This window comes from Quercus lobata, chromosome 9, assembly GCF_001633185.2.
Source record: "Quercus lobata isolate SW786 chromosome 9, ValleyOak3.0 Primary Assembly, whole genome shotgun sequence".
NCBI lineage: Eukaryota > Viridiplantae > Streptophyta > Magnoliopsida > Fagales > Fagaceae > Quercus > Quercus lobata.
The window spans coordinates 52,878,537-52,934,683 of record NC_044912.1 but is presented as its reverse complement, the minus strand read 5'-3'; the positions used below and the strand labels follow the sequence as shown (position 1 = coordinate 52,934,683).

The following is a 56,147-nucleotide window of genomic DNA, read 5'->3' as shown; positions in this document are numbered from 1 at the left end:
TGTTATCCTTGTTTTTTTTTTTTTTTTTTTTTTTTTTTGTGAATTAGCTAATATAGCCTCATGTTTCTTTGTGCATAAGGAATTTATGAATTATAAGAATTATTGTGTTAGTGTCATGAGGGCTATTTGGTTGAATTTCATGATGGTGTTGTTGTTGGTGTTAGTATTGGTGTTGGTGGGTTCGTGTTCTGCCCCAGCCCTCATGTGAACATCAAGGCTGATAGCTTCATAGCTAGGCTCCATGATGGTTGGAGGCTTGAGAAGTTGAATTCCATGAGAGAGAAGCAAAAGATGGGCTAGCAGGGCCCATTAAGTGGTACAGTAAATAACTAAATGAAGTGGCTGCAACTCTATCGTAAACAAGTTCTCCATTCTAACAGTGGTATACCTAATTCCATCCTTCATGACTTCTGCTTAAAAGTTTGCTAGTTTCTAGGTTTGTGATTGGTTTGTTTGCAAAAACAAGATATTGGGTTTGATTAGCAACAAATTCAGTATGATGTTGTAGTTCAGTTGGAAGACTTGTGTCTTTGTGTTAGACTTTGTAGAACTAGGTTGGAATAATGTCAAAATTCAACACTGCTTTTATCTTGAGTATGGAATTTATGTCAGGGTAGATGTCCTTGTAGTGGAATAGCTAATGTCTTAAGTGTTTCAAGTGTTTTTGTATTGTTTTGTTTCATATCATCAAAAATTCCTAAATTATCCACAATTCCACACTCATACACACACACACACACACAAAATAAATAGCATGGCCAATTTTTTTTTTTTTTGGGTGTGTGTGGATGCAAGAATGCAACAATCTTTTAGTTTCTCAGCCTTGAGGAGTAAGAAGAAGGACCCAGACCAGACACTTAACACTATAATTTTTTTAATATGTTTGATGGTTGCATTTGTCATTGTCTTCACACATTAGCACCTTCATCCCATTTTCTTCTTTTCGTTTGAGGGTGGGTATTGGCGAAGGGTCGGTGGTGGACGTCAAATAAGTAAGTAAAGCTTAAAAATAAAAATAAATAAATAAAAATAGAAGAGAAGAAGTGGAAGAAGAAAAGGCTTTTTTGGCCAAATAGCATAATTTTAGGAAATACTTAGAAAAAAAAGCACCAAGTCAAACTTATTTAATTATTTAGCATTTTTTCTTTTCTGGAACTTGAGTTTGGTAAACTTGGTTTCACGTGGAACTTGAGTTTGAAAAACTCGGGTTTCACTTTACTAAACTCAAATTCCAAAAAAGTGCTACATAACTAAGTAAGTTTGGTTAGGTTTTATTTAGTAAATTTTTCCTAAAATTATGCTATTTAGAAAATTTTTAAAAGAAAAGACTTCTAATTCCAGGTTTAGTATATTATTTTGTAAAAACAATTGAGTCCCAAACTAATTTGGCGTAAATTAAGACAATCAATTAACAATTTTAATCAATTATTCAATATAATCACTAGAATTATCAAGACAAAATATCAATCGCACACAAACACAAGAATTTGCATGAAAAAACCACTTCTCCTTAAAGGTAAAAAAATCACAAGAAATACACCAAATAAGATTCACAATGGTGAAATCAATTGGAAAAATTTAGCATTGCCTCCAAAAAATTTTTGTTGTGACATTGTCTCAACTTTTATAAACCATTTTTCTAGCTCACAATTGGATGTTGAGACAATGTCACAACAAAAATGGAACTATAAACTATTAAATTCAAAACAATCACTCAATTGGAGTAAGAATATAGCTTTTGTGGGCCACATCAAACCTTTTTGTGTGTCTGAGTACTAATTAATGTTGCATCTTGAGTCCCCACATTTCACATTCCTCAATGTATTTAATAGGTTCTTAATTTGCTCGGGAGACTCCAATTGATCAGTAAGATAACATAATATATTAAGACATCATTTAACCTAAAAGTTTAAGCCAATGAATTTAGGCCCAATTATATTATATTAATCACTCACTCTTGTCATTATTATTCAATGTGAAACTTCACTACTTAACTAACTACGGTGCTCAGATGTGGATATTTCAAAACTTGTTTGGACCATTAACATGAGAAAGGAGAAATGAGAAAAACAATTTGACAATGGAGAGAGAGAGAGAGAGAGAGAGAGAGAGAGAGAGAGAGAGAGAGAAGCAGGTAAAAGAAATGGAAGAGTAATTAAGAAAAAACTAATATTGACGTAGATTAATTAAATATTTTTTCCAAATGTCTCCACAATGGCTCAGTTTAGTGTGTTATAACAACATTTTGAACTTAATTGGCACTTAATGGATGCATAGAGCATGGACAGAAATGTTTGAATAGAAACACTAGATTATGTATTCCTATATATTCCTACTAGTGTCATGGACATTGGATACCGCTATGATACAATATCAACAAGTAACAAGGCAAATATTTTAAATATAGCACCTGGACATGGAAGGGCCTAGGATACAACAACATATTGTCCTAAAATTAAGGGTACAATTATTGGAAATATATAGGAAAACTACTTCAATGAATAAAATTAAATTCTCCTTAATATAATTTAATATATTGTCTTTTCTGCACAGCTACAATTTGAATGACCAAAATTCACATGTAAATCTATTTTATTTTTATTTTATATCATCCTGAAATAGTTTGTATTTTGAATGGGCACAATAAGATGGAGGGATCAAAATTTACAAGTAATTTATTCATATTAATCGAAGAATACATTCAATTGTATACTCAATTTTATAACATGTTTAAGTAGTTGATTATAAATGGTAGGGTGGAGACTTTCTATTCACAACTTTTTATATGAACTTATCATTTTTTTTCTTCTACAACTCACATAAATTATTTTAAAAAATCTTGAAATTAAGTGTGCAATTTTTTATTTTTCAAGTAAACAAACGCATATATTAAAGAAGCTAAGTCCGTACAAACCGACTTGAAAGAGCATTAGAGTTTCCAAACTCTATAAAAGATGAAAGATGAGGATGTGGTTCCTCAAATAAAATTGAGTGTTTTCCATTTCCTTTTTTTTTTTTTTTTGATAACTTCTATGTATTTTCCCATGCATATGGAGGTCTGCACAGATGAAGTCCGCGTGGGGAAAAAGCAGCTAAAGTTGGGTTTGATAGTCAAAGAAAACACAAGAAGAAGAAAGTGACAGAAAAAGGAAAAAAGAGTGAAGCATAATCTTACAGATTATCGATAATAAAAATAATTTTAAATATTCATTTATTATCATGATGAATTAGTATCAATCACATTCATTATTATCACATCTATTAATAAATTTTTAAAAAATAAAATTTGTATTACTTTTAATACTTTTTATAAAAAAAGTAAAGATATTATTGTTCAATTAAGTATCCTGTGTTACAAACTGAAATTATTTTTCAATTTTAATAAATTATGATATTGAGTGAGTGCATTTTGTTTTGGATAAAATTTTCCGTTTTCCTTTTGTTTATTTTATTTTGGATAGGTTCTAGGTATTTTCCTGTGAAAAAATCAGAAATTGGTTTGATAATAAATTAAAGGAGAAAGACTTTATGCCCACTTGCCCACCGACTCTAAAAAAAAAAAAAATAGTTGATGGGTCAAAGAAAATGAACATTTGACCCATCTTCCACGTGAGGATGAGGTTCATACAATTTTTTTTTTTTAGAAAATAAAAATTAGATTCTATATGCATATGGCCCTCCACATTCACATGTTTTTCATTTCCTTTTTTTTTTTTTTTCCTTGATGTTTTTGATGGAAATTCTGGCATTTTACCCTTAATTTAAAAAAAAAATTGGTAATATACCCCTATTTGCAAACTATATAGGAGTGTGCCCCTGTTTCGATACTCGATTATCCTAAAATCGTGTTCAATTAAATACTTGATTTGTAGAAAATCGAGTTATGCGCAATCAAACTTAAAAAAAAATATATAAAAAATTAAAAAAAAAATTTCCAGGAACTCGAGTTTCAGGAAATCGAGTTCCATGTAAAATTTTTTTTTATAACTGTAATTGCCCCATATTCAGGGAGCCCTATAGTGGCGTTTTTAATCTCTATAGTGACGTTTTAAATCCCTATAGCGGCGTTTTCTTGCAAATTTTTTTATAAGTGTGATTGGCCCATATTTAGGGTGCTCTATAGTGGCGTTTTTAATCCCTATAGTGACGTTTTAAGACCTATAGCGGCGTTTTCCTGTAAAATTTTTTTATAAGTGTAATCGCCCTGTTCTGGGTGCCCTATAGTGGCGTTTTTAGGCCCTATAGTGACGTTTTGATGCCCTATAGTGGCGTTTTCCAGCAAAATTTTTTTATAATTCCCCATACCAAGTTCAAGGGGCCCTATAGTAACATTTTAGAACTCTATAGCGGCGTTTTCCTGCAAAATTTTTTTTATAAGTCCCCACACCAGGTTAAGGGGCCCTATAGTGGCGTTTTTAGGCCCTATAGTGACGTTTTAAATCCCTATTGTGGCGTTTTGGAACTCGACTTCCCTAAAATCGAGTTCTATGCTTTTTTTTTTTTTGTTTTAGTTTTATTCGGTATAACTCGTTTTTCTACGAATCGAGTATTTCATTAAAACTCGATTTTAAGGTAATCGAGTATCGAAACAGGGGCATATCCCTATGTAGTTTCGAAATAGGGGCATATTGCTAAATTTTTTAAAAATTAAGGGTAAAAGGCTAGAATCTCCTGTTTTTGATAGCTTCCAAGTATTTTCGTTTGCATATGGAGGCCTGCAAAGATGGAGCCCACGTGGGAAAAACGTAGCTAAAGTTGGGTTTGATAGTCAAAGAAAATAAAAGAAGAAGAAGGCGAAGAAAGACAGAAAAAGGAAAAAACAGTGAAGCATAAGTAGATATAGAAATACTAAGTCAATGAATTGGTAAAATTCTATTTATTATAAAGGAAAGGTTAATAAGCACAGTGTGATGAGCACCGTGTGGTGCTTGTTAAGATTTTCTGTTGTGTTAATAAAAAAGACAAAAAGCTATTTAAAATTTTACCAAAAAAGATAAAAAAATTATCAAAAAAAGACAAAAAGTTGCAAAAAGTAAAAAAGATGTGTAAAAGCTGTTGTTAATAGGCACCGTAAGGTGCCCGTTAACACAACCCTTATTATATTTAGCCAAAAAAAAAAAAACACAACTCTTTTTATAATCTGTAAGGACTGAATTTGGATTGAACCTAATATAGGATTGAGTTTTAACTCAATAAGCCCAAACAATGAATTTGTAGAGCGTGGGTAAAAGAACTAATTCTATTTGGTAAGAAAGACAATAACAGTTGTTTATTTAAAAGGATCAAACACAAGTGAAATGAGAAAATTTGTCCTCGGTACAGTCCGAGGAACTATATTATAATATCTAGTTGATGATTAATGTTCTAGAGTTCAAAGGATTATTACAAAGATTTCTTGACTTATCCATCCCCCTCATTTATGTCACCTCTCCATGCTATATACTATAATTTTGGTATCATCCCTACCATACACGTGTAGGTTAGTTTCTAGGAACTCATTCTTGTCCCATCCAACACCTTCCAGAACCTTCAACTAGCAGTTGTAAGGCTGCTTAACCACTGTTTATGTATCACCTCCACATTAATGCGGTCAGAGAGTTAGCTGAGATGCATTTAATATGGAAGTAGCAGCTTTTGAAGATATTTGTTGCCTCCCTTTACTCCTCCCTTATCTAATGTCCGACTTCTAATCGTGATACAACCTTAAAGGATGTCCAGGATGATAAGACATTCTTACTGACTTCGGATCTCTGTTTTCGAGATGACTTTTCTCCTCGAACATATTTTGGACTATTATATACAATCCTTATTCCTTCTTCTTATACCATTCCTATAATAACCTTATTTGACCATCCCCAGATTAGTTAATATCCTTGGATTAGGCTATAGGCACAGTTTGTACAGTTTTAATAGTACCTTCTGGCTAACTAGCCTTCACATAATCCAATTTGTTTTCTTTTCTACAAGGTATTATCTTATTAAGATCACCTCAATTATTGGCATAATAGCATAACTCCATTATTGTATTGAAGAAATTATAGTTACAGATTGGATGACCACTTGATTAATAGAGAAGTACATATGTCATTTCATCTCTAAAGTTTTGTCTTGCCAACCATTTCCTTTTTATTTTAGGACAAAGTTTGCCAAGAGCCCTGACTCCACTAATTAATCTTTTATTAAATGTGAATTTTGAATAATGCATGGGTGGATTATATTTTCTTTTTATATGCTTCATGTTTGCAAAATTTTCAATATAATAAAGATTAATAACTATATTATCAATCAAATGTTTAAATTTCAAGTTTTTATAATCTAAAATTATGCATTAAAAATAAATTTATAAATTAAATAATAAATAACATCTGATTGATATAAAATTTTATATATATGTTAAAAACATGAAGAACAAACACTTCAGCAGTTAGATTTCCAAAATATATAAACATGTTATTTTTTTAGTAGGAGTTGTAGCCAACTAGCCATTAGCTATAAACAAACTTTTTCCTTTATTTTTTTTTTTAAAACAGTATTATTTAACAAAAATAACCTAGAGAGGGACTGGCATTCACAAGTAATCTATTCAAATAAACATAAGTATAAAGTCAATTTTATACTCAATTTTGCAATATGTTTAAGTGGTTGATAGGGTAGAAACTTGTTCCCCATTATTTACATAAACTTATCACCCTTTTTTTTTTCACGGCTCATGGTAGACCATTTTGGTAAATTGGGAAATATTGAGAGTGCAATTGTGAAAGTGGACCTTGTCTTCCCCTTCCAGGCGGTTTTTTTTTTTTTGGATAGCTTCCGGGTATTTTCCTTTGCGTAGGAAAGTCTGCACAAATGGGAGTCCACGTGAAATGACACTAACTTGGTTTGAATTTGATAGTAAAAATAAAATTAAGAAGAAAGAAAAGGTCTGCACACGTGGCCCCCACGTGAAAAAGCATCAAATTTAGTTGGATTTGAAAGTCCATAAAACAATAATGACAAATGTGAAATGACACTAACTTGTCTGACACGTTCAGCACAGTAACAAGGCCCGGAAAAGAAAAATAAAAACGATAAACAAACGCATTCACATTCCAAAATAATAAAAAAGTGAAGGTTAACAAGCACCGGTCGGTGGTTGTTAAGTGCAAAAAAAAAAGATAAAATTTTTTGTCATAAAGTCAAAAAAGATACCAAATAATGCCTATAAAATTGAAAAAATGGCATAAACAATAAAAGAAAAAGACAATTTTGTCAAAAAAAGTAAAAAAAAATTATAATTAACGAAAACTTTATTGTAACTGTTAACACTATCCTATAAAAAAAATATAAATGTTCTAATTGTTTAAAGCTTTTTTTAACCAATTAGTTGAGTGCCTTGATTAAAAGTGGCGTTCTGCATAGTTTGCTTTTGCCTCACCATATGTCGACATGGCCCCACGGGCTTAAACAACAACCAATGGCTAACTTGATATTTTCACACCATAAAGCCAGAATTTATGGTGTGAAAATGGCCAACTTTATAGGCAAAACAAAAGCAAGTGGGAAAATTCATTGCTGGTCTTCAACCCAAAAAAAAAGTTCATAAGTTCACTCAGCCTTGCTAGGGAAACTTAAAATCTCTTATTGTTGCTCCCATTCTCTAAGTCTGCAACACTCTCTGGTACGCATCGCTTAACAAGCTAGTAAGTTACCGATTGCTTCCATGGCCACTCAAGCAACTTCCTCCACCCCCTCTTCAACTTCTTCATCATCTTTTTCTTTTTCTTCTTGCCCTCCATGGAAATACCACGTGTTCCTTAGTTTTTGTGGTGTTGACACCCGAAAGAATTTCACAGACCATCTTTATACTGCTTTGAAACAAAAGGGTATTATTACTTTCCGGGATGATGAAAAACTTGAGCGAGGAAAATATATTTCTCAAGAGCTCTTAAAAGCAATAGAGGAGTCCAAATATGCTATTATTGTTCTCTCAACAAACTATACTTCTTCAAGGTGGTGCTTAATTGAACTAGCAAAAATTGTTAAATGCAAGAAGGAGACTGGATTGACAGTTTTGCCTGTCTTTTATCATGTGGATCCCTCTGATGTAAGGAACCAGAATGGCATTCTTGCTGAAGTCTTTGCTAAACATGAGAAAGATACCAGGATTAGCACAGAAGATGTGCAAGCATGGAAAGCTGCTTTGAAAGACGTGGGTGATATATCTGGATGGCATTTGCATGATAGGTAACATTTGGCTTGAGTAATTTTGTTCATAATATTATCCTTTTGATTTGCGGAATCATGCTGTTATCAATATCTTAATTTTCTACACTAAAATTTTGCCGACTTTCCCATGGACTAACAAGAATTAAAAAAAAAAAAAAAAAAAAAAAAAACCTTTTCAAATCAATCAAACCAGAGAAAATTTCTGTTTATCTCCTGCATGTATATTATGAACTTAGGACATTATATATAATATCAAATTGGACCCTGGTTGAAGAACATTTGGGTAGTTTGAAGCATGGTAGTGTATGTATATTGGTGATTTACTCAATATATACAAATTAAGACACAAACTTAGCAATTAATCCGCATTCTTTAAAGTGATTTGTTTGGTATTTATAGTTGACCCTTTAATGCCTCAATTCAAATTCTTGCCTCCTTTTAGTTCAAAATGTCTAATACTTATTTATGTGAAAAGCATGACTAGACTCATCACAGGACAAATGTGTTTAGACATCTACTTAATCAGTAGTTATTTCCAAAGTCTATAATAAGTAGGTTCTAATCCCATATATACTTTGTTTTTTTGGTAGATTTCTCATACGTTCATTATTATTACTCAACTTTTTTTTTCTATTTGGCCACATGATAAGAGAGTATTTAACTATTTATAGAATAACCTAGACTAACCCTATTCTAATCCTAGTAGGACTAGATTGTAGACGTGTAAGTATAAACTTTACACAGACCTTGCGACAAATTTGGCCCCCAATAGCTCTAAAATTGTCCTCATAATACATCTAGTAATGAATTTCTAATTATAATTAGGCACTCTCAATGTCGCTTAACAAAGCTAAGATTATGTTTATGATGAATGCTTTGTCTCTAAATGTAGCTAGCTTTGCATCATAAAAATTATTGTTTTACTATTTTCTTTGCAGGCATGAATCAAAAATTATACAAACAATCATTGGAAGGATATTTAGTGAGCTATTTCACAAACTCCCATGTGTTTCCGAGGACCTAGTTGGAATGGACTCCTGTGTGGAGGAAATGTTGGATTCATACATAGGTGAAGGGTTGGGTGGTGTTCGCTTTGTTGGGATATGCGGGATGGGTGGAATGGGCAAAACAACCCTTGCACATGAAATTTATAGAAGAATTTCTGGTAATTTTGAAGGTAGAAGCTTTATTGTTAATATTAGAGAAGAAACTAAAAATCAAGGTCTAGTTTCTTTACAAAAACAACTTCTTTCTCAGATCCTCATGGAAAGTGAAATAAATATATGGGATGTTTGGGGGGGAATCAATGTTATAAGGAATATACTACGTAATAAAAATGTTTTTATTATTCTTGATGATGTGGATGGAGATGAACAACTAAAAGCATTGGCAGGGAAGCATGATTGGTTTGGTCCTGGAAGTAGAATCATTGTAACAAGCAGAGATAGCCATTTGTTGATAAGATGCGGTGTGGATGATGTATATAACATTACGGGGTTGAATGATGATGAAGCTTTGGAGCTTTTTAGTTGGAGTGCTTTTAAGAAACCCCATCCTGAAGAAAATTTTGTGGATTTGTCTAAGGACTTTGTGAATTATGCTAAAGGCCTTCCTTTAGCTCTTAAAGTTTTAGGTTCTTTGTTGTTTTCTAAAAGAACGAATGAATGGAAAAGTGCCCTTTATAAACTAAAAAAAGAACCTAATAGAAACATTTTGGATATACTTCAAATAAGTTTTGATGGGCTTACAAATTCGGAGAAAGGATTGTTTCTAGATATTGCATGTTTTTTCAAAGGAGAGAACAAAGATTGCATAGGAGATATATTTGGAAGTTTTTATAATTCTCTAGACTACGATATTGGTGTTCTTAAGGACAAATCTCTCATAACCATTTATTACAATGGAACTTTGTGGATGCATGATTTGCTACAAGATATGGGTCAAGAAATCGTTCGTCGTGAATCTCCTAAAGAACCTGGTGGACGTAGTAGGTTGTGGATTTATGATGATGTCATTCATGTATTGAAAAATGATTCTGTAAGTTGACTAGTACAAACCTGAACTTAAAAAAGTATATATATTTTTATAAAATTTTCTAACAATTTACCAATTATTCTAATTTCGTTGTTTTTTCTTATTAGGGAACAGAGAAAGTTGAAGGCATAATGGTAAACATACCTATTCAAAAAGTGGAACACCTGAGTGCTGAAGCCTTCTCAAAAATGAAAAATTTGAGATTGCTTAAAATTAGTAGTGAGAAACTTTCAGAAGTCTTCATAAATGGTACTATGCAACTTCCAAAAGACCTCATTAGAGGTAAGGTGCAACTTCCACAAGGCCTCAATTATCTTTCTAATGAGTTACGTCTTCTCGAATGGCATGGATATCATTTAAAATGTTTACCAACCAATTTCCAACTAAACAAACTTGTTGAATTGAGAATGCATTCTAGTAGCATCAAACAACTATGGAATGGAAACATGGTAAGATTTTTAGTTATGAAAATGTGCATTTTATTTGTTTTCGTTAAGGCTTGACTTTATCTAATATATATATTTTTGGTTTATAACAGAATTTAGGCGAGTTAAGACTCATTGACCTAAGTGACTCTCAAAACTTGATTGAGATGCCAGACCTTAGTGGAGCCTCGAAGCTTAAGCAATTGATTTTTCGACATTGTACAAGACTATATAAGATTCACACATCTCTTGGAGATCTCAAACAACTTATTCAATTGGATTTGAATGGTTGCAAATGTCTCGAAAGCCTTCCTGACAAGATCAACTTGGAAGCACTTGAAATTTTGGATCTTGGTGGTTGTTCAAGATTGAAGAAATTTCCAGAAATTGTAGGAAACATGTCACGTTTGCCGAAACTCTGTTTGAGTGAGACAGCTATAAAAGATCTACCATTATCAGTGGAGCATTTAACTGGCCTTATTGAATTGGATCTAAGAGACTGTAAAAACCTTTCAAGTCTTTCAAATGCATGTTGTTGCTTGATGTCTCTAAAAATTCTCACTTTATCTGGCTGCTCAAAACTTGATGAATTACCAGAGAATTTGGGTAATATCGAAGGCCTGGAAAATCTAGATGTGAGTGGAACTGCTATAACAAGGCTACCTTTATCTGTTGTTCACTTAAAAAATCTCAAACTACTATCTCTAAGTAGATGTGTGGGGTCATCTAAATCATTCAATAAGCTCCTGAATTTTCCTTTAATGCAACGAAAAAGAAGTCCTGATCCCATGAGCATGTTAGAGTGTTCTCTACAAGGCTTATGGTCTTTGACGGAACTGGATTTAAGTTATTGCAATATTCAAATGATTCCTAATGTTCTGGGGTCCTTGTCATCTTTAAGAGAATTAAATCTAAAAGGAAATAATTTTGTTTGCCTTCCTGAAAGTATCATTCAACTATCTAATTTGACAAACCTTTATTTGGGTGGTTGCACTCAACTTCAAATGTTGCCTAAGCTTCCATTAAATATGTATTTTATCGATGCAACAGGATGTACCTCACTGGAAACATTATCATTAAGTCCAGATAATGGTTTTTCGCAGAATATAAATCTTGTCAATTGCGTCAAATTGATTTATAATCAAGGCAAAGGTGACCTGTGGTCAGCAATTCTAAGACAGAATATCATTGAGGTCTATCTCTCTCTCCCTCTCTCTCTTTCTCTCTTGCATGTGAGTGAAGTTCTAAACATCATGATTTGTTTGTTTCAGAGATGCTGTAACCAGAAATGGTACACATGTTTCACAATTCCTGGAAGTGAAATTCCGAATTGGTTTAGGCACCAAAATGTGGGGGCTTCAGTGAATCTGCAAGTGCCTTCACATTTATTATTAAGTGGCACACTTATGGGAATCGCAGTGTGCGCTGTTGAAGCCAACGGAGATCGATCTTCCTACGTGTGGCTTCCTTTATCGGAGGAATTTGGTAAGATTGAATCGTATCATCTTTGGCTCGACTGTTTTCCCTTTGAAACACACTTCGGAAGCTACCGCATAGAAGAATTGGATGCTAATGAATTCACCCAAATTGAGCTTACATTTGAAGCCTACGGTCCAGACTTGGAGGTTACGAAATGTGGAGCCCGTTTGATTTTCGAGCAAGACATTGAAGATCTCAAACAAACTAAGCCTGGGTCTAGCAGCAGTATTATCACTCCTTATCATGAGGATGATGATTTAGGGGGCGATCCAAAGAAAGATAGCAAAATCAAGGAAAGCGGTGATGATGAAGCACCACACCCAAAGTGGACAGAGCACCCTAATCTAATTGAAAACTGGATTGGGAATTCATGCATACAAGGACAAGCTGACTCTGATTGTGTGTGAGGAAAGAGGAATCCCAGTGAAAGTGGGACCTTTTTCTCCCTTTGATTTTTTTGTAAGTCACCTTTTTCTCTTTCTTATTGGACTAGTTTGCAATTGATTATGTGTACTGTTCATCATTTTTGTTCAATTATGCCAAAGGGTAAAATCAGAACTTTTGTTGTTCTATCTATAATATTTGCTGCAATATTTTCCATAGGAGAATACAATTGAATAGATGCATCCCCACTTCAGTGTTGTTGTGTAATCAAATGGAAAGTAGAATATTTGGACTCTTTTGAAAAAAGAAAGGCACGTGATCTTGTTTTTCTTCACCACATTAACCCTTTTGAAATCTGAAAATGGAGTCAATGATTTTTTTTTTTTTTTTTTTCAGTTGTATGAAGCTTTGGAAATATGCCTTTAGGTTTTCCGATTTTGTATTGAGTTTGCCCTATAATTGGGCCTGTAATAGTTGAAGTAGGCTCCTGTTGTTTTTTTGGGATCCCAATATAAGAAACTTAATTAAATTTTTTTTTCATTTAGACATTTTGATTTTAGAAATGAAGTTTTGTCTAGAACTCCGGGTGTGTTTGTGTGTGGATTATCTTTCCTTATAATATTGTAGTTGATGGATTATCTTCTATCAATTAAATATCATTATTTGTGTTATTGCTGATCAGAATGGTCTTTATTGTTATGCTCTAAACAAACTTTTATTTTATTTGTTTATTTAGTTAAATTTGTTTTCTTTTCTAGTGTACAAGCATCTACATACGATTCTGGACAATTTGGAATTAGAAACTTCTCATCATCTTATTTGTCATTTAGAAACCAATAGCAGATGAAGAGGCTACACAATGATCGTACTACCACCAGAGCACTGGGTTTGGTGCTGACTACAACGACCACTACACTGTCTTTGAGTGTCTGTGGAGTTGATGCTGATGATGATGGAGTGGAACTGGGTTTGGTGCAATTTCTGTTTGGCTACAAGGAAACTTGAGGTTAATTAAAATGAAAACGGTAAAAAGCTTTTGAATCATATGGGCTGAAATAGTGGTTCCGGACTTATTTCTTGAGTTCTTAATAGTTTGGTTTCCCTTCAAAAAACACATACACACACACACACACATATATATTGGCTTAGCTGGCAATTTCTTTCCTTTAAATAAAATGTATTATTCCAAGAAAATAGGACCTTATTGTGGTTTTTTGTTGTTTTGTATATATGTTTTCTGAAGGTACCGGTTGGTGCTATGCCGAAAAGCTTTGGAGGAGAATATTGTTGTTTATTTGGGGACAGGTTGTGGGATGGCCACATTGCTGTACTGCTTATAGATGAGCTGGGTCACTTGGTAAGGAAGCCCCAGAAGAGCATATGCGCCATCCTTGCCCCTGTGGTGGCCCTGGTTCAGCAGGTAACCCACTATCTATCATGTTGGTTTTGTAATTTGATAATCAATTTTGGCTTGTATTTAAGTTTGAGACAATATTTGTTGGTTATATGGCTGGTACATTGCACAATAATGAAGTGATTTGCTCTTTGGCTTGGCTGAGGTTGTAGGTATGTAGGTTGTGAGAAGCGGGTAGGGTTGTTGCTTTTTAGTGCTTATCTGTGCAATTTCTCATTATGATCTAGATTTTAAGAAGGGTTGGAAGGGATTTTGGCATTTTATCAACAAAACCATGATTATACTATGAAGTATGAACTCATGACCCCTTGAAATATATAAACAAAATCAAAATAGGGCTAGACTACCAGATAATACAAAAGCATCAATTCCTAGAAATTGACCAACCTTGATAGTGCAGAAATTTGGGCTTATTCTTTTAACAGCAAGGTAATATGTAGTGTTTTAGCAAGCAATAAAGGATTGTGTGGCCTCTTTATCTGTTAATTGGGGTGTCATTCGTCAATTGATGATTGATAATTGTGAAAGAAAAATGCAAAACTATAATTATGATTTATGAGGCATGACCCATTAGAACAAGAAGCTCTAATGAGGCATTTTACCTTGAGAGATTGAGACAACCCCACTGATACCATTCTTAAAGATATGGGAAAACAACCTCCACTTCTTAAAGATATGGGAAAACAACCTCCACTACTAGCATAGTTGCCTTCAGTATTGCTGTGCTCTTCCTTCTGTCTTAAATTTAAATAAAGTATGTCATTTATTTCTTACTCTTTGTGATTTGGTGAGTAATGACTTTTCCATCCTTTCACTCATATTAGCACTTCCTCATTTAAAAAAAAAAAAAAAAAAAAAACATTTCTTCTTTTTTAATTTTCATGTCAATCAAATTTTCCATGGTTATTTATTGTTTGATTTGATTTTAGATTTGTGCACTTTTGTTAAGGACATCAAAAGTTAATTTTAGATCATATGTGGTCTTTTGTAAGTCAAATTGACTCAGACACTCTACCTTACCAATTAATTATTGGTAGGATGCGGATGTTGTGTTGAAAATTTAACCTAATTCCCATAACTTGTGAGATGAGAAAATAGAGAAAAAAAAGAACAACCACACTACACAAATATTTATGTGGTTTAGCAATATGCCTACACATTCACGAAGTTGTTGTGATTTTCATTATGTCAAGGTGAAAAATACAAAGGTACTACAGTACAATGATGTAGTCACCCATAATTTTGAAGTGAAAAATATATACTCCAAACAATGGGTCCAAAACAAGCCAATAATGATCTTGCTGGTCCAGGCCTCTGCTCCATGAATTAAGGCTCACAGAAAATCTCATTTAAAACCGTAATGCATCCAAGTCAGATCGGATCACAAACTGGATTGAACACAAAACAGGCTCCATATAGCCCAACAAGTTGATGTAGAACAGTCAAGTTCAAGAATTTTATAAAAAAAGGGAAATTTTACTGCAAAATGCATATTCACACTTCAATAATTGATTGATTAACATTGCCAAAATGTATATATTTCCTATTCCTTTGGATAAACATCGTAACAGACAGATTAAGAGGTTTGAGACCATTGTTGTTTGTAGATTATAGTTGAATTAGATTGGCAATGACAAAATAAATTTAAATTAGAATATGTGATTGCCAGCCCTTCACATCATTTTAAGTAGTTATAGGAAGTAACAACTGAGAGAAGCATACTGCTTGTGTATATGATCTTTGTAATATTGGGCCCAATGCTAGTGTTCACACACTTTTATGGGACAATGTCCCAATTTGAAATTTTGTTGAAAGATCTCATGTGCCTGATTCATACTGTTCTCTGCATGTCAACCTGCACAGGAAAATGTATCCAAAAGATTTAAATAAGCCCATATTATTCCTTAATTTTTGGGTTGGTTCTCCATTTGCAGGACATCAAATAGTTATGCTTACAGTCATTCTGGATTTGCTTGTTGTACATTAGAAAATATTTACAATGTTATGCTAGTATATTGGCTCTCAACCTTTCAGTTTTTTTGTTTTTTTATTTTGGGGTTGGGGGATGTGCATATTGCTGTTGACTCTGCTTCTCCTGCAGATCATGCTCATGTAACTGGTTTGATGCCTGTGAATTGACTATTTATCTTCTGGACATAAAGAGGACTTGCTGATGACTATGCAGAAATGGTGGTTGGTTCTGCTTCTGCTGATGACTGTACTGTTGAGCCTTTGACAAGTTTATTTGCTAAGGGGGGAAAGAGGCTTTTCACAAGATGTATTCCGATTGAAGCTACTGTTGATAATGTGCAGTTGTATTTCAGTCAATTTGGCTATGTTTTGGATGTGTATCTTGCCAAGGTAAAAGTAGCTGATTTTTATCTAGTTTAATTGAGAATGTGTGGATGGTTAGCTAATGAAAATTTTACTGCATCTTTTTTCTTGATAACAATTTTTTAAATGCTTCATATGTGATAAATGTATTGTTGAACCAGCTTGGGTTTGTTCAAGGTTTTAAAATGGGCTTGCTTGCAGAGCAATAATTTTACCACCTTGTCTATATAGCAAAAAATTCAATATTGTGCAACACTAGTAATGGCTGAAATTAAGATGTTTGAGATATGACTACAAGAGGGAAAATGAACACACGTTGAACACTTAAAGGAAAAACCAATCGGAAACAGATGAGATGTTCTGCCAAATTCATCCTGGGATGAGAATTGAAAATTAGTAATTGCTTAGAAGGCTTTTCTTGGAACTAATTGTAATTGATTGCATTTTTTTTTTAATGTTGTTATTTGCACATCTTGTAAGCTCATTTTGTACAGTAATTGCATTTTCTGTGTCATATAATACATATTAGTAATTGTTAGATCCTTTTTGGGTTTTGCCCATACGTTATTGGCATAACTAATATCATGATGCATTTTGCTTTAGGACGAGAGAAAAATGTGTCATAGGGGGTTCGGTTTTGTGACATTTTCTGATGAAATTTCAACTGAGTACACTTCTCAGAAAGTACATAGGATACGTGGGCAGATGTGTGTATGTTATCATGATATATGATAGATAGGTGCTTGGGTCCAATAGGTACTCATGTGGGTAGCTGAGTATCAAAGGAAAGAGCCTTAGAAGTTTCTTGTGCAGAGTGGTTTGGTGTGATAATGTCTAACACAGATGGTCTCAGAGAAACTTAAGAATTCATGGAGAGGTCAAAACAGAGGAAATCAAAGTGCAAAGAATGGGAAAGGATGTCAAGTTTAGAATGATGTTCAAAGGAAATCATAGTGAAGAGAGTTATCTGTTATAACTGGTGCGTACCACATTTCATCATTCATGGTCTCTGCTTAAAAGTTTTGCTAGTAGCTGGGTTTGTGATTGGTTTTTTTTTTTTTTTTTTTTTTCAAAGAAGATGTTGGGTAAGATTAACACCAATCTAATGCTGTAGTTTAGTCTGAAGACTCATATCTCTATGTAAAACTTGGTTGGGATGATGTAGCACTGTTTTCAAATGGAGATGATCTTTTAATGTATAGGTCAGGGCAGATGCCTTTGTTGTAGACTTGTAGTGGACTAACTGAAGTCTCATTGTCCCAAGATAGAAGAACGTTCAATTCCTTTTTTTTTTTTTTTTTTTTTTGGGTTAGGTTGCAACAAAAGTGTTTGTAGGAGTAAGGACAAACACCCAATTCAATTATTGCATTTGTCATCATCTTCCCGCTTTAGCACCTTTGTATTCCATCCTAGTATTTTAAGCCGAATAGTTAATTTTTCTAATTATGTTCTAGACTTGATAGATATTATCATACACAGTATTGCGTAAATAAATAAATAGATGAATACATAATTTGGTTACCTAGGGAAAAAAATGGAATAACAGTTCCAAAGTAAAAACCAGTGTCAGCGCCTTAACTAACAACCATAAGGAAAATAGCTCCTCTATGTAAATTTAAATATATACAATAGAGTTAACTTTAAATCTATTACTATCTCGTGTTATTTACTAACGTGACCACTTATAGCTCTGAATTGATCGACTCTTCTACAAGTGAACTCTATTGAACGTGTACACTCACTCATGACTTCCAAGTACCCATTGGAACATTAACTCCAACGGATCTTCAAAATCATGAATTTGGATCTTTAGTTGATGCTTTAGAGAGTACCCGAATATCTCCTTTGATTGTGTACACCACTCAGCTCTATAAAGTCTTGAAATATGTGCCCTAGGGTTGCTTTTATACCTTGGCTTGAAAACCACTAATCCCTAGGTTGATTGAAACATACTTGGATTCTGTTATTTACAAATTTTGGTAAGTCAAGACTTTTGCATCAATTGGTTGAGACTAGTGATTCTCGATCGATTGAGTTAGTGTCAAGCGGTTTTGATATCACATAAATTTCTGTTTTTCTTGGTCTTGAATCTTTGGTCTAGAATGGAGCTTAAAACACACAAGTAAAACTAGGACTCTTACAAAATGAATAATTGAATTGATCACGGTTTGCCGAGCTAGTCCTATGGATTCAGCAAAAACGAATACTTAGACTAGAAATATAGCCTTTGGACATGAGACATCAAACCTTGTTCACATTAAACTATTAAAATCACCATTAAAACAAGGTCATGAGTGTAGGAAATTATTACGAGAGTCGCTCATGTTTCTACAACACGAAAAGAGGGGAATTACTTGCATATACCGCTAATCCAAACCTTGGTACATGATAGTGATACAATATTTATAGTGGCTTCTCCAATGGTAGCATTTGTCATCCTCTTTTCACCTACTTAAGCATAAAATTCCTTTCACATCACCATTGATGCTCTTCACAACTGTCAAACAAGCTAAATTTGTTCACCTAAAAGTCACTCATCTTGACCAAGGAAGTCAATACCGTACCGGAGGCTGTACCGGTTTGGTTAGCAGTACAATATATTTCGAGTACCGGTCAATATTGGTATACCATTCGGGTTTACCGCTAATTTTATATATCCTTAGAGCATCCACAACAGCTGTTGCATAATTTATGCCATTTTGCCACACCAAATACCTACTTTGTTATTTTATCACATTATTTTACAGCATCTCATTTATCAAATGTTTTATCATTTAATTCTATATATTAAAATAATACTTACTACATATTAAAATAATATATTATCTCCTCCCTATCATCACCATCATCAACAACAACCCACACCCGCAAATCAACCGCCACAGCCCACAAACACTACACAGCCACAAATCTCATGCCTACAACCCAATCTCACTCCCACAACCCAATCTGAGACCATCCCAAATCTCATTCACATCCCCAATCTCACACTCACAACTCGATCAACCTACCACCATCAACCAAAATCAACCAACCAACAACAATCAAAACAACTAACCACCAAAAAAGAGAGAGAGAGATCAGTGAGATTGGAGAGCGATGACGATGGCCCTTCTCGTCTTGGATGTCGGTGATGACGATGGCTTGGGTGCCATGAGCGGCGAACTCACGAGCCGTGGCCATCGTGAGCGGCGAACTCACGAGCCGTGGCCATCGTGAGCGGCGAACTCGCGAGCCTCACCCATGCCGCTTTCGCCTTCGGTGATAATGACCACCGTCAAACTGATCTTAAATTAAAGAAGAAAAAAAATCTCACCAAATGTGAAGAGAAAAGAGGGAATCGGTGAGACAGAAGAGAAAAGAGAATAAAAAATTATTAACCCATATACCATTCTTTATCCGTATCGTTGTAAATTTGTAATAGTATTATTTACATGTGGCAAATTTTATGAGATTTGATACATCTGATAAAAGTGGTTTTTTGATGTTTGGTGTGCTAAATGTGCCAAATATTTGGCATTTAGCACATTTAACACATCTAATGGTGATACTCTTACATAAATTGAAATTCCTCTAAGTATATATGTAGATAAATTTATAAAAAAATTTGCTTTTAAATTTATTTACTTTTTAATACGTTGGTTGGTCAAAATCTATATAATTTGTAAGTTTATATATATATATTTATTTATTATTATTTTTTTTTAAGAAGATATGATTGTACTTATCTAAAGTCTAACAAAAATGGTAATAGAATTTATCTTTAAAAAAAAAAAAAAAGTGATTGTAAAAAATTTTAAATTACCATTTGTACTAATCAAAAGTGATTGTGAATTACAAACTTCATTTATTTGTTTACAGTTGGATGGCAGTACATCCCATAAAAAAAAAAATGGTTGGATGGCAGTACAAAATTTGAGTCTAACGTGTAGCAGTAGTATTAGTGTGTTGTCATTCAAGGGCACACTTACAAAATTGAAAGTAGCTTTTGTCTACGAAATGAAAAAGTAAAATAAGTATTCATAAAAAAAAAAAAAAAAAAAAAAAAAAAAAAAAAAAAGTGAAGGCTAGAGAGAGCCAGAGGCAGAGAGCGTTTGGTAGACTGGTCCAAGCTTTGAGCGGAGAAGAAGTCTTTGAGCGAAGAAGAAGAAGATGATGATGAAGAAAAGGAAGAGATCTGAGGTGATGGATTATCGGAAATATAAAATTTATTATCGGAATTAGCAGAAATAGCGGTGATGTGATTTTCCTTTTAACTGCTAATTTTTTTTAAGATTTTTTTTCCGGTCAGTTATCATTTTCCGGCCAAAAACCGGTATATATCCCAGTACGACCGAAACGGTCCCGTTACAACCGGTATATAAACCGGTACGAAACAGCTGCGTTTCTATACCGGTCTAAGCATCGAAACGGTAAATACCGACCGTACCAGCCGGTACGGTACGGTATCAACTCCATTGATCTTGACCACCTTTCTTATAACGTAGAAAGAGGGGAGTTACTTGGTACATGATAAAAATATAGCGAAACTTAGTAAGTTTATAGTGGCTTATTCCTTGATCATAAAACAACCTCCCCAACTTCTCCTTCTCTAATTTGTTTATTGGATTTAGCTTCATTTCTAATTGAATATATATATATATATATATATATATATTATCTTTATAAATATTTATATTGATGTTATAAAAGAGATAGAGATTATTTGGAATATGACCGAATGAGAGACTAGGGGCCCGTTTGGTATATGTGTTTAAAAACTGAAAATTGTTGTTTGAAAATATTTGTGGAAATACGTGTGGGTGAAAAAGTGCATTGAAATGCGTGAAATGTTGTTTAAAAACTAAAAATGGTTGTTTAAAAACACAAACCAAACACCCCCTAGGTTTCTAACATTAACAGTTTACCATGTAAAATATTGGTTTACAAAAATTAAAGTCTCAAAATATTTCTTTCCAAATAATTTAGAAAACTTTTTAGAGGTAAGAAAATTAGTGCACAATCCTTTTTTAATCATTTATAGTCATGTATTTATGGAACATTCTAAAGATACTTAAAAATTTATTGTGTAAAGCATACAACTTTAACTGCTTAATAAATAAAATTAAAATTTTTTTTTATTAATGACACACCAGTTTGTAAATTTTATATAACTAGTCGCTAACCTGTGCAATACATGGAAAAGTTACCAATTTTTTTCAAATGATGTGATATTAGCTATTGGAATTCAGCATTGATTCTCGTAGCACATTCTTATTTTTCAATTTCATTTATTTCATGTCTTCTACTAAATATTCAATGCATTCATTATATTTAAAAAACGTTAAAGTAAAGTTGTATCCTCAAATAACTAAATATAAGAGTTTAATTCCTGTTTGTTTCAATTTAAAATCAAATTGTGCATAAAAGCAAAAAAAATTCCTTTGTTACAATACGTCTTTAGTACCAAAATCACAAATTCATTAAAACCAAATTATGTATAGAAAATCTTAGAGATTGAAAGACAATTTTAAAGTGTTTTTTTTATCTTCTTCCTTTGTTGCTACATCAGAAATCATCAAATTTTGATTTTTTACTTTCCAAAAGACTTAACATCAAGTATGTCTAAGAATAAGCTTAACATCTGCTAGAATAGCTTAAAAAGAATAATTGCTGGAGTTTCACTACAATTCTACTATAAAACAAAACAATAGCTACAACCCAAAATTTCTTCCTACATTTTACAATCAGAGACAGACCTAAACAAAAAGGACACGAACTTGTATAGAAGAGGTAGAAGGTTTGGAAAAAAAAAAAAAAATAGGGGACTTAGTGGAGACAAAGAAGGCTGATGTTTTAGGTGCCTAAATAATTATTTCATCAATCAAATGATTAAGCTAAGCTAAATCAGATGTGCTAAAAAACCTAGATAGCAAAATAAAGCAAAACTTGAAGGCAAAAACACTATTTTGGTCCCTACATTTTGAAGTCATAATCAATTTGGTCCCTACCTTTTTGTAGTAATCAATTTGGTCCTTGATATTTTCAACTTGCACTCAATTTGATTCCTACCGTTAACTCACTAACGGAAAATATATACGTGGTAAACGGTATGCATGGTTGGCATACTTAAAGCTTAGGTGGCAACTAAAATAATAATATAAAATGACACATTAGCATATGAGCAAAAATAATAATTTATCAATTTAAAGAAATTAAAAGAAAAAACATGAATTCAAATCTGTTGTTGAACATGAACCTAGAGCCCAGAAAAATTAAATCCACGAATCTCAACTCTTCAATCCATGTTGGAAACAGAAGCCTAAAAAGAAGGCGAAGAGGAGTAGATGAAGATGAATCAAGGTGAAGGTTTGTGGGTTAATTTGGTCTGATCGAAAATTGCATGGAATTGCGACCTAAATGCTGGGTTCTTGCATTCATCATTTTGCACCACCAACCAGCCACATTTCATATAATTTCACCCCTTAAAAAAGTAAAACAAAAAAGCGCCCAACACGTTACCATTAAAATTAAAAACATTGGGTTTACACTATCAAACACATGAACTAATGGATCTCAACCATCCAAACAACACAAACAAATATTCAATTTTTTTTATTGAATCAGAAAAACCTAATTAAAGAGAATAGGAAAAGAGATTATTCATAGATTAATTGAGAGATACCGAGATAGAATGCTCTGTATGGAGGCTGGGTCGGAGATTGACAACGTTGGCTCCCATGGTCGTGCCCTTGCAAGCTTTCTACGAAATAGCTTGGATCTGTGTTTGAGAGAGTGAAGATGTTCTGTGTTTGGTGAGTAATGTCGAAAGGAGAGGTGTTGGATTTGGTTTTGTCGAAAGGAGATGTTCTGCCGTTCTGCCCTTGCACTGTTGCTTTAGGTTTTGCCGTTCTATGTTTGGTTTCAGAATTATAACGGGAAGAGTATTTGGATTGAGAAAGGAGGGTATATATATATAATTAAAAGAAATAAATCAGATTTAAAAATTAAAAAAAAATGCTGACATGGAAAATTGAATTAGATTTAAAAATTAAAAAAAATGCTGACGTGGAAAATTGTGGGAGCGGCAAAGGCTTCGGTTTTATATATATATATATATAGATAAAAATTGTATATACAAAACATAGTATTACTTTATAATTTTGGGTCTTGTTATAATGGAGTAGTGCTTTTTTATAATGTGAGTTGAACATTGTTTTATCTCTCAAAAAAAAAAAAAAGTTGAACATTGTTTTTTTTTTTTTTTAAATTAACAGGGGCCTTAGGTTAGGCTAGGCCTTGAGCTGCCACTGCATGAATTGAAGAGATTTTAAAAGAAAAAACAAAGAGGATGTGTATTAATAGGGAGTTGCTTTGGCAAAAGTTGCTGGTATTATGTGATGAGATCTTTTGATCCAAAATATCTCTATTAATACACATTTTCTATGTTTTAATTGGGGGAGGGGATCTGAATTGTGAATGTCACTATTGGAAACACTATCAAGTGCCAAAAAATTGAACTACAATATTCTTGGCTGTTAAATTAGATTTATGCTCTAGATAGTAAGTATTATTTTATTGGAATAATGTGAATGATCATTATATATATATATATATGGGGACACAACAAGATACGGCAAAAAGACATTCACATACTATATAGGTGAAGCTTAATAAGTTTATAGTGGTGTCCTTGGAGATTGTTTGGTACATGATTATGTGAGAGACTAGGTTGCTAACATTAACAATCTAGCAATCTACCATGTAAAATATTAGTTTACAAAAATTAAAATTTCAAAACATTTTTTTTTCAAAAAAACTTATGGTTTTCAATTGGGTTAAGTTTCTATTACTCTAATATTTTAGAGATTTTTTTGGAGGTATGACAAATAGTGCACAATCATTTTTTAACCACTTATAATCATATATTTATGGAACATGCTAAAGATACTTAAAATTTTATTGTGTAAAGCATACAAATTGATGTGACAATTAATGTAATTGGTAGACTTCAATCACCTAATAAATAACTATTTGATTTTTTTTTTTTTTGTGATTTTGACACATAAATTTGTAAACACTATGTAATAATAGTTGTATATCCAATGGCGCAGCCACGTCAGGCCGAAAGAAAAAAAGTTGAAATATACGGACTTCTATACGAGCTATCACAATTTTTTAGAAAGAAATTCAAGTAGATATTCTTTTGCGCCCCCCCCCCCCCCCCCCCCCCTTTTCATTCGGTTAGTTTTATTTTCTTTTTAAAGTTAAAACTCTATTAGTGATTAGTAAAAGATTTTAAATAATCAATAACTTAAATTAATTGGATATTCATCATCTTATGATAAACACATAGTTTTTAACAATTATCTATAAGAAAAAAAAATTCAAAATTTTGCTCATTCCTCATTTAAAAAAAAGAAAAAGAAAAAAGAAAAAACCATTCCCTCTTGCTTACCTTGGCATTGATGGCAGAGATGGCTGTGTTTCTGTGCATTCTTCTTCTTCATACTCAAAAAATTACACCACTAGTAAATCTACAACTGAACTGATATGCAACCCACCTTGAGCCCATAGATGAGTCTTTGACTCTTTTCTCAGTTTCTGTCCTTTCTCTCTTCTCTTTTTGCATTCCATATTTCCTTAGTTTATCTCCTTCATCTCCTTAGTTTGTCTTCCCAACCCACTTCTCAATTTTCGTTACTTCTCAATTGCTTGGAAGACTTGATTGGTTTATTTGATTATATTTTTTTTTTATCATTAAATGACTATTATTTGTCTATTTCTTAGCAATTTTTAACCAATTAATAAATTTTCATTTTAATTGTAATACTTAATAGATTGCAATTTAATTTGATAATCTAGGTCTATTGACAAATTAAAAACAATTGAGTTATAAATCACTTAAATATTGAAAATCTCAAAAATATATGTTTATAGTAGTACTATTTAGACTATATACATATTATGGATAAAGTATATAATTACCTATTTTCTTATTTGGCACCCAAAATATAAATTTTTGGCTCTGCCACTATGTATATCCTATTTAGGTTAGGCTAGGCCTTGAGCTACCACTGCATGAATCGAAGAGATTTTAAAAGAAAAAACAAAGAGGATGTGTATTAATAGGGAGTTGCTTTGGCAAAAGTTGCTGGTATTATGTGATGAGATCTTTTGATTCAAAATAATTATATTAATACACATTCTCTATGTTTTAATTGGGGGAGGGGATCTGAATTGTGAATGTCACTATTCGAAACACTATCAAGTGCCAAGAAATTGAACTACAATATTCTTGGCTGTTAAAATTAGATTTATGCTCTAGATAATAAGTATTATTTTATTGGAATAATGTGAATGATCATTGTATATATATGGGGACACAACGAGATACGGCAAAGAGACATTCACATACAATATAGGTGAAGCTTAATAAGTTTATAGTGGCATCCTTGGAGATTGTTTGGTACATGATTATGAGAGAGACTGGTTGATAATGTTAACAATCTAGTAATCTACCATGTAAAATATTAATTTACAAAAATTAAAATTTCAATTTTTTTTTTTTTTTATATAAAAAACTTATGGTTTTCAATTGGATTAAGTTTTTATTAGTCTAATATTTTAGATATTTTTTTGGAGGTTTGAAAAATAGTGCACAATAATTTTTTAACCAATTATAATGATATATTTATGGAACATGCTAAAGATACTTAAAACATTATTGTGTAAAACATACAAATTAATGTGACAATTAATGTGATCGGTAGACTTCAATCAACTAAATTTGATTTATTTATTTATTGTGATTGTGACGCATCAATTTGTGAACACTATGTAATAATAGTTGTATATCCAATGGCGAAGCCATGGGCCGGAAGGGCCCTAGTCCCCCCAAATTTTTTTGAAAAAAGTTGAAATATATGGACTTCTATACGAGTTATCACAATTTTTTAGAAAGAAATTCAAGTAGATATTCTTTTGCACCCCCCCCCCCCCCTCTCATCAGGTTAGTTTTATTTTCTTTTTAAAGTTAAAATTCTATTAATGATAGTAATAGCTTTTGAATATCAATTACTTAAATTAATTGGATATTCAAACTTATGATAAACACATAGTTTTTAACAATTATCTAAAGAAAAAAAATTCAAAATTTTTCTCATTCCTTATTTAAAAGAAAAGAAAAAGAAAAAGAAAAAGAAAAAAAACCACTCCCTCTTGCTTACCTTGGCATTTATGGCTGTGTTTATGTGCATTTTTCTTCTTCATACTAAAAAAATTACACCACCACAACACACAACACCACCAGTAAATCTACAACTGAACTGATATGCAACCCACCTTGAGCCCATAGATGAGTCTTGGACTCTTTTCTCAGTTTCATTCCTTCCTCTCTTCTCTTTTTGCATTCCATATTTCGTGTGTGTTTGGTAAAAATTAAAAAGTCAGCTTATTTTACTATTCAGCTTATTTTTACTACTATTTATGGACCTCACTGCACTTTTTGATATTATTCATGAGTCTCATTATATTATTTTAACTAACTTTTACCTTTATCTACAGTACTTTCAACAAAAAATTTTTAGTTTCAGCAAAATAAGTGGATCTGAACGAGATATATCTCCTTCATCTTTCTTTGTTTGAACTTTTTTTATTTTTGGTTTGCCTTTAAGTCCTTGCTTCAATTCGAAGAAGGGTACTGTCCACGTGTATGGTTGAAAACCATACACTTAGCATTGTTAAAAAAAACTAACTCATTCCCCACTAAAATCATAGTTTTCTAGCAATCTGATATAGCGATACACGGTTTTCCAAGCAATCTGATACAGTGATACATGGTTTTCCAAGCAATCTGATAAACTCCTCTTTCTAGTCCTTTATTTTGTCTTCCCAACCCGCTTCTCAATATTTGTTACTTCTCAATTGCTTGGAAGACTTGATTGTTTTATTTGATTATTATTTTTTTTTATCATTAAATGACTATTATTTGTCTATATTTTAGCAATTTTTAACCAGTTAATAAATTTTTATTTTAATTGTAATACTTAATAGATTGTAATTTAATTTGATAATCTAGGTCTATTGACAAATTAAAAACTGTTGAGTTATAAATCACTTAAATATTGAAAATCTCAAAAATATATGTTTATAGTAGTACTATATAGACTATTATCTATATTATGGATAAAGTATATAATTACCTTTTTTCTTATTTGGCCCCCCAAATATAAATTTTTGGCTCTGCCATTATTTATATCCATAGCATTACTCTACAATTTTCGACTTTTTATAATGGAGTAGTGCTTTTTTTATAAAGTACGTAGAACATTGTTGTTGTTGTTGTTGCAGTTTTTTTTTTTTTTTTTTTTAATAAATAGGGTTCTTACGCTAGGTCTTGAGCTGCCACAGCATGAAGAGTGTTTTTTCTTAAAAAAAACTTAGAGGATGTGCAGGGGCGTAGCCAGGAATTTTTACATGGGGGGGCCGATTTGAACCATGAAGGTTGAAATGGACGACGATGAGTATCATCGTTGTATGAATAGTCTATATTTTTAGGTTGATATGGACCTTCTTTGAGATAAGCTCGTCAGATTTGATCTTGTTTGTTGATAGGGAATTCACATATTTGTTTACATGATCCTGGATCACGATCTTCTCTTCAGATTGAATTCTTGAACATTTGGAGGGGTCAGGGTGTTCATCAGGCATCGAAGTATCAATATTTGTTTCTACAGCCACAGGTGTCCTAATTTCTGAATTGCTAACATCTTTTTTCTTAAAGAATGCATCAATTGTTTTTCATTTGCTCATAATTCTTTTAGCTTTAAGAATATGACTCAAAAATTAACCTAAAAAGAAGTTTAAAAAATAAAATTTTAATTAGAAATTTTTACTTAGTTACATGGATGTTATTCATACTCAAGAAAAAACAAAATTTCCACTATGGACGAGAGTTTTGGGGGCTGGTAGGTAGGCAACGGTACCAGTGCAAATGAAAGTGTATCAAAGAAGACAAAACAAAAAAATAAGAAGTAAAGAAAGGGATTCCGTGGGTCAGTGGGTGGATTTTTTGAGATGAAAAGAAAGTGAAGTTTTGTTTTTAGTGTTTGGACTTAAGCGGGCCAGCTTGTTTTATTTAGAGTACATAAGGTGATAATGCCTAAAACTAAAACTGGGCTTGGGAGAATATTTGAGCTGGGCTTGGGAGAATAGTTGAGAATTGGGCATGGGGGGGTTGGCTGTCCAATATTGGAGGGGCCCAAATTTTTTTTTTCTACCTACTCTAATGGAATTTTTTTTTTTTTTTTGCAGGGGCCGGGGCCCCCCCAAGCCACTACGTGGCTCCGCCCCTGAGGATGTGTACTAATAGAGAGTTGCTTTGACAAAAGTCTCTAGCATTTTGGGAGGAGACTTTTTGATAATTTTATATATAGTTGGGAGGGAGGGGAATTGAATCAAGGACGTCACTATTGAAAACACCATCAAATGTCAACTAATTGAACTACAAGATTCTTGGTTGCTGAATTAGATTTAGACAATAAATATTATCTTATTTTAATAATGTTAATGATCATTATTAATATTAACTTATTAAAGTATCCTATTTTTTTTTTTTAATGTAAACTAAAGTATCCTAGTACCAAGTTAGGACAAAAAGACATTCACTCTTTCAATAAAGAGTTGTTCATTACCTTTGGCTGGAATATTATCCCTTCCAATATTTCGGAGAGGATTGGATAGAAGAATTGAATCAAGTTGATGCTAATGGATTCAGCCATACTCTGGTTGGATTTCAATCTACCAGTCCAGGCATGAAGTTTACGAAATGCAGGGCTCGTTTGGTATATGAGCAAGACATTGAAGATCTCCAACAAATGGCTAGGGGCAACAACTGCAGCATCACTCCTTATGAGGATGACTTAGATAATTCAGCAGAAGATACCAAAGTTAAGCGAAGTCATGATGAATCTGATGGGGATGGGGCTGGACCTAGTGGACAAGGCACATCTAATGACATAGACATACCTAATCCAAAGAGGATACAACTCCCTAATCTAACTGAAAGATTCGTTCCACGTTTGGGAAATTGGTTTGGGAATTTAAGCACACATGAACAAGGTAACTCTGATTGCGAGCAAGAGGAATCCCCGTGAAAGTGGTAGCTTTTTGATGAATTTGCTAGGCTAATAATTTTGATTTTTGTGTAAGTCACCATCTCTCTCTCTCTCTCTTACAGAACTCGTTTGTAGCTTTTCTTTATTTCTTTTTTCTTCTTAAATTCATTGACATATGCTTGCATTTTTTTTTTTTAATTTTTATAATTTGTGATTCTTGTTTTGTCTAGTTGCTGGATAGTGCATAAGATGAAGTTATTGGACTTTGTTGGGGAGGAGAAATTGTCAAATTGCTAGCAGGTGAGAAGAAATGTGCAATTAATTGTGTGCTCATCATTTTTGTTCAATAATGTTGAAGGGTAAACTTAGAACTTTTGTTGCTCCATTTGTAGTACTTACTACAATTTTCCATAAAAGAATACAATAGATGCTTGCCACATAAAATCAAACAGAAAGAAAAACATTGGGCCCTTTTTCCCATAGAGGCCACCTTCTCTTAGGGCCTATATAAATAAATTAATTAATTAAAAAAAGAGCACTTGACCCTTTTTTTCCCTTCACTGCATCAACCTTTTGAAATTTGAAAATTGAGTTAACCATTAGTTCAGTTTTATTTTTGTTAATCTTTGAGGCTATGATGAATTTTGTTGATTTAGTTCAGTTTGGATTATTAGAAAGCAGTGGAAATTTTGCTCGTTGGTTTTTTGATTTTGTATTGAGTTTGTAATAGTTGAATTAGGCTCTTTTTATTGGAGGGCTTTTTGTTTTACGGGATCCTAAAGTAAGAAACTTAAAGGTCATTATTTTTTGTTTCATTTAAACAATTTGATTTTAAAATTGAAGTTTTTTTCTAGAATTCCTGTTGGGTGTTTGTGGCAACTGAGCTCTAGTTGAGTATATTTTAATTTTGTCCTTAAAATATTTGTATTTGATGGATTATCTTTTATTAATATAATATCTTTAATTATTATTTATTTTTTGCTGGTCAGATTATCTTTATTGATGTACTCAACACAAAATTTATTCTTGTATGTGACTATTTCTCTGTATGGCTGTAAGGAAACTTGACAAATCCCCAATATTTGTATTTGGAAAATTGTAATGCTTTACTAATACGGGCTGAAATAGTGGTGCTAGACTTAGTTCTTGAGTTCTCAACTTTCTGGGTTCCCTTTGAAACATATAAATTTTGTTTTCTTATCCTATATTTTTCATACAAATTGGACAAGTGAGAAAATGTTGGGGTTTATGCCTTTATATGGTTTTCATTTCAGAGCACATACGCATAGCTCAAGCAAGCCAGTTTTGTTCGAATTTGCTGGCAATTTCTTTCCTTTATATAAAATGCATTTTTTCCCAAGAAAATAGGAGGAGCTTATTGTGGGTAATGTTGTTTTGTAAAATGTTTTCTGAGGGTACCAGTTAGAGCTATGCCAAAAAGTTTTGGAGAATGTTAAGTGTTTATTTGGGGACAGGTTGTGGGGCGTCCATATGGCTTCTTTATCTTACAATTGGGGTCTCCTTTGTTAATTGATAATTGATATTAGGGAAAGAAATAGCAAAATTGTAATAGTGAAGTGAGACCTTGTAGAACTAGAATTTGTAATCGGGAATTTTATCCTGAAAGACTAATAACATCTGTTGATCCTTGTTAGGAACCTAGTGATTCCTAGTGGGGATTGATAGGAATTGTAGGAGAATTGACTTAATTTGAGGTAGTCAACCTCAGTAGAAAAATATTAAAAGAGAGGAAATACACTAAGCAATTAATTGGTCTATTCTTCCACATCCACCGTTGAATTACACTTAGTATTTATAGGAGATTATCCAATCTTATTGGTCCACTTGGCATAATATAATTAGCTAATTAATTTAACATGTGCTCTAAGAATTAATCCATGTGTTAAATGAGTTACATGTGGTCAAAGAATTAATCTAGGTGTTAAATGAGTTACATATCTTAACTAACTAACTAAAGGGATTAAAACAATTATTATCCTATTTCTAACAATCCCATGCTTAAAGAAATGGTTTAACAAGTTGTAGAATAACCTTTCCTCTACTTGCATTGCTGCCTCTGTGACTTTTGACTTGTGAGCTCTTCCTTTTTAAGTTACTAATATGTCATTCACTTCCTAGTATGTTTTTACAAGTCGATATGACCAAAGGACTGTTTTAGGTCTTGGTTCCTTATTTTTTTCAATTTTTGGCCTGTTTTATACTGGTTTTAGGGGTTTTTACCATACCAAATTGGTGCCTGATTCCTGATTTCACGGGTCAGTCCAATTTTTAAAACTATGCTTCCTAGTCTTCTGTTAATAAATTTATATGAAATAATTATTTTTATTTTTATTTGAGTGGAAAGTACTGATTTTATATACTTGTGGAAAAGATTACATGTATAAATATACCTTTCTTCTACTAACACATTATTTGCCCCAACTTATACTACAACTTGGAAGTTGGCAATTATGAGTTTGGACAATCACTTTCACATACTCACATCTTTTTCTCTACTACTTTAGTCAACCACTTTAGGGTTGTAGCAAAAATTGTGATACTAAAGTTGTGTCTTTAAACTTTCTCATAAACATAACATTGAAATACTAGTTGTAAAACTTTGACTAAAATCCAAAACTGACCCTTTAAGTTTCATCTTTTGTCATTTCAGTCCTTTAAGTTTTAGTTTTGTCATTTCAGTCCTCTAAGTTTCAAATTTTGTCAATTAAGTATTCCGTTAGGCTTTTGTTAACTTTTTCCGTTTACTTGACGTAGTTAGGAATGGCCATATACCCATTGGGTAATGGATATCCAACCCTACTCAATCCAAATGTTTCGGGTAATACCTGATTCTTCATGGGTAGAGCTTAACCAGGTAGGATATGGATATTACCCGAATTGTTCGGGTAGGGTATGGATATTATCCAAACCCAACCCGTAAAAAAAAAAAAAAAAAAAAAAATCCCAAAACCTCTCTCACCGTCACTCACACTCTTTTTGCCTCTCCAGACCAGAGCTATTGACCTACTTTCTTCTCTTCCCAACCCATCCAAGCACATCTCTTGGTCAGTCATAGCAACACTGATCCACCACGTTTGTGAATCGCTGATCTTGGCCACCACCGACAACTCGTTGTTCTCGTTATTACGGAGTGCGAAATCATTGATTAGAAAGCAGTAAAAAAATTAAATGGGTTTCGGGTAGGGTATGGATATCCATGGATAATATATTCGGGTAAGATTTGAGTATGGATACTAATGGGTATTGATAATTGAGTATCCATGAGCAAGCTTTTCGGGTAGGGTATGGGTATACCCGATCCATACCCTACCCATGGCTATCCCTAGACGTAGTTTTGAGTGTTTTATTTATTTATTTATTTAATTTTGTAATTAAGAAAAACGAAAAACTTTAAAAAAGAAAAAAAAAAAAAGAAAAAGGGCAGAAAAGGGGAACGACGTGCCCTTGAAAACAAAACAAAAAATCACAATACGATTGAGCCCCACCTGAGGAATTGACGGAGAAAGAAAGGGGGAAGGAGAAAGAGTTAGGGATCGTTGGATCAGCAGGGGAGAGAGAGAGAGATTGTGAGTCGGCGAGGGACCGTGAGATTGAGACTGAGATAGAGAGAGAGATTGAGACCGAGATAGAGAGGGATATTGACACTGAGAAAGAAGGAGATGGATTGCGATTTCTCAGTTACTAAACAGAGGCCTAATACTTGTTCTCATACTGATCTCTTGTACGGTGCCTGTTTCCTCTCTGATCTGCTAGTCTTTTCTTCTTCTTCTTTTTAGTTGTAAATTGTTTTTGCTATTTTTTTTTTTTCCGGTAAAACAAGCTTAATCATTACTTAGGAATTCACAAGTCTATTACAACGTAAATTAGCCTTATCAAAAGCTAATATATCCTCCACCACAGACGGTGGGTTACAAAAAGTAACAAAACTATACAAAAATTGCGCTCCTAATTTAGCCAATGCATCAGCGCATTGGTTTGCTTCCCGGAAGGCATGGATCACGCGCTTGTTTGGAATTTCCTTCAAGAGGCTCCTGCAATCAGATAAGAGAGGCTCCATTAAGAGATTTTCAGTTTCATTGTTCATTAGAATAACAATGCTCAAAGCATCTAGTTCAATTATAAGTTGCTGAATGCCCATTTCCTTAGCTAGCAGCAGCCCGTCTCTAAGTGCCTAAAGCTCAGCCAAGGCACTATTAGTGAACCCAAGGCCTCTAGCAAACCCCTTCAACATGTTTTTCCAGGCCAGCATCAACTCCAAATCGAACCATCCCCAAACCTCCGTTGGATCCTGCCTTATCCATCTGATCGTCTCGTCTCCGATCGGAATGATTTTTCCCTTGTAGAACAATGCCCACCTCTTTGCTCTCTCCATGGTTCTTGAACTTTAGGGTGTTTGACTCCCTAACCTTACCCGTTAAACCAGGTTTTGTTACTGCCTTAGCTGCAATAGAAGAGGTGCAAGGCCTTTGGTCCAGCCCATCATCACTCAATGGGCCTGCATTCGCCCCAAATACAAACAAATTCTTTTCCTTACTCAGGCCCATTTCACTAATGTGAGAACCAACGGTCACTTTGGTCTTCTGCTTGGAGCTTGCACGGCTACCATTCCTAACAGTGCCTTTTCTATCAAAAGTCTTGTTGTGATGAGACGGGGAGCTCTTGAACTCTTCCCTATGTGACCTGTCACCCTGTAAAACCGGAGCTTTTCTTTTCCCAGCCGCCCTATCATTATCCTTTGCCCTATGCAAGGTCTTATCAACAGGCAGATGGGAAGATTCATCAGCTTGGCTTCCACTTGCGCCACTCGGCTTGTCTCGGTTTTTGCTAAATGGTTTACGTCTGGTAACGATCATCCAATCCCCATATTCATCCTGCTGGCTGGCAGCAGTTTCTTCACCCACAGGCGTTGCAGCTACGCCACTCTGAACCTCTTGACTTCCACTGCCATGCTCCTCCTGAACACCCCTGCTCTGCCCCCGAACTAAGAAAGGACACACTTCCCTACCATGCCCAATTCGTCCACATTCAAAGCAAAGGGTGCCTATACCTTCATACATAATACTTTGCTTCAGCCGCCCCAAATAGATGGACTTAGGCAGAGGTTTGTCAAGGTTAACCTGGACACATAAGCGAGCAAAACGTCCTCTAACTCCATTGGCAGTGTTGGCATCAATTCGTAGAACAGGACCAATAGCTCTACCTATCTTCATCAACGCATTATACTCATAGAACTCTATAGGTAATTTCGGTAGCCTAATCCACACTGCAACTGAAGAGAGAGTAGCTGAAGATGCATGGAATTCAGGTTCCCATTGCCTAATGGCAAGGAAGTGTTTCCCTATAAACCAAGGGCCTCCCTTAAGAATGTTGTCCACATCCTCTCTGTTCTCAAATTTAATAAGATAAAAATCAAATCCCAAATCAATGCAGTCCATACCTCCCCTTGGATTCCACATGCTCCGAATCTTGGAAGCAAGGAAAGTGTAACCCACCTTTCTTCCAAAAGGTTTGATTATGAGCGCTTGATGCCAGGGTGCTCTCATATGGGATTTTTCATCCCTGGAGAAGCACACTCTGAGGCAGCCCTCTTCTGCTTGTTCTTCTTCATCATCAGATTCTAAATCTTCTTGCATTTCACAAGCAAAACCAAAAGCTTTTTCAAAAGCCCCAGGGATTGATCCCACCAACTTATCTCTGTAGCTTCCTGCCTTGTAATGTAGATTATCTTCCATATCATTTGCTGCCTGGTGGCTATCTTTGAATTTCTTTGTGCTACGGGCCAGAGTATCAGCTTCCTCATCAGAGCGCTTCAAGTTTTCTCTCTCCATTTTTTCCATTCTCCAAACTACCTTTTACTTTTTCTCTCTGTCTAAACTCTGCACAACTTTAGCCGAATTATTTTCTAATTATTTTGCTAATCTCTTGTTTTTGCTATTTTAAAATTTAAAAAGCTTTTCTCTTTTTATTTTTTGTGAACTATATTAGTTGCTTGTAGTTGTAGATCTGTGTTTCTGTGCTTGTGAGCTATATTTATTATTTGAATTTGTGTGCTGTGCTACTTTGAACTTTGGATTTTACACAGCGATCCATATCGTGATTTTTTGTTCTGTTTTCAGGGGCAGGGTCGTTCCCCTTAGCATTTTGTTGTGTTGCTGGCAAGGATGATTGAATTGATAGGACGCAACTTCTCCCTCTGTAATCTAATTAGTATACTTCAAATCTGATGGAATGGACCATGCTAAATGTACTGTGATGTAGTTTGTATTTTTCTTCTGTTTGTTGTCAAATGCATGCTAATTGTTTCTCCAAATAATAATAATAATGCATGCTAATTATGTAATCACGTGAAAGTATTGTATAATCTACCTTGAATAGATATTTCCAAACCTTCACCACGTTGATTGCATGAAGGAGAAAGTTGGTAAGAAAAGGCTTTTAGTTCTTTAGAACAGTTTACTGGCATTGGTACTATCTGTTATTTGATTTTTTTTTTGTAAGGATAATGGGAGATTCATTTTAATCAGCGATGATATTATGTCACAAAACTTTGTAGCGTTGAAAGCTCACGCTAAACGCAATCTAACAGGAATCAAGCCATGAAGGTTGGTCGGTTGACTTGACTGCTTAACGGTGCATTTGTCATTCATTCAATTCACTAGTGATTTGTCAAATGTTTTCACTTATTTTTACCGTTCTTTGAACAAATGGAAAAATTATTCGGTTCTTATGGTGGACCACGTCACTTGTTCACCGTTTTACAAAAATACTCCTTACTTATTTAAGATTCCTGAGTCACTAATCAGTTTTTGTTTAAAATTTTTTTCTGACTCAGCAATTTTAAATAGATGAAAGTTTTTTAGTAGAATGATTAACCACATCAGTTCTCCACCATGAGGACTTTATTTCTCAAACAAATGAACTTGGAGTGAGAATGGAAACACATTTAGACTAGTAAGGCCATGCTCTTTTCTTTTTCCCCCTTTAAAATGTGTATATATATATATATATAGTTAAAAATTAATAGGTTAGATTTCCTACTCCTCTCTTTAGATTTTATTTACTTACTAGCCTCATCACTCGCGCTCCACATATGTGATGAGGCTTTTTGTTTTTTTGTTTTTTTGGTTTTTTTTTTTAGTTTAATTTCAATTTGAATTTATCTATTTGTTAGTGAGGTTACACAGAAAATTATTGTTATAAAACTAAAATTTAGGATTTAAAATGAAGTAATCTGTTGAGTTTAATGTGTGATAGTTTTTAGAAAAAAAAAAAAAAAAGTACCAAACCTACGTGAGATATGTTTGAATAGAGAGTATGCTAATTTTTAGGAAAAAGTTTGTCAGGTAGTTCTGTTCTTTTTTTTTTTTTTTTTTTTTTTTTTTTTTATAATTTTGTTGAATTACAAATTTAATCAAATTTTTTATTTTTTTTAAGAATAAGGATTATCTAATTAGATTAGGGGTATTTTTGACATTTTCTAAAGTTATAACTAATTTTCTGAATTTTTTAAATATATAGAGATTATAGCCCCCTCCTAAAAAGTATCGTATTTAGGAAAAATTGCAATTTAAACCCTAGAGTTTAGGGTTGTAACAAATTAAACTCTACAATTTCAAAAATTGCAATTTAAAGCTGAAGTTTTTTTTTTGGATACAAGATATAATTTTTACTCTAGTCTAATCTAAATGTATATATGTGTGAACTCCATCTTGGAGACTTGAACCCCGACTCTTACCCCTCACATTCCGCAAGTACTTATACTTATAGAGTGACCGCGGTGGTAGCTGAAGTTTTAAAAAGTAGTAAATTATAAAATCTTAATAAAGTTTTAAAAGTAAAAAAAATTAAGATATGGCCTTTTTCGACTTTTACTTTAGAGAGGTCAATCACACCAAATTGTTTGACAGGAAAATTTATCATGTGTTTTTTTTTTTTTTTTTTTTTTTTTAAATGGGAATTTATCATGTGTGTTGTATAATGATGAAGCCGAATCTTGTAATCTCCTATTTTGGGACTGTTACTTTGCTCAAGCTATTAGGCTTTCACATCACCATAAGAGAAACACTAATTTCCTGTCAACATTCACATCACCATAACCATAAGAGAAGCATTTCACTTTAGTTGAATTGATAAAGGAAAATGTACAATCAAACTTTTATGCTCCAAAACATGCGGTCGCATTTCTGTTGTTCGTTTTGCTAACAGCTATAAACTAACTCTACAGTCACAACATACGATTCATTTGCTTCCCTGCCCAAAGCGTCTTATACCTCTCCACTTAGCCTGTAAACGCAAAGCACCCATTTGCCAAAACCCATGCACTCATCATGCTTTTGACTGGTCTCTTCAAGCACGGAAGCTCCAATGGTGGACTCATCGCGTTCTATGTAAATATGGGCAACATTGAAACTGCCCGAAAAGTGTTTGATGTATTGCCTCAAAGAGGCAGAGATGCATGGAATGCCATGACCATTGTGTATTCGCGTAAAGAGTACCCAGTTGGAGTTCCATGTCTCTATCATAGGATAATCTTTGGACGGTGTAAGACCTGATAGCTCAACTTTCACTGTGGCCCTCAAATTTTTACGGTTATAATTAACATTTTTTCTACTCATGCCATTTGTTCTGGTATGTGCGGGCTGTGAAGAAAATTTATCGTAGAGGCTTTGGGTTTGTGACCTTAGCAAATGATTCTTCAGTTGCCTGGGTTGCCTGACGCAAAAATTTAATACAAGGTCAAGTGGTATCCTTTACTAGTTCTTTGGGCTTTGCCCATATGTTTTGGCTTCTTATGAAACTAATATCATGATGCATTTTTGCTTCAGGTGAAGAAAAACTTGTCATGGAGGGTTTGGTTTTATAACATTTTCTGATGAAATTTAAGCCCAATACGCGTCTCAGAAAGTACATAGGATGTTTGGGCAGAAGGTGTGTTGCTAATACTGTCTGTCATTTCAGCTATGCCCCTGGGTCAGTTCTCATCTCCAATTAGGTGGAGCCAGGAATGTTCTTTGCTTTGTGTGTGTATGTGTGTGTTGGAAGGGTGGTGGGGAATATAGTACCATTGTTTTCTTTATTGGTAGGTTACTCACACACCTTGTGGATCTTGAACCCACAACTTCCCCTCCACCTTATTCTAACTAGGTGAGGAAGTGCCATTCAAGTCGGAGCTTGTTGATGTTGATCTACTGGTTTATGTATATACAGAAGCCAATCAGTATAGAAAGGAAAGAAGTTAAATTTTCTGCATTACACAGACTTTCATAGCTCATTTATTATGTACAAGTTGTCAACCTTGATGATCACATTAAAAAATTAAGGAAATGAAAAGGAACATTTAAATTTCCCAGTCTAAACTAAACTTAAAAAATGGTTAATATTTAGAATTTGTTCTGATAAATTCTTGATGTATATATATCTTGATTTACTTTTAGGTTTCATGAATTTATTCCACTTTTTAACAGCAATCATCGATTGGTATTGGTTATGTTTAAGAATGGCTTTCTCAACAAACTTCCACTTTTAGGATTCAACACCGTTAATGCATGATGGTGGTGTTTATATTAATTTTCTTGAATCTTTACACTTTCTTTTAAAACTAAATTACCATTTTTGATAATATGATGAACTCCTTCTATGATCTTAACCCTTTAAAAGTGCAGGTATTGGGTTCTATTTTCAACCTGTGGGAAGAGAGGGGAATCGCTACCCCATTGTCCCTTAGTCACATTTTTTATTTTAAAATAACTAAGAGAGAGTTGATAGCACATTTGCGCCTGGAATTTAAAAGGGTCAGTATTAGCATTTTGGGTGTGGGTGAAGTTTTGAAAACATGGCTGATCTAGTCCACGGACACCATGTTCTATGAATACGGCACTTGTATTGTGATAGATATAAATACTTCTCCACAATCCCTATACCAAGTTGCTGTATCTGATTGCAACTCTTGAATTGACTTAAGAAACACAACTTGTGATTGAAGACTCATCATAGTTCTAATAGTGGAAGCAAAATCTTAGAAATCAACTGGCCTGATTGGCTAGTCCCAGTTGGTTGGAATTTGAAATATAAGAAAGAAGAAGTAATTTGACTTAATTAATCTAGTGAATGCTTTTGTAAATTCCTGTTGCGTTTTTCTTTGTGCAATCTCTGTTGGGTTTGAATTTCACTTTAATTTGAAGAAAACTCTATTAATCTAATTGAACAGGTGAAGTATACAAGACCTATACTGGATGGAATGTCATACATTGAAGACAATAATAAAACAACTTGTTCTCATTTTATTGTTGGTGCACTAGTTTTTTTTATCAATTCTTTTTCTTGCAGATTGTATTAGAGAATGCAGCTCCTATTGCGAATGATATGGTGGCTGCTGATCCCTCTTCCACTGTGGTGCATCCTTTGAGAAAGAAACAAAATTATCTTCATTTACAGTTTCAAATCAGCTATGTTTTAAATGGTAGCATGCATTCCTTTCTGATTTTTTTTGTTTTTTTTGAAAAGTTTGAATTTCTGCCATGTGTCCTGCTTATTTAAAAAGGAATCAGAATGCTTCTCATTAACTTGTTGGTACCAGTACCGCATTTAAGCTTTATGTCTTCACCCTCACACGTGACTTTTTTGCTGCCTGACTCTTATTCTCATTCTTCTTCACTTCTTCTATTAGTACTAGATTACGTATACAAAAGCAATGGAATGAACCTATCAAAAACACACAAGCAATAGCATGAAGAAGGCATGGTTAAACTCAAAGTTCATTGTTGTACTAGAAAATTCTATTCTCGCTGATGTCCTAATGAATCCAAACTTATCAGATGTGGACACTCTCCTCAGCCAAATCAGTCACCACCATGGACATCTTTTACCTCGACTTGAATGGCACTACCTATGGTATTTTTTTTCTCCCTCCTTTCTTTCGTTCTTTCACATTCTTTTACGAATTGGCACTTGCATAGAGTTATTTGTATAAACCTTGGAAGTTTTGCTTGTGTTAAGATTTTTTTTTGGAGAAGAGTTTTTGTTAAGGTTAATTGACTACAATGTACACATTGTACATTTAAAAACACAAATTTAGAATTTAAAGTCAATAAAGGAGAACTGATATTTGCTAGATAAATCAAACTATGCAAGTGTCTGCAAAGATCAATCTGAATAATTGACCATTTATTCTGGTCTGATTGGAGTTAGAGAATCGAAGTCAGAACATACCCAAATAAAACTAAAGTAAAAAGAAATAAATAAAAATGTGCGAGGCAGCATTTCTATACCCAGAAAAAGCAAAAGATTCTTAACTGGATGGAGTTAGCATGGGGATGAAGGAAGTTGTAATGGGAGAGTGATGTCATCACATGCTACATCATTAGTTGAAAACAAAATCTAGTTGGCGGAAAATTCTAACATTAAAATAATTGGTTTTAATGTTTCATGATTGAGTGAAAAAAAAAAAGGAAAAGATTTATTACCATGCTTTCTCTTTATCTGCGATTTTTGTTTCAGTGAAAATTTTTTTCTGTTCTCCAATCCTTTAAAAAAAAAAAAAACCATACGCACACACAAAATTTCGTATATACCCAAATGGAAGTTAAGCTTTATTTTAGAATTTTGATTAAATGATTCAGTTCACCATTTTTAATGGTTTAAGTTTTTGGGATAATTGGGAAGTTAAGCTCTAAAATGATAATGAAGAAATGAAAAGAATCATTGAGTGCAGAGGTTTTTGATTGCTTAGTTATTGGAAGTTAGAATTTGATTGACATATACTTCTTTATGTGAAATTTCTTTTTATTTATTTCTTTTTTCATATTTGCTATACCTATCAGTAATATTTTGTTATCATTCTGGAATTGAAACTGAACTTTATAGAGCAGAATTGGAGATCCTAATTAACATTTTGTGTTTGGTTTCTATGTTTCCCAACGAATTTGACGTGAACTTTAATAGTATATTCCGCGAATCCAGGTAAAACAATGTCAAATAAATGGAAGATTACAGAATTTGATTTGCAAACTAAAATCTAGGTTTGAAGAACCAAAATTAGTCTAGTTTGCGCAATAACATGTTTGTGTTTGAGTGTGAGTAGGAGTGTTTTTTTTTTTTTTTTTTTTTTTTTTTTTTTTTTCCTAATGATAAATAGGATTATATTTTAAACCTATGGCTTGATTGGATTTTAGTTAGGCGGGACCAAACCCGATTATTCAAGAATAAAAGACTTTCTAGTTGTACTAACTGGAACCCACGGGTGAGTAGGAGGTAGTTTGCAGCAGAAGGATGAGAAGAATACTTTGTTAAATAATCTGATGTAACACAACAACGGTTAGTGCATGTGGTTAGTAGATTTCTTTGAATGGGATTGACTGAATGAAATATTAATTCTTTTCCACAAATTCTTATATTTTTAGGTAAGATTTACCTATTAGTATGGTCTCATTTGTTTTAGAAAATGATTTGAGATCTGCAAAAAAGTTGAAATTCGGTGCTTGCTAATGCCATTGAGAGCAAATGTGGTGCTAGTGGTTGGTGGTGACCCAACACACGCAACAACTTGGCCTCACGTCAATGTAGATCTAATTCATCGAAACAATATTGAGTCACCTCGACCTTAAACATATACAACCTTGTTTCAATTGTATTATGGTGGTAACCATAGAGTTTTAGAAATAGTCTATCATTCATGTGATTTCTTTTTGTATTTTTATCATAAATTATTTAGAACTTGGTTTTATTTTTTTTAAGCATAAATTATTTAGAACTTGGTTTTGTTTTTTTTAAGCAGAAATGATTTAGAATTTGTGACAATAAACTTTTGGCCTCATGTATAATATATGTTCAATATATTGTATTTGATTATATTATAAGAATGCAATCATAGGCTGTTGTCCACAATAAAAAGCCACCATTTTGAGAACCTTTACTTTCCAAATGCCCTTCCAAGGGAAAATAGAGTTGGGGGCCTCCCTTAACTCATTATAAAAGGAACGAGTATCAAACTTACCACTTCCATTAAGGCCCCAACACAGAGAATCGCTACCTACTCCCCGTGGAAGATGAGCTTGAATAAAATCAAGTAGAGAAAAAGATGGAGCAAGCTACCAGCCTTGAAAATCCCTATAAAATCTCAAGTTCCAATATCTAACATTTTCCCCCTTCTGTTGACACAAAGCATCATAGATACAAGCTTCCTTGTTTGCTGAAATCACATATAACTCAGGGTAGAGGATTTTAAGGGAATCAACCCCAACCCATCTATCATGCCAAAAGAGGATTCGAGTACCATCACTCATAACAAAAGAAAAATTCTTAGAAAAGCTCTCCCACCCTTCACTAATACTACGCCACAAACCACACCCATGAGCCCTCCTACGAACTCTAGTACTCCAACCCCTTTACCCTCCCCATATTTAGTGGATATAACCTTCCACCAAAGATGAGTAACTTCATGCCCGTACCTCCACAACCACTTCCCTAATAAAGCTTGATTAAAGGACACTATATTTCTTATCCCCAATCTACCCATTTCAATAGGTGAGCAAACCTTGTCTCAAGCCACCAAAGGGTATTTGAAAATCCTCTTAGAAGATCCCCATAAAAAGTTTCTTTGGATTCTTTCCAATCTAGCAGCCATAACTTTAGGAATAATAAATAATGATAAAAAAAATAAGTTGGAAAACAAGAATGAGTGCTCTTCAATAAAGTGCACCTACCGCCCTTTGACAAATAGAGGCATTTCTATGCTGATAATTTCTTCTCCATCTTCTCTAGAATGGGATTCCAAATAGAAGCTGTCTTAAATGAAGTACCAAGTGGTATCCCCAAGTATTTCATAGGCAAACTGCCCACCCTGCAACTAAGGATATTAGCCAAAGCATCCAGATTATTCACCTCCCTAATGGGGATGATCTCACTTTTCCCCACATTAACCTTCAAACTTGTAAAAACTTGAAAACACGACAAGGCCAACCTTATAGAAAGCAGTTGCTCCCTAGAAGCATTACAAAATAAAATAGTGTTGTCTGCAAACAACAAATGAGAAATGTGCACACCGATAGAGTTCACACGTCACACATGAAAACCATGAATCAGGCCACATTCCTCAGTCTTTCTTAGAATCCTGCTTAAGACCTCCATAATCAAAAGGAAAAGGAGAGGCGATAAAGGATCACCTTGTCTCAAACCCCGTGAGCTTCCAAAAAAACATTTAGGGGATCCATTCACTAGAACTAAAAATTGGACAGAAGTGACACATGCCTTAATCCACCCACCCTTATACCCGTCCTATCCAAGGCATCCCAATTAACATGACCATAGGCTCTTTCATGGGTAATTGATTCGGAAAAACCTTCAAATGGACGTTGTAGTTCAAACTAGCCTTGTGGCTATGCATGCCAAGAATGGACATTTGAAGCTTGCTTGTCATGTTTTCAAGAAGATGCGTAATAAAGGATGTAGGGTTATGGAAACAGACCAGATTTAGTGTGTTGTTTGAGTGCACTTCTAGCATGTTCACAAGTTGGGTTTTCAAAATTGGGTAAATCTACACAAATATATTGTGAGAAGGCTTGATTTTGATCTAGTTTTAGGTACTGCTGTGATTAACATGTATTCAAAATGTGGAGCCCTTTCTTGGGCACGCACTCTGTTTAATCAGATAAATTGCAAAGACTCAATCTCTTGGAATGCAATGATAACCAGCTATGGAATTCATGGGCATGGAAAAGAGGCTCTATCACTCTTCCTAGAGATCACAAAAACAATTCAAATACCAGATCATGCTACTTTTTCTTCCCTTCTCTCAGCCTTCAATCACTCAGGTCTTGTGGAAGAAGGCCAATATTGGTTTAATCGCATGGTTAGTGAATTTAAGGTCCCTCAAACTGAAAAGCATTATGTTTGTTGGTTGATCTTTTGGCTTGCGCAGGTCAAGTTGAAAAGGCTTGCGAGCTAATAGATTCCATGACTGCTGAATTGGGGCTTGCTGTTTGGGTTGCTCTCCAGGCAGGTTGTTGCAAAAATAACATGTTGTTTATTGGAGAGATGGCCACAAAGATGGTTCTTGAGTTAAATCCGGATGACTTGGGAATTTATTCTTTAGTCTCAAACTACTATGCAAAGGCGAGGAAGTGGGATGATGTAGCTAGTGTTAGAAAAATCATGAAAAAGACAGGGATGAAGAAAGTGCCAGGGTTTAGTGTAGTAGAAGTGAAAGGGAAACTTCATGCTTTTCTTATGGAATATAAGAGCCATTATCAATATGAAATTATGATGCAACTTTTGGATAAGTTGGATCATGAAATGAGAGCTATTGGATATGTCCCAAAGATTGACTTTGTGTTGCATTCCCTTGATGAGGAAGTCAAAAAAAAAAGTTATTTTATCACAGTGGAGGCTTGCTATTGCTTATGGCCTCCTAAACACAAGGCCAGGAACCAAATTATTGATCATAAAGAACCTTAGGGTGTGTGGGGATCACCATGAAGCAACCAAGTTCATTACGAAAACTGTGAACAGAGATATTGTTGTGAGAGAAGTGAAGTGATTTCATCACTTCAAAAATGGGATCTGCTCATGTGATGACTACTGGTGAAGCTGATGTGCATAGATTTCCTTTCCCTTTGCTGGATTTGTCAAAGCTTACGTGTTGAAATATGAGGGTAAGATCTGAAATCTTTTCAGGAAAGTAAGTTCCAAATATTATAATGGCGGAAATGGAAGAGATAAGCAAGCTAACGTCTCAATTGCATACTACAATCTTTAAGGAGTGTATAGATGCAGCTTGATAACCAATACAATGCTTCCAGATGGTCCCATCCAACATATCCATATCCAGCTGGGTTGCTGGCAGAATTTGGGTGTTGATATACATCCACCACTTTATCAATTTCCCCATTATACTCTATACTTCTGCAGCCAAGTTCAAAGAGCTTTTGTCAAAAATTATACACTTTCTTTATTGCTCATGGTAATGCAGATTGTTCGAAAGGATTTATCTATGATTGAAATGCCAAGGAGAAGGACTTGGGGGATTTTTTTTAATCCAAATGTCTTCCTGCATGCACATCAGCAAGCCTGATTTGCCTCTAACAGCTCCAGTATTTAATCCTTCTGAAACTTTTTTTTTTTTTTTTTTTCATTTCTCTTGCTCCTAGTGTCAAAGGCGACACTTTTTTGTTTCATCTCATAAATCATAATATGGTGGGTTTTATTTCTGCTGCATGAAAATCCAAAATTTTTGAGGATATTATTTGGTTTGACATTTAAAACATGGATTCTCTGACAAAAGCAAAATTGAGAGTATAAACTCAAATTAGGGGGTTTCATATGTTTCTTGTTTCGGGATACAGTTCATATCCTCTAGTATCTACTTGAGAATATAGACCATTACAGAAATGGTTTGAAGAGCAGCCCTTTTCCAATTGTATCTGGTAACCCATTTTAGTGCATCAATAATTGTATAATTGATTGTAGTTGCTAATTGAGGTTGTGAGTTCTTCAAATGAAAACTTTTTGTATTTTTCTTCCTTGTTCTGAGGAAGAATGCCAGAGTTCTGTGCTTCTGCAAAGAGTACAATTCCCTTCTCCTCTTGTTGTTATGGACTGAAGGATAAGTGAGGAATGGCATATGCTCAAGGTTCTAGACATGTTCATTGAAATTCTGGGCAACATCAAGAAGTTCTTTTGGAACACTTGATGGTTGATTGTTCATACCTTTTGTCATTTCAGGGATGCTAAGGGTTTGTTTTCACTTTTCCTCTACTTTTGTTGTGTTTATTCTGCTGAATAAGATCTTCTGAAGTAACTGTGGCAGCATGGACAGAGGACTAGGTTGGTGGACTGCAATTTCCTAAATCTGTGAATTACATTTCAAGAACCTCATAAAATTCTTGTGGTTTTCAGTTACTGCTTCTATTTCCTTTTCCTAAATCTCTCAACTCACTTTTCAATCACATCCCTATCCTTAATTTCATTATCGTCATTCTCAAGAAATAACACTTCATCAAGTTGGTGCTTGATTGAACTAACAAAGATCATTTCTGGATGGGAGTTACACACTAAGTAAGAATTTATTTTTGAAAAATGAAACTTATCGTTACCTTAGTTTCTTCAAGTCCAAAGTTGGTATTATCTGGAACCTAATAGGTTAATAGTACAAAGCAAAAGCAAACATAGGTGTCAATGAGCTTAACTATTTATTTTTCATTTTTTTTGGGTTGGGAATAATGAGTGTACATTTTAATACAACAGAAAAACAAGCAGCTTAAGCTGCAGAAAGTAAAATAAAAATAAGAGACGAAGCCGAATCTTATGGCATCCTTTATGAATTCAAAAATGGCTTCTTCATCTATGAAATTTTGAGCATGGCATCTCTGATTTTCTTCTATATACGATAGATTTTAGCTAGGATGGCTACTTTTAGAAGAGTAGGTGTAAAGCCACTTCCCAATGATCAATCCGTCTACATATATAGAAAATGTAGGTACAAAAAAATGTTCTCTGCATTTTGGAAAATTTTTCATTACACAGTATTTCTGTAATATCCCCTCTAAACTTAGCTGTACTTGGTAGTTGATTTTTTATAAAAAGTTATGGTCAACTAAGCTATAAAAGAATGCTTTTGCATTTGAATTTTTTTTTAAAAACCAATCTAGGACTGGAAGAGAATCCTTGATTGCATACTAAGTAAGTACATTTAAAAATGTCTTTGTAGTATTGAAGTAGTCCAAACGAGAAAATATATTTGTTGATATATTTGGAAACCTTTACTCATCTCTAGTGATTCCAACTTGATTCTTTGATCTAGCATGTGGCTCTCAACTTCAAGGCTATGTGGGTAATACAATTGTATAATTTTGACGGTTTTAACTAACTTTTTTTTTTTCCTTCTACTCATGCCTTTTGTTCTGGCATGTGCAAGATGTGAAGAAATTTGTCATAGAGGCTTTGGGTTTGTGACCTTTGCAGATGATTCTTCACCTGCCTGGGTTGCCTGATGTAAACATTTGATACATGGTCGAGAGGTATCCTTCACATGTTTGTTGGGCTTTGCCCATATGTTTTGGCTTCAAACTAATATCATGATGCATTGTGCTTCAAGTTGAAAGAAAAACTTGTCATAGAGGGTTTGGTTATATGACATTTACTGATGAAATTTCAGCCCAATATGCTTCTCAAAAAGTACGTAGGATGCTTGGGCAGGTGTGTTGGTATTACTGCTGGTAATGTCAGCTATGCCTCTGTGTCAGTTCTCATCTCCAATTAGGTGGAGCCAGGAATTTTCCTTGCTTTGTGTGTGTATGTGTGTGTTGGAAAAAAAGGGGGGGGGGGTTATTGAACCGTTGTTTTCTTTATTGGTAGGTTACTCACACAGCTTGTGGATATTGAACCCACAACTTACCCTCCACCTTACGTTAACTTGGTGAGGAAGTGCCATTCAAGTTAGAGCTTATAGATGTGGATTGGGGGGGGGGGGGGTATTGATCCGTTGTTTTCTTTATTGGTAGGTTACACACCTTGTGGATATTGAACCCACAACTTACCCTCCACCTTACTCTAACTTGGTGAGGAAGTGCCATTCAAGTCAGAGCTTATAGATGTGGATCTTCAATATAAAAAGAAAAGAAGTTAAATTCTCTACATTACACAGATTTTCATAGCTCAGTTATTATGCACAAGTTGTCAACCTCGATAGGCACATTAAAAAATGAGCACCAAAGAAAATGAAAAAGAACATTTTGGATTTCCAAGTCTAAACTCAACTTTAAAAATGGGTAATATTTTGAATTTGTTCTGATAAATTCTTGAAGCATAAATATCTTGATTTTTTTAACAGCAATCATTGATTGGTATTGGTAAAATCTCATAGGATCCCTGCAATTTAGTTGACACATCTTTATTAAATCTATAAACTTAGCAGTAGGATAATGTTTAAGAGTTGCTTTCTCAACAGACTTCCACTTTTAGGATTCCACACCATATATGTAGACACCTTAATGCATGATGGTGATGTTTATATTAATTTTCTTGAATCTTCACACTTTCTTTTAAAACTAAATTACCATGTTTGATAATATAATGAACTCCTTTTATGATCTTAACCCTTTAAAAGTGCTGGTATTGGGTTCTAGTTTTCAACCCATCAGAGGATGGGGAATTCGCTACCCCATTGTTCCTTAATGACATTTTTTATTTTAAAAAAAGTAAGAGAGAGATAGCACGTTTGAGCCTATAATTTAAAAGGGTTGGGACTAACATTTTGGGTGAGGGTGAAGTTTTGAAAATAGGGTTCATCTACTCTATGGACACCGCATTCTGTGGATATGGCACTTGTATTGTGATAGCTATAAATACTTCACCACCATCCTTATACCAAGTTGCTGCATTGATTGCAACTCTTGAATTGACTTAAAAAATACAAAAAACTTGTGATTGAAGACTCATTGTAGTTATAGTAGTGCCAGCAGAAACTTAGAACTCAACTGGCCTAATTGGCTAGTCCCAGTTGTTTGGAACTTGAAATATAAGAAAGAAGAAGCAGTTTGACATAATTAATCTAGTTAAAGCTTTCATAAATTCCTGTTGCGTTTTTCTTTGTGCAATTTTTGTTGGGTTTGAATTTCACTTTAATTTTAAGAAAACTCTATTAATCTAATTGAACATGTGAAGTATACAGGACGTATACCGGATGGAATGTCATTACATTGAAGACAATTATAAAACAACTTGTTCTCATTTTATTGTCGGTGCCCTAGTAATCTTGAATTCTGTTTCTTGCAGATTGTATTAGAGAATGCTGCTCCTATCGCAAATGATATGGTGGCTGCAGATCCCTCCTCCACTGTGATGCATTCTTTGAGAACCAAACAAAATTATCTTCATTTCACATTCCAAATCAGCTATGTTTTATATGGTAACATGCGCCCTCTTCTTCTTCTTTTTTCCCCCCCTGAAAAGGTTGAATTTCTGCCATGTGTCCTGCTTATTTAAAAAGGAATAAGAATGCTTTTCATTTAGCTTGTTGGTACTAGTACCACATGTAGGTTTTGTGTCCTCACACTCACACGTGATTGTTGCACTGCCTAACTCCTATTCTCATCATTCTTCTATTAGTATTAGATTATGAATACAAAAGAAATAGCGTGAACCTATCAAAAAAAAAAAAAAAAACAAAAACAAAAGCAGTAGCGTGAAGAAGGCATGGCTAAATTCAAAGCTCACTGCTCTACTCGAAAATTCTATTCTCACTGAAGTCCTAAAGAAACCAAACTTATTGGACATGGACACTCTCCTCAGCCTCGAATCAGGCACCCCCATGCACATCTTTAACCTCGACTTGAATGGCGCTACCTGCGGTATTCTCTCTCTCTTTCACTTTCTCACATTAGCATTTTGACAAGCTTGTGAGTGTAACTAAATGTATATTGAAAGCTACTACACATTTTGACCTTTCTTTCATTCATTCTCATTTTGGTTATGAATTGGCACCTATCAAGCATACAGAGTTATTTGTATAAACCTTGAAAGTTTTGCTTGTATTAAGATTTTTTTTTTTTTTGGGAGAAAAACTTGTGTTAAGGTTAATTGACTACAAGGTACACATTGTACATTGTACATTAAAAAGCACATATTTAGAATTTAAAGTCAATAAAGAATATTTGCTAGATGAATCAAACATTGCCTGTGTCTGCAAAGATCAATCTGAATAATGGACCATTTATTTTGGATTAATTAGAGTTAGTAAATTGAAGTCAGAACATGCTACAATAAAATTGAAGTAAAAAAAAAAAAAAAAAAAAAAAATCTTAATTGAAAGGAGTTAGCATGGGAATGAGGGAACCTGTAATGGAAGAGTAATGTCAGTTACATGCTACTAATTAGTTGAAAATAACAATTAGTGGGAGGAAAATTCTAACATTAAAATGATCTATTTTAATGTTAGAAAGATTTCTTACCATATTTTCTCTATTATCTCTGATTTTTGTTTCAGTGAAAAAGTTTTCTCTGTTCTCTAACCTTCACACACATAGATAGAGAGAGAATTTCGTATTTACCTAAATGAAAGTTATGCATTATGTTAGAATTATAGTTAAGTGATTAAATATATCATTTTTAATTGCTTAAGCTTTTTGGAGAATTGGCAATTTAACACTCTAAAATGGTAATTTAACGCTCTAAGATGATAATGACTAAAACAGAAAAATCATTGAGTGCACAGTTTTTCTCTCTTACACTTGTTTGATTATTGTATTTTGAATTGATTGTACTTCTCTCTTAGTACACCGCCTGTTATATTAGGTTTTTGTTTTTTGTTTTTGTTTTTCTAATAAATTTTTTCTTTACTTAACCAAAAAAAAAGAGGTTTTTAAGTTAGGCGGAGACTGAAACCGAAAATCCTTATTCAAGAATAAAAGGTTGAGAAGAATGGTATGTTAAATAATGTGATGTAACAACTGTGGTTAGTGCATGTGGTTAGTAGATTTCTTTTAAGGGCATTGACTGAATAAAATATATTAATTATCTTCTACAAAATGCTTATATTTTTATGGTTTAATTTGTTTTTGCAAACAATTTGAGATCAGCAAAAAAAATTGACATTTAGTGCTTGCAAATGCCATTGAGGACAAATCAATGCGGTGCTAGTAGTGGCTGGCGGTGACCCAACACGTGCAATAACTTGGCATCGCGTCAATGGAGATATTGTTCGTCGAGACAATATTGAGTGGCCTCAGGACTTAAACATATTCAACCTTGTTTCAATTGCATTATGGTGGTAATCATAGGGTTTTAGAAATTGTCTATCATTCATAGGATTTCTCTTTTTGTATTTTTATTATAGAAGAAATTATTTAGAATTTGTGACAGTTAACTTTTGGTCTCATGTATAATATATGTAACATATCATAATTTATTATATTATCTTCTCTACATAGTTAAGTTCTAAAGCATAGTATTTCATTGTTTGGTATTCTTCCTATGTAAAAACTCTTCGCCTTCCTTGATTGTGATCACACCAATAATGAATTAATTACCAATAGTTGTTATTTGGGGCTAAAGCACATTTACATGAAAAATAATATAAAACGACGACACAAAATAATAATATTTAATGTAATTTGGCCAATTCTAAACTTATGTCCACGAGCAATGCTTAACAAAATTCACTATCAACAATATGGATTACAACTACACTCAATCTAACCTCAAACCAAACTCACATACTCTCACAAACAACACTCACATACCTTACAAAAACAAACATAAACAAAATCTCTCACACAAAAAAAAAAAAAAAAAAAAAAAAAAAACCTCACACACACAAATAGATAAGCACTCAAATTACTTTTCAAAGAAACCTACTCTATGTTCTTCTAAAAGACTCTTTTCTTCTCTCAATGTGGAAGGACCCTTAGCTAAAAGTCACCCAATCCTTTCCAACAATACCTATATATAAGGCACAAATTCTATTCATTGATGCACAAGGAATATCCAATTACTTTTTTAATAGGGAATACTTTTTCATTCTATACTAAGGAGAATATTTTTCTCCTAAAATAAGGAAAATTTTTACCTCTCTTACCAAAGAAACCTAATAGCGAAACCAAAATCCAAATAGGAATTTGAGATAATTTTTAACACCCTAAACCTATAGGGAATCTATATTCTCTTGGACATTCACAGTTGGAAGAGAAGGAGGGCTAGTCGACTTGTAGCCCTCCTGTTCCAAATCTATATCTATATATATCTAAAAGCTAAAACGTAGTATTTATTGTTATTATGCTTCTATTGAGACATATCAGCAACTACATCATCCACTTACTTCTCTCTCTCTCTCTCTCTCTCTCTCTCTCTCTCTTTTACCCTTTCATCTTCCCACTATTAACTATCATAATATCTCTCTTCCTTTGTCCCTTTAAAAGCTGAAGCGTAACATTTATTGTTATTATGCTTCTATTGAGACATATCAGCAACTACATCGTCCACTTACTTCTCTTTCTCTCTCTCTCTCTTCCCACTATTAACTATCATAATATCTCTCTTCCTCTGTCCCTTTATCTTCCTTTATTTTTTGCTCTTCTTATTATAAATTTCCAATTCTCTCTCACCTTTTGTACATAGTTTTCTCACACGCAAAATGTTATTTCTCTCTCTTTCTCTAATTATATATATATATATATATATATATTTTTTTTTTTAAATTTTTTGGTGGTCTTGATTTCCTATTATGTGACTCCTATGGATTTGTAATGCTAGAGAAATCATGGTCCACTCCCAATCCTTTGTGATAATGGTTCAGGGTATCAAAAGTTTTTTTTTTTTTCGTATTTATCATTAATATTTGTTTGCAGGTCATTTGCATCAAGCCACATCATAGAATTCATGTTTGTGATTTCAACCTATTTGATTGTAGATATGGGAGTAAGGGATAAGTATACCACTAATGCTTGGGAAGCCTAAGTATACCACTGTTAATTGTCAATTACAATTGTTGTTTATGTTATCATTGTTTTGTGTTGAACTGAAGTAATGAACCTATATACTTGGCCTAAATTGAACATGACCATGCCAAATTTTGAGATACATATCCGTTTGAGTTATATATCAAATATGCCTAGACAATATGAGTTTCTAAGTTTTCTTTTTTCTTTTTTTATTTTTTTATATATATATATATATATATATATCTATGGTTGAGATTATGAGTTCCTTTCCAAAGTATTATTGATAATTGTGAATTGAAAAGTTTCATAATTATTTTCCTTCTTTTATATATATATATATATATATATAAATATTTATTAAAAAATTTTACATCCTATAATGTGGTTGATGTGGTATAGCTAGCCTCATATTACACTATAAAGAAATGCAAGTATATTTTCAGTTATTAAATAATTAACATTTTGTTGTAGGTTATTGAATTAATTAGTCTCATATTATCAACGTAAGCTATTTTTAAAGCTTACTTTAAGTTGATGAACTTTTATATTTTTTAGAACTTCACTTTAGATTGATGTGATTTAGTTTTGTATTTTTACGATGGTATTTTTTTTTCTTTGATTTAATAGATGTTATCTTATTACATTATAAAGATAGTGTATAAGAATATATCATTATTATATTATATAGCATGATTTGAATAATTTGATGTTTATTACTATATCTTATATTTTTACTCTTTTTATTTTCTATCTAATTTTTAATAATTTTGTTACTCTCTCTCTCTCTCTCTCTCTCGATTATTTTATTATTTCTTGTAACTCTACTTTAGGTTGACGAATCATTGTATTTTTTAAAACTTTATTTTGGGTTAATACGTTTTAGTGTTATATTTTCGAGTTTTCTATATTATAAGTAATCTCTCCCCCTCTTATAGTTTTGGTTTAATTTTTGTTTGAGTTATTTGGTTATTTTGTAAGTGAGAATTTGAATTTATATAAAAATAATAATAAAAAGTCTTGGCTATGCATTTGAATGTGTCTATCAATTATTTGAGTAACATTAAGTGCGATTTTGTTATGATTTTTTATTATCATAATAATCTTCTTTAAAAGAATGAGGAATTTGAATGATTTATTCAAAACTTAAAAAGTTTAATTGCACCCAAAAAAAAGAAAAAAAAGAAAAATATAGTATACTATAACATAATTTCAAATAATGTGGACCACCTCATAAAGGAATAATATCAATCAAACGCAACCCAAAATAATAGAATGATATATTGGTAGAGTTAGAGAGAAGTAATAATTTTAGAAATTGTTTAATTTTTAGAGAGAACAAAATTATTTTCAACAAAATTTAGAAAAAAAATTATATTTTATACCAAAATTATAAAATAATTAACTATTTCTATGCATCGCGTGGTTCTGCCACGAGTGCTTATAATTGTTAAGACTAAGCACATGCACGGTTCCATATGCTTGTTTATTGTTGATTTTCAAACGAAGATCTTTTGTTCCCAATCAACTGCTCCAAACATAGACTTCCATATGTTTTGAGTAAAGTCAACAGTTCAATTTTTGAACAGTGTAGGCAGACACCTTGTCCTCTCCTTCTTCTTGGAATCTTAAAGGTAAAACAAAAACTTGAAATTATCAGTTGGGTAGCATCTATTACACACATTTCAGTTTTGAACTAAAATTGTGACTTGAAATAACGATTTTAGTTCAAAAAATAAATTGAAGGTATGGTGTGTGCAACAAAGCATGTGTAAACTAGCAATTACCCTTATCAAATTACATAGCATAAAATAAAGAGGAAGATAATTATGGTCAAAGGAGAACAATGAGTATTGGAATCAATCAAGGAGGAAGATGATTATGCTCAACTACTGATTGTTGAAACAAAGTAGGTGCTCGTGCAAGTGGCAAAACAACGACCAAAATTATTCAACTAAGAATAAATAAAATAAAAAAATAAATAAAAAAAAGGAATATAATCATGACAGCTGGCAGCAAAGACGTGCAATAGAAGAGGATTTGTTTTCTAATTGATGAATTGTTGACCTGTGCATGCCGGCTTTTTGAGCTTTTTCATTCACACCTGCAATTTCCTGAATCTAAATTCTCTTCTTGTTATTCCTATAATCCTCCAATTCTGAAACACTTTCTGCTACATCCTTTTACAAGCTACTAAATTTTCAGTTGCTTCCATGGCCACTCAAATAGCCTCCACCACCCCCTCCTCTTGGAAATATGATGTGTTCCTTAGTTTTTGCGGTGATGACACCCGCAAGAATTTTAGAGACCATCTCTATACTGCTTTGAAACAAAAAGGCATTATCACCTTCATGGATGATGAGAAACTTGAGAGAGGAAAATATATTTCTCAAGAGCTCTTGAAAGCAATAGAAGAGTCCAAATATGCAATAGTTGTTCTCTCAAAAAATTATGCTTCTTCAAGGTGGTGCTTGATTGAACTAGCAAAGATTGTTGAATGCATGACAAAGACCGGGTTGACAATTTTGCCTGTCTTTTATCATGTGGATCCCTCTGATGTACGGAACCAGATGGAGATTCTTGCTGAAGCCTTTGCTAAACATGAAAAAGATCCCAAGATCAACATAGAGGATGTGCAAGCATGGAAAACTGCTTTGAAAGAAGTTGGCAATATTTCTGGATGGCACGTAAATGATAGGTATCATTTGTTTTTGCAGAGTATTTTTGTTCAAATTATAAGTATAAATTTTGTGATTTTGTACTCTCTAAAACTATTCACTTCCCCCTAGATTAACATTTAATATGAAAATTTTTCTTTTCTTTTTCTTGTCCAATCGAATCAAACAAAATTTCAGTTTTTCCTCGAAGAACCTTGTACATAGTTTAAGGCATGGTAGTCTATTACTGAATTACTCAATGTGGACAAATAAAGACACAAACTTGGTAATTAAACGGCATTCTATAAGTGATTTGTCTAGTCAAAGAGGCTTTCCTAGCTGTAGTTGACCCCTAATATCTCATTTCAAATGCTTTCCTCCTTTGAGTTCTAAATGTCTAATACTTCCGTATGTATCTTATAAGTATAACAAGACTCAGATCCAGTCCATGATCAGGACAACTGTGTTTAGAAATCTACTTTTTTTGAGAAGGAAGTTTAGAGGTCTACTTAATTAACATTAATTAATAGTTTTGCTTGGAGGTAGAATGGATTCAAAATAGCTTAAATGCTAAAGTTTTATGTCATTGAATAAGAAATTTGGAATTTAAACCCCAACTACTACTCACAAATGGAAAAGAAAGAAGAAAAAGAGCTACTTTTATCTTTTTC

The 56,147-nt window shown here is 33.4% G+C and overlaps 2 protein-coding genes and 1 pseudogene across 6 annotated transcripts; all 3 read left to right on the top strand.

Moving 5' to 3' along the window:
- Nucleotides 1-7,512: 7,512 nt before the first annotated feature.
- On the top strand, nt 7,513-16,489 carry LOC115959872 (TMV resistance protein N-like). Of its 5 annotated transcripts, XM_031078512.1 has the most exons (9): nt 7,513-8,223; nt 9,144-10,242; nt 10,347-10,688; nt 10,778-11,299; nt 11,768-11,857; nt 11,936-12,602; nt 13,358-13,552; nt 13,771-13,947; nt 16,043-16,489. In XM_031078512.1, exons 1-6 carry the CDS (start codon nt 7,700-7,702, stop codon nt 12,548-12,550), a joined length of 3,192 nt encoding a protein of 1,063 aa, XP_030934372.1. In that variant the 5' UTR covers nt 7,513-7,699; the 3' UTR covers nt 12,551-12,602; nt 13,358-13,552; nt 13,771-13,947; nt 16,043-16,489. The 5 variants fall into 5 exon arrangements, with proteins under 5 accessions (XP_030934372.1, XP_030934370.1, XP_030934371.1 ...); XM_031078510.1 differs by having other exon boundaries at nt 10,778-11,857; nt 13,358-13,533; XM_031078511.1 differs by having other exon boundaries at nt 10,778-11,857; nt 16,127-16,489.
- Nucleotides 16,490-37,720: 21,231 nt separating this feature from the next.
- LOC115962010 lies at nt 37,721-44,369 on the top strand (annotated as a pseudogene).
- Nucleotides 44,342-45,403, top strand: LOC115959129 (putative pentatricopeptide repeat-containing protein At3g25060, mitochondrial). Its single transcript, XM_031077434.1, has one exon. It carries the CDS (start codon nt 44,343-44,345, stop codon nt 44,841-44,843), a length of 501 nt encoding a protein of 166 aa, XP_030933294.1. The 5' UTR covers nt 44,342; the 3' UTR covers nt 44,844-45,403.
- The last annotated feature ends 10,744 nt before the right edge of the window (nt 45,404-56,147 follow it).

Bases quoted from the DNA above. Each gene is read 5' to 3' on its own strand.
- LOC115959872 (XM_031078510.1), top strand. From the start codon at position 7,700: ATGGCCACTCAAGCAACTTCCTCCACCCCCTCTTCAACTTCTTCATCA. The intron at 10,243-10,346 runs GTAAGTTGACTA...TTTTCTTATTAG, and splicing joins ATGTATTGAAAAATGATTCT to GGAACAGAGAAAGTTGAAGG. The intron at 10,689-10,777 runs GTAAGATTTTTA...GGTTTATAACAG, and splicing joins AACTATGGAATGGAAACATG to AATTTAGGCGAGTTAAGACT.
- LOC115959129 (XM_031077434.1), top strand. From the start codon at position 44,343: ATGACTGCTGAATTGGGGCTTGCTGTTTGGGTTGCTCTCCAGGCAGGT.